Here is a 72089-nt window from a genome sequence, read left to right as displayed (position 1 = left end):
GCTCGGTAATATTAGTATGAAATAAATCTCTGATTCTAATTACATGTTGTGTGTGATTAGCCTGTAAAATGGAGCTGTGATTTGATGTACGTATGATTAACCTCTGAAATGAAGCTATGATTCTATTCACCCGTTCTGTACAATTAGTTTGTGAAATGGAGCTGTGATTCTGTTCGTCTGTTCTGTATGATTGATGAGCCTGTGAAATGGAGTTATGGTTGAATCCACTCGTTCTGCATATTAGCCTGTGAAATGGAGCTGTGATTGTATTTACTCGTTTGTATGATTAGTCTGTGAAATGGTGCTGTGATTTTATTTATTTGCTCTGTATGATTAGTCTGTGAAATAAATCTGGATTCGAATTACATGTTCTGCATGATTAGCCTGTAAATTCGAGCTGTGATTCTATTCACTCGTTTTGCATAATTGGCCTTCAAATGGAGCTGTGATTCTCTTCGCTCGTTCTGTGTAATTGGTGAGTCTGGGAAATACAGCTATATTTGCATTCACTCGTTGCGAAGTGGAGCTTTGATCCTATTCAATTGTTGTGTATAATTAGCCTGTGAAAGGAGCTGTGATTCTATTCATTTAGTCTGTATGATTAACTTGTGAAATAAATATAATTACATGTTCTGTATGATTAGGCTGTGAAGTGGAGTTATGATTCTGTTCACTCGTTCTAATAATAACCTGTGAAATGGAGCTGTGATTCTATTGACTTGTTTTGTATGATTAGGCTTAGAAATTGAGCTTTCGTTTTCCTCAATCGTCGTGTATTATCAGTTTGTGAAATAAATATGTGACTCTAATTACATGTTCTGTATTATTATCCTGTAAAATGAGACTGTGATTATATTGATTCGTTTTGTATTATAGATGAGTCCATGAAATGGAATTGTTCTATAAAAATGGATCTGTGATTCTATTTACTTGTCCTGTATGATTAACCCATGGTTCTCTTCCTCTTTCTGGATACTAACTTGTGAAATGGACTTGCGATTTCTATTCACTCGTTCCGTATGATTAGTCTGTGAAATGTAGGTATAATAATAATCACTCATTCTGAATGATTAGGCTGTGAAATGGATCTACAATTCTTTTCACTCCCTCTCTATGATTAGACTGTGAAATGGAGCTGTGATTCTATGCAATTTTTCTGTATAATTAGTGTGCAAGATGGAGCTGCAATTATATTCACGCGTTCTGTATGATTAGCTTGTGAAATGGAGCTGTGATTCTATTTACGGGTTCTGTATGATTAGCCTGTGAACTAGTTCTGTTTATATTCAGTCGTTCTGTAAACCTGTGAAATGGAGTTAAGTGTGCCTTTTATATCAATACGGCTAAAAGAAGCACTCTATATTCAATTTTTCATAATAGGTATTCGGTCATTATTGGCGGCCACTTGCTGGAAAGTGTGATGCTTCCATGCACCACGGTCTTCAGATAACTTCTTTGTCTTGACGTTCGTAGGAATTTTTTGTTCTCATACCGTCAATCAATTCTATCCTTTTTTGCCCCTTCCGTTTTATCCTGTCACTATGCCTTCTACTACGTCCCTCTATCTTATCCTTCCTCTTATTTCACCTTCGCTTTTTTTCTATTACTAATAATACTATCCAGGTGTCGAAACCAATTATCACTTCTACTTTCTCCACTCCTACTTTTATATTTGACACCGGCCATTTTGTTTCATACATTATTGGGGTTGTCTTTCTAATATATATTTTCATAATATATTCTTCACATACTGCTTCGAAAATTTTATTAATTTTCATTTCAGATTCCGCAACAAGCGCCATATCATCTACAAACCGTATATACCTTACCAGAGTTACACAATGCCTGGCAACTCTGGATTGTAGATAGAAGTCTTCTTCAGATCGAGTGCTTAAAAATATGTAATTGTGTAATTTCTGTGGTGTTGGCTGTAATATCTTCATACTGGAACAGTGGCGTAAGTAACAGTGAACATATTCAACAAATAACTATTAATATATATGAAGAATATTTACTTTTATATTAAAATATTTGAGTGTGACTGAATGTAAACAACTAAGCAAGGCCGTGTAAGCGTTGCCAACCCACTCTATTCTTATAAGCACTTTCGATATATCGAAGAACTGGAATCGAAATGAGTTGTGGTGAGTGTCAGAAACCTGTCCCACGGCAGGAAGCTTTAAGCAAGGTACAGTGCGGAGCTTGTTTAAATTATTGGCATGCTAAATGTGTTCGATTAAAAGAATCTGATGTTGACTATTTAAAAAATGAAAAACAATTGTGGTTTTGTAATGTATGCCAAAAGTCAAGACGTTCCAGTATGCATGGTGATACGGAATCAGCAGAGTATCCAACTCTCGCGGAAATATACGTGTTATTACAAAGTTTAAAGAAAGAAATAGGTGATTTGAAAAAGAGTAATACTGAAAGAGAACAGGAACTAGGTAAATCGTTAGACCTCGCGCATGAAAAACTTGACGAAACTATGAACATAATTAAAAATCAATCCGAAACCATAGGTGAATGTATGAAAACAATAGAACAGTTAAAGGAAGAAAATATTTCACTAAAAAAACAACTAAAGGATGCTCAGCTAGAAAGGGATGAAATTGAACAGTACGGAAGAAGAAATACTATCGAAATATATGGTATTCCGGAAAAACAGAATGAAGATACATACGAAATTGTAAAAAATGTAGGTAGGGTGTTAGATATTGATATTACACGGGAATCTATTGATGTTTGTCACAGACTAAAGAAACCTCCGCATCAAACAGATAGTGGCATTATTGTCAAATTTGTAAGAAGAGAAGATAAAGATAAATTTTTAGCTAGAAGGAAAGTAAAAAGAAATCTAAGTATAAATCAACTGGGCTATATGAATGAAGGTATTGTCTATATCAACCAGAGTTTAACTGCGTACCGGAGAAAAATCTTTGGAAACGCGAGAAAATTGAAACGCGAGAAAAGTTATGCTTTCTTATGGGTAGATAATGTCGGACGAATATTTTTGAGAAAAAGTCAAGGTGATTCTGTGATACAGTTAAAAACATTAGAAGATGTAATCGCATTGTCGTAAAATATTTGTGTGAAGTACATAGAAACTGATAGTTAGTCCTGACAGAAGTATCTTAAATATTTACTATCAAAATGTTAGAGGATTAAGGACAAAAACAAACGATCTATATATAAATACTGCACAATGTGATTATGATATAATTATATTAACAGAAACTTGGCTTAAACCTGATATTGTCGACTCAGAAATGTTTGATTATAATTATAAAGTGTATAGGAAGGATAGACTATATAAAAAAGGTGGTGGAGTACTCATAGCAATTAAAAACAAGTTTGCAGCCACTAATATTGAGATACGTAATGAGCTTGAGAATTTGTGTGTTAAGGTAGTTGCATATTGTAAAACATTTTATTTTGTAACTGTATACTTCCCCCCTGTTTCATGTTTAAATCATTATCTAAATTTCTTTCAAATATTTGAAGAAAATGACTTGTTTCAGGAAAAAAACGTGTTAGTGGCTGGAGACTTTAATCTACCACTAGTTACAGGTACAGACTATAATTTCTTGAACGGTGGTGAATGCTATCGCTCATTAGCTAATTTTTTGAGCCTACAAAATCTTCATTCTTTAAATAATATAAAAAACTATTTTTGTAGAACTTTAGACTTAGTGTTTAGTAATATTTCGAATGGTATTGTTGTACAAAGAAGTGAATTGCCGATTATAAATGAAGATAACCATCATCCTGCACTAGAAATCACTATTCCGTTTAAAGGGCAAAATTATCCACTAAAAAATGAAACAAAAATTGTATTCAACTTCCAGAAAGCTAATTTTTTAAAACTATATCAATTAATTCGAGAAGTTGACTGGTCGGTTTTAAAACAATTTAGTAATGTTGATGATGCAACTAACGCATTTTATGATATAATAAATAAGATAATCATTGATACAGTACCTAAAACGCGAAAATGTAGTATGAGAAAATATCCGTGCTGGTTTACAAAAGATATAATAAACAAGTTAAAATTAAAAGAACATTATAGGAAGCACATGAAAGACTCAGAATATAATAAACATATGTATAAGGAGATAAGAAAGGATACAAAGAAAATTATTCGTAAGGCGTATGAACATTATATTAGGGAAAGCGAAATTGAGGTTAAAAAGGATGTGAAATCTTTCTGGTCATATATAAAATGTAAACAGAAGAATAATAATAGTGAAAGCGGTAGTATGACATTAAACGGTAATACATTGAACACAAACAAACTAATTGCTGATGGTTTTGCAAATTATTTTAAATCAATATATGATAAAAATATATCATCATACAACCCTCCTGAGGAAGAACATATGGAGGTAAGCAACTGTTTGGAAATTGATAGAGTGTCGAATGAAGAGTATAGGAAAGCTATTACGAAGTTAAAACCTAAAAAAACATGTGGACCAGATGGTATTCCTCCATATGTGATAAAAGCATGCTCGGAAATACTACTAGAACCACTGTCTATACTTTTCAATTTAATACTTAAAACCCAAACGTTTCCTGAAATCTGGAAAATTACTAAAGTATCACCAATCTTTAAAAATGGGGATAAGAGTAAAATAGAAAATTATAGACCGATAGCCATAATTTGTGCACCAGTAAAAGTTTTCGAACAAATATTATATGATCGTGTTTTTAACCATGTAAAGAACTATATTTATGAAAACCAGCATGGATTTTACCCTGGACGATCGACAGTAACAAATTTGCTTAATTTCACTCAATTCGTTCATGAAGCTATTCATGATCGCAAACGAGTAGACACAATATATATTGATTTTGCAAAGGCATTTGACACAATTAATCATTACATACTACTTAGAAAACTCTCAAGGTTTGGATTCTCATCAAATTTACTAAAATTGTTTAAATGTTACCTGTATAAGAGAAAACAGTATGTATACTTCAATCACATAAGATCATTCAGTTATAATATTAATTCCGGTGTCCCGCAGGGCTCAAACTTAGGACCCTTATTGTTTCTTCTTTTTATAAATGACCTCCCAAAATACGTTAAATATTCCAAATGTTTATTATATGCTGACGATTTAAAATTATACAAAGATATACAAGAAAATCAGGATGTATTAAAACTGAATGAGGATCTAAATAACATATATCAGTGGAGTATAGAAAATAAATTATATTTTAATACTACCAAGTGTAAATTCATGATATTTTCAAAGCAAAGAAGGTTAACTAAAATTAATCCCTATAAGATAGATAACAAAGTATTAGAACGTGTATATACATATAAAGATTTGGGTATTACTTTCAGTTATGATATGTCTTAATAAACATACATTGTTGCTAACACATAACGCTTTTAAGCAATTAGGATTTATAATAAGAAACACGAAAATGTTTACAAACATTGATGTTATAGGAACTATTTTTAAAAGTATTGTAAGATCAAAGATGGAGTACGCCTTGGTGATCTGGACTACGAAATACGTAACTCAAAACAATCAATTAGAAGCAATTCAGAAAAGGTTTTTAAGGTATCTATACTACAAGAAAACTGGACAATCTGCAATTACTAATAAAATTTCGTATTCCAGACTACTAGGTGAATTTAATTACTCAACTTTTTCGGATAGATGTGTTATACTACAAGAAATGTGTTTATTTAAAATAGTAAATGGTAAATTCGATAATAGTGAGTTTTTGCAGTATATCAAATTCAATATAAAATCAAGAACTTTAAGAACGAGGAAATTATTATGGTATGCAACTGCGAAAACAAATACATACAACAACTCACCTTTAATAAGATTATGTTCATTATATAATAATATAGCTAAGAGTGTCGATGACATTGACAAGTTTGAAAGAAAAAATATTTAAAAAATTATTGAACAGATATTTGTGTAAAATTAAGTTAAATGGAAAACGTAATTAATATCGGATATTACTATATTAACTACGATAATGACATTTGATTATTTTCTTTTTCCATGTTATTGTAATGTACAATATCAATGGTGAGCACATGGATGTGTGCATGTGAAATGTGCGAGATATGTATATGTGTTCGTCCATATATATTTGCATGTATAAATATTGGTGTATGTATATGTTTATATATGTATATGTAAGTGTATATATGTATTATGTACGTATGCCTATTTCTAGAATGAGAGCATGAGTTCGTGCTTCATAAAATGTATGCATTGATCTGTGGAATGTCCGTATACTAAGCTATATACTGTATTTGCTTATTGCTAGCTTAATATTCTTAATATTTTCATTTTTAATATTTTCATTTATAAATTTCTGTTTTACTTATTATTATTATTATATTATAATGTAATCAATTGTGTACACCTCCTATAATTGGAGAGATCTCTCTGTTGGAGGAAATAAATAAATAAATAAATACCTAAACATTCTACCATCTACGAAAAAAAAAAAAACTTGATAATGTAGGTTCATCTGTTTTATAAGACTTCATACCTGTAGACCGTAACATGGTTTGAAAATCTAAAAATTTCAATTGTTATTGACATGACCCGTCTTTCACAATAAAAAGTTAAGAAAAACATTAAAAATTCTCTTAATACAATGTGGTAGTGACCTTGGTAATAAATAAGAGATGGTGTAATCAAACATTTAACATTCAACGTACATACATAAGCACAAAAAAAAAAAATAATAATAATAATATACAGTATAATAATAATAAGAAAAAAAAATGCAATTTGTATATCGCCAGTCATCTTGGAAACCATAGATATGTATTACCAGCGGAAGTTTCAAGATTAATCACTTGCTTCGGTGCGGTGACAAGTAGTACCATCTGTCGGCGAGGATTCTCTTTTAAATGTCTTTTGTTTCTTTTTCTTCCATTTCATAGTAACCTTAGGATAAGATATATATATTATAAATTCAGTGAATAAAGAAAACTATATTCCGGAAGTTATTCTTACTGTACATCTTGTTTGACATAATTACAATTTTTAATTTGTTACTTGGAGCAATTAAAAAAGGTTCTTATTTGATATACTTTTTAAAAAAAAAGTTACAAAAAATACTTTTATCCATCTGTTCTTCCTTCATCTGGTCTTTTAAGGAACATGTCAGTATATCCAAGATGTTCTATTCAACAGGAGTACAAGTAAGAGCGGAACCGGAGTAAACATACACACCTTGGAATGATGTTCATGGAGAGATAAGAGATAGTTTTAATAATAACAATAAACAATTAATCTTTGATTCCAAGAGTGGTTGATAGAATTGATTGTGCATTTTGTGCTGATTCTTGTTGAAGGCTTAAATTTATTTGAAAAAAGAAAAGAAAGAAAATTGAAGTTTTAGTCTTCCAAACTATGTATGCGTAGGTGTCAACTTTTAAATTTCGTAGTGGGTGCTCAGGCTAGGGGTGTTCGATAAGGCTGAGGACCTATCGAACTTCGGGAGTTAAAATTTATCGAGTTGTCATCGGTTACTCGAAACCGTTCGAGTATTTGAAATTATCGAAGTTTCGGGTATTATCGAAATTTCGAGTATTATCGAAGTTTCGTGTATTATCGAAGTTTCGAGTATTTTCGAAGTGTCGGGTATTATAGAAATTTCGAGTATTATCGAAGTTTCGAGTATTATCGAAAGTTCGAGTATTATCGAAGTTTCGGGTATTATCGACATTTCAAGTATTATCGAAGTTTCGGATTTTATCGACATTTCGAGTGTTATCGAAGTTTCGGGTATTATCAAAAGTAGTGATGGATAGTTCGGTTCCTTCACCTCTCCAATGATTCATTCTTGCAGCCAAACTAGTCAAACAACTTTTTTCATCTGATAAGATATTGCAAAGTTGTATATTATTTTTCTGCCTGTCCCGTTATTGGCGCAATCGGCAAAATGACTATTAGTAGTCTAATGGTGCCTTGGATTCCAATTCCATTCCGGTGATGTATGTTTTCTTCTTTCTCTTTCTGACAGACTGATTAAACCTTGTACAGATCTGTGGGAAAAAACTTTTCCTTCACTTCATTGCTAAGGAGAGAAGTTTTAAAATGAATACCCAGCATATATGTAATACATATTATATACAACTATGATAACCTCGAATACATTGTTTCTTCCGAACACTTCGATAATCCCAAACTTTCCAAAATATTCAAGCGACTCGACAAATGCGATCATATTGATATATTTCTGTATTTGCTGGTTTCAAACAATTCGAGACTCTCGAACAGTTTGAGTGTCTCGAATTTATCTAATGTTTTTTACATTTCAAGTGTCTCGAACATTTCGGGAGTCTCGAACATTTCGGGAGTCTTGAACATTTTGAGAGTCTCAAACATTTCGTGAGTCTCGAAAGTTCGATAATTCGATAAAATTAAAATTTTTTATCGATGAAATGGTTTTGAAATTTTATCGAGTTGTTATCGATTACTCGATTATCAGAACAGCCCTAGCTCAGGCTTCGACACTAATATCCTATATTCTTTTTGTTTTTAGTAGATCCAACAGATCAATGGTTCCCAAATTCTTCCTGAGAGGCAAGAAAGATTATCAAGACCTGTTGAAATAAAATGAAACGTGAAATTATTTTAAATTGTGCAATATACAGGTGGGTCAAAATAAATGTTATAAGACAATATCTCGCGAACTATACATCAAATAAGAAAAATGTTAAGAGTCAATGTACAACACAGAGGGGTCTAAGAAATGAGTCGAACACTAGGTTCCCCCGCCCCCTATTTTGGGGGGAGGGGTGTGTACGTGAAATTTTCAAATGGGAACATAGTTCGAGTAATACCTCGTTCGAAAGAGCTTGAAAAATTTGACAATTTTTGTAGGAAAATTTTTGATATGGAGCACCGTATTCAAGATGGCCCCCAAAAATGGTCCTGTATCAGATAAAATTTCCAGTACTTATAAATCAGAAACGGCTGAGTAGAAAACGGTGAAACAAAAAAAGAAAGAAAGAAAGGAAAAGAAAAGAAAAAGGAAAAAGCCATAGGCAATGTGGAATGGTATTGTTGCAGTGTCCCCAGGGCTCCTATCATGGGGGATCGGAACCAACTTGAAAATTTCAAATGGAAATATAGGTTGAGAGATACCTTGTTTGATACATCGTGGAAAGCCAAACAGCTTAGTATTTCCTGTTTCAAAATGGCCGCCAAAAATGATTCCACATTCAGATACAAAGCGCAGTGTTCAAATTGAGTGTTACACGCCGATATCCTGCGAACTAGGCCTATGCATCAAATAAGAAAAATGTTAAGAGTCACTGACAATACAGACGGCCTAATATATGGGTTAAACCGAGGTTCTCCCGCCCATCATTTTGGAGGGAGGGGTGTACGTGGAATTTTTAAATGGCAACATAGGGCGAGTGATATCTTCTTTGATAGATCGTGAAATATAAAACAGCTCAGTACAAAATTAGGATCTCGTGTTTGACTCAAATTTAGGCCTATCTGTATTGTACATTGACTCTTAACATATTTCTTATTTGATGCATAGTTCGCTGGATATTGGCTTGTAACACTTAGTTTGAACACTGTGCTTGTATCCGAATGGGGAACCATTTTCAGCGGCCATTTTGAAACAGGCTTCCCGAAATCAAAACAAATTTTGTACTTAAGCTGTTTGGTTTTCCACAATCTATTAAACAAGGTATCACTCAACCTACATTCCTATTTGAAATTTTCAAGTTTGTCCCAGGGACACATGATTGGGGTCCTGGGGACACCGCGACAACATCATTTCACGTTGCCTATGGCGTTTTCCTTTTGCACTTTTTGTTTAATCTTTTTCTAAACAGCCGTTTCTGCTTTATAAATACTGGAAATTTTATCTGATACAGGACCATTTTTGGGGGCCATCCTGAAAACGGTGCCCCATATCAAAGATTGTTTCCTACAAAAATTGTTCAATTTTTCAAACTCTTTCGAACGAGGTGTCACTCGACATATGTTCCCATTTGAAAATTTCACGTACACACCCTTCCCCCAAAATGGGGGCGGGGAGAACCTCGTGTTTGACTCATTTCTAGGCCCTTCTGTATTGTACATTGGCTCTTAACATTTTTCTTATTTGATGTATAGTTTGCGAGATATTGGCTTGTAACACTTATTTTGACTCACCATGTATATACAGGGTGTTTCAAAACAACACCGACAACGTTTGGGACGCGATTCCTGACACCAAGATAAGTCAAAAAGTATAGACCAACCTGGGTGCACAAATGCTTTCTTTCGGAATTATAGACTGCCGAAAACATGAAAAAATGAAATTTAAAGTTCCATAGTTTCAATACTATGGGACCTACCATAGTCGGGTCAAAACTTTACGTAGTAACTAATATGTGCTCCATCCAAAAATATATGTTTCAAAATTCTGCACTACTCACGCAACAATTCTTATATAGAGGCAGTTTCGCTACGGGCATATAATTTGAAATATTCACCAACTAGCTCTATAAAAATTATTGCATAAATACCGCAGGATTTTGAAACATCGATATTTGGATAGGGGACATACTAGTTCCTAAGTGAAGTCTTAACTCGACTACGGTAGGTCCCATAGTATTGGAGTTATGGACCTTTAAAGTTCATCTCTTTACGTTTTTGGCAGCCTATAAGTCCAAAAGGAAGCATTTGTGCACCTAGGCTGATTTATACTTTTCGTTTTATCTTGGTATCAGGAATCACCTCCCAAACATTGTCGGTGTTGTTTTGAAACACTATATATACACCGAGCGAGTCAAAAGTCCCTTGCCATATGCCAACTCGGTAACTATTGAAGATATGAAAAAATGATAAGAGAGCATTTTGATTGCCAAGTGTGGGTTGTCAATCTAAAATGGTGAAATTTTCGTAATCGGACCAACCGTTTAAGCTCGATACTGGTATAGCACCCAATAAAAAGAAAAATGCAACACCGGTGTAAAGTTCATTGTGCCCTGTCAGTGGAGGACAAGATGGAATGAAATAATCTGAAGCGTGAAATACCCTGGGCCAAAGAGAATAGAAAGGGGAGCAAATTAAAGAACAAAGGAGTAGACCTATTTGCAGGGCCCACGACAGTAGCGTCAGCACCACAAGGGGGGTAGGAGAGAGGAGGTATACGAGGAAGACAAACAAATGAAAATAAGCCGTGTCGTTTTCTGACAAGTTTACTATACATGTTAGTGAAAAGAAATGTACATAACCTCACTCACGCACGGCACTTGCTTCCAGACGCAACAGTCCCGGGTACGACGCCAATAGGTGCTCAAATTGGTATCCCTCCTTTTGGTGGCACAAACGATTACGGCGTCGCACACTACCATGCACATGCTGGAGTGTTTGGGGTTTTATTGTTTAACACACGTTCCGATTATTCTCCTGCAGCTGTTCCACGGTTCTGAGTCTATTCCGATACATAACGGACTTTAGGTACCCGCACAAGTAAAAGTCTAATGGCATAAGGTCAGGTGATCTGGGTGGCCATTCCACGGGACCCCTTCTACCAATCCATTGGCCAGGAAGTCTCGTTGAGCCATTGTCACACTATGCGGCCGTAATGTGGCGGTGCTCCATCGTGCTGGAAATAAAATACACGCAGTGCTACCAAAGGCACGTCATTCAGATACGGCTGTAATGTGGTGTGCAGATGATGTAGATACTGATCTGATGTTAATCTATCGGGCAAAAACACTGACCCTAATATGAAGTTGCCGTATATTCCACACCATATATTCACTTGCGGATCGGCTTGATTGTGCGCTTCAACAAATATGTGGGGTTCTCGCGAGACCAATACACAGCGTTGTCTGTTGATTGTGCCATTGAGGTGGAAAGTAGGCTAATCACTGAATAGAATGTCAGCCTCTAGCACAGAATGTTGGGTTCGTGTTCGGTTAAACCACTCACAGAACTCTGTTCGTCTGTCTGTGTCATCCCCATGTAACGCTTGTACCAAATGTATCTTGTAAGGATGATACCTTTCACGTGATAAAATTCTGGAGACCGACTTCTGAGATATAGACACCTCTTATGCAATCTTCCGTGTTGGTCTTTCAGAACTGGCTGCCACCTTTGCAAGCACATCAATAGTTATATCGCAGGATGTTGCAGTTCATGGTCGACCACTACGGGGCCTGTCCGCCACGCTACCTGTGGCTTTAAAGCGTGCCATGAGTATCGAAATAAGTTGGTGGTGGGACAGTAATACCTGATTTGGATGACGCCTGTGATACTCTGCTGTTGCTTTCCGTTGACTCATTCAAGTTGCATGAAGGAGCACCATTTCAGCTTTTTCTTGCATTGAATACATTTCACGTCCTCAAAACACACGTGTCACAGGTGAAATCGATAACACAGAACTACTCTCAATTCATCCAGAGTAGTCGCGTTAGACATCCCACGAACAAATAGTCGCGTGACACAAGTAGCTCCGATTGCTATGTAGTAATTCTACCACTGCACTCTGGTGATAACGATCAAATTCACTCAGACAAATCTGTGTACTTACAGGTTGCGACCTTGCAAACTTTGTTCAAATGTATCACAGACCACCAGTTAATTGGATTTGCTGACTCGTTGTTTCTTCTTGAGTAAACAAAACCGATATACTACTCTCACTCTGACATAGCTTACTTCGTAGAGTCAATATCATCAACGCACAAACCAATGGCTAGACCAATGGGTAATCACAATTTACCATTCCCTTAGCCCATTCCTCCCACACATACCTTAATCAATAAATCAAGAGTAGGACCCAGCCATAGAAACAATCGACTTCAGTTGGGATATTGGCTTCCGCACGCTTACTTCTCACAGTAAAACTGTCAGCAAACGTCATGATTTATTTTCATTTGTTTGTCTTACTCGTATACCTCCTTTCTCCTTTCCCCTTGTGATGCTGACGCCACTGTCGTGGGCCCTGCAAATAGGTCTGCTTCCTTGTTTTTTAATTTGCTCCTCTTTCTATTTTCCTTGGTCCAGGATATTCCACGCTCCAGATTATTTCATTCCATTTCGTCCTCCACTGACAGGGCAACGTTGCATTTTTATTGATTAATGGATGCTATATCAGTGTCGAGCTTAAATGGTTGGTCCGATTACGAAATTTCCACCATTTTAGATTGACAACCCACACTTGGCAATCAAAATGCTCTCTTATCATTTTTTTCATATCTTCAATAGTTAACGAGTTGGCCTATGGCAAGGGACCGCTCGGTATATATATATATATATATATATATATATATATATATATATATATATATATATATATATATATATATATATATATATATATATATATATATGCACAACATACTAATCGTCATATTCAAAAAAAATTCTTAAACATTAAGATTTTGTTTGTGTCTTTCAAACGTGTTGGCTACATTGGTCAAAATAAGGAAAATCAGGGCATACATTTTGGACAGAAATTTACAAAAGGAAACGAAAAAAGCATTTTGAGAATTGAGATAAGACGAATTCTTTCAGAATTGAGATGAGACAAAAAAAAAAAAAAAAAAAAGCCAGATGAAACAAGAAAATCTTATTTTTTGTTTTGTTGTCAACACTACCCACGAAAAATAGATTTGGAACTACCTCGTCTCAAAAATCCGTTGTGAAAGTGATGTATCGTCTCGAGAATGTTTGTTTCTGTTAGAAGAACTATGTTTCGCCTCAGATTTTCATCACGAAAAGTTTCACTCGTCTTATCTTGTGCGCAACCCTACCTTAATCCCTTTATTGAAAACAGCAATATTAAAAATATATCTCTTCCTGTTATATATTCGATTTTTGGAGAGCAGAATCGATAGAGCAACCAAAATTTATTTTTCCTCATAGAGAATCTGAATTGGAAAAGTAAATTCCATCTTCTTCCTCACCCAATTGTTCAAACCGGATCTGAAGAGTTGCGTTGAATTTGTTTTTAACGTCCCGTTCAACAGCGAGGCTATATGAGATGTGGATCTACTGATTAACAGGGAAATCGAACCACATGAACTTCTTCCGGGTATCGAACTCTGGTCTCCCACGCCAAAAGGCACGTGCGCTAACCGCTTAACCACAAAGGAGCTCCGTGAACTAAAGAACCTTACTTTTTGAGTAGAATATTACAGCTCTATGGTTTGGGAGCTTAGCGTTGTTTTCATAATGTGAGGCGAGAACCACTTTATTTTTTTATGGGATTAGTAGGAGTATATTGAAAGCAGCCTATTATTTATATCTATGGAGATCGTAGTATTAATCATGAAGAAAAAGAAAGACAATAATGGGGACCAGCTTTTTCAGTTTTTCATTAACCGTACATGCGCACTGTCGATTTATTAGCATCATGGAAAACATGAAGAGTACATCATACCAGGAGTTCCATCTTAATAGGATGCTTGGTAAGCGTACCATCATTTTTTGCTTTACAAAAATATTTTGTTTTTCAAAAACTACGCATAAGAATTTAAATTATATTCATCCACATCATTTTGTTCAGCGTTCAGCTCAATTAGATCTATCCATTGATTTATGTTTCATCTCTGGACATTTTGCCGGTTAAACGCTAATAATATTGCTGAAAAATTATTACAGTATTATGTTATTTGTTGTATCTGTCACGATTGTATAAAAAGAAAACCTTGTGATCCATAAAGCTCGAATACTGTTTAAGTTATTTTTCATGCTTTTAACTTTACAGTATTGTATATATATAAACTGTGACCTGTAATAAGATCTAGAGATTTAAGAGGCCTCATCACTGCGAAATTAAAGTACCGCTAATTTTACAGTAATTATGTGATATCTTCAAATAGATAAAAAAAAAAAAAAAATCGAAAAGTGGAACAAGACCTCCCTAGACAATATTATTCTGCGTGAGATACCGTTATCATGACTCATTTATCTGCTTTCGATTTCCAGCCATTTAGGAAATCGGCATTTATTTTCGCGTTTCTAAATAACATCAAACGGAAAGCTACTAGGTGACTCATGAGAACGGTACCTCATGCAAAAACAGTTTTTTTAAACTAAGGACAACAAATTTTCCAAGGACACAATCACTTACAGAATATGTGTTTCAGGTGTACGTGGTGAACAGGTGCGCACCCAGGCATTTTTTTTTGGGGGGGGGGATTCCAATACTGCAACCCACTACGTCTATGTAGCACTGAAAAGGTATTATTCTGCACCAAAAAGACAATACGTAATTGTAAAATACTTGTGTCTATATTTTCAGAAAAAAAATGATAAAACTAGATTGCTTTTATAAGAAAAAGAGTATAGATGAAGTGAAGATCAAATTTTCATGCTACATCGATAAATTTCCTGTTAAACAAGCATATATATATATATATATATATATATATATATATATATATATATATATATATATATATATATTAGGGCGGAGCGAAAAATCACTTTTTTATATATCGAAGACGCAATAGTGCGGAAAAGTTGTCAAATGATATTGGTAAAATACTGTAAAAATTTCGTCTCTGATGTGAGATCAAATATCTTCCGGTGGCGAATCGCCAAAAAAGATTTTGTGTCTTTATAGGGTATGCAAACCCGCCGTACACTCCACTCTTTTGTGTTTTTACGGTAAATGAACAAAAGTATTACCTATATTTCTTAACTTAAGCAGTCTATAAAATTGAAGAAATAATTTCTAGATGATTTAGGCAGATTTGAAACCATAAAATAGCCCATTTTAACAAAACAAAGTATTGCATATCATATGCTGTATTTGTGGTTTCTTATAAGGTTCTAGCATTAAATTAATATGCCGATAAATGTGTTCATTGTTCATTATAATTTTTCCTTCAACACTCTTTTTCCTTTTAAAAAATTTCGTGCTGTTTTATAGAATTTAACTTCCTCCCCTGAATTTGAATTCAATTTGAACTAGTCCAATTGATAATAGCAATATTAAAAAGAAACAACGTTAGTATTCGATAACTTTGTTCGAGTGTGGAAGACGATCTTTTCAAGGTAATTTTACGGTGTTAACACTGCGTTTCAGTGTTTACTTCGTTATGCGTAGTTGGTACGTGTATAAACAGTTTGTTTTGGTACTGTCAACTAAACTTTATGTAATGTGTGTGAGATCTGTATTTTATATCAATATTGAAACTCTAACCATGTCGAAGATAAGAACAAGATTAAGAACGACTCACCCCGTGCTTGGACATTCAGCTGAACTTTCAGGTGTGTAGTTGCCTATAAAATTAGATGTAATGAAGCATTATTTTCAATTGGTAGAGCTGGAAAAGTGTGAGAAAGGGTGTGATCGATCTCTAAAGAAGTTGGCGAGAGACGTTGCTCAATGTGTAAAATCTGTTTAGGGCAAAGCTTCCATCCCTACTTTGTCGTTAGAACGTGTAGTTCATTTCTACTTGCTTTGCATGGAAAGTGTATAAGAAGTTTGTTAAATCTGAGAAGAAAACGAAAGCTTCTGCTAGTTTCCAGAAAAACTGGATATATTTAAACAAGATTACACGAAGTCTTTTGATATATGTTCCTGAACTTTCCGTGTGCTCATGTGAATTAAGAAAGAGTGAACATTTCTACAAGATCAGAGAACAACACGAGTAGTCAGAATAGAGGGAGTTGACAACGAGGAGACTTTAAAACTAATCATACTCACTAAAAGTAAATCACGAGAGACCACCTGGCAACAGTCTTCTTACACATCACAAACGAGTACTTCTAATGAACTCCAGATATAATCTTCTGATGGCGATGAGTCAGGTGTTGATGATTACTTTGCAAAACAACAGAATATTAGAGAGGAAAGAAGCAAGCAGCAACGACATGTCCTTAGACTTCTCGGTATGCTGGCAGACCATTTCGAACATCTGATCGTGCAACTACTTTGATAGCAACAGCCACATTGCAATCTTTTGAAATAATTGATCCACAAAATGCTGGCTAGATGACAGACAGACTGTTCAAAAGTCCGGCGGGAAAGGGAAAATATAGGACAAAAGGAAGTGCTAATGGCCAAAGGAAAGGATCTTAGAGGCTTGTACTTTGATGGTCTTAAAAATCAAACTCTATGCAGGAAAGAGACTGGAGGTCGCTGATTTTCAGTAAAGAGGTACGCTACTTGTAAAGGTGGAGCTAAACACGTGTGGTTAATGAGAACTTCTTCAAGGTACATACCACAAAAGAAGTGGCAATTGGTTCGTGAAGTTCGTAATCCAAAATAACTGCTATTTCGCACACCCGGAGAATATATTGCCTTCTATGGTTGACGATGAAAGATTTCACTTTTAATACTTAACCATATTGTATTTTACTATAATATTGTGCAAGGTATATGAACAGATAGATAATATCGAACTGAAGAAAATGACATGCTTTAGGTGAATTATTCTGCGTGGCTTTCGGAAAATTCACGAAACACTCTTTTGCCGTTAAAAAGCGACTTGTTCGTTGCCAATTTGATGTAGTAATGGTTGTTACTCTGCTTGAAGAGATTTTTATTTATTTATTTATTTCCTGTATATGAAAAATATATATACTGTTAACTAGCATATTATATTTATTGTTTCTCCTAACACTGACAGACATAGTCCTAAATAGGGATAGTTTTCTCAAAAAATTTCGAAAATGTTTCACTTGTAAATTTGGATATAAACATGTAGAACAGCATATTTTAAAAATCATTATTGAAAATGATTTCGTTGAATGAAAGGATTTGTATGTTGTTTTTTTCATAATCTGCAGCGTCATTTGGTTCAATTCACATACTTTCTGTTATTCTTAGAGAGTAACATGTTTTGGAAATGTTTCACTCATATACATAGATACAGGCGCGGATCCAAGGGGGGCTACAGGAGCTATAACCCCGCCTTGACGCTCAGGTATACACTGGATAAAATGGGTTTCAATCCTGCTTTACACTGGATAAAGCGGCAAACTATGGTTTAGCCCCTCCCTTGATCATATCCTGGATCCGTCACACGTCGACGACTTTCTTTCGTTTAAGTCCATTTTTCTATTTTGTAATTCAAGCAGCTGCCCTATGGTCACTTGATATTGAGTCAATACTTGTACTGCTATACAATTATTCAAAAAATATATCCAAACTTATTTTCGCTCATTCGTATAATTATTTCAAGAATCAATGTGTAAATAAATTGTCCAAAGAAAAAAAATCCAATAATTATTGTGTTCAAGAATTCGAAGGACATATTATACACATTCACATATTATACAATACTTGGGGTAATTCAAATTTTAGTAACACTACTAACCACAGAAATATCGAAATTAAAATCGATACAGCGAAAATCAAACCTCAGCCATACGCACCAGCTGTTTACATCTGGTTACCATGTAAGTTATACGTCACTCATAACGAATTTGCCTCGAATGATGGATTTAAGGATGGACATGAGACAGCAGTTCAGCGTGTCTTGTCTCGAAAATGTATTGTTAAAGTCATATCTCGTCTCATCTGTTTCTATTATACACATTCACATATTATACAATACTTGGGGTAATTCAAATTTTAGTAACACTACTAACCACAGAAATATCGAAATTAAAATCGATACAGCGAAAATCAAACCTCAGCCATACGCACCAGCTGTTTACATCTGGTTACCATGTAAGTTATACGTCACTCATAACGAATTTGCCTCGAATGATGGATTTAAGGATGGACATGAGACAGCAGTTCAGCGTGTCTTGTCTCGAAAATGTATTGTTAAAGTCATATCTCGTCTCATCTGTTTCTATTAGAAGAGCTGTGTCTAGTCTTGAATTTTGTTATGAGAATTCTGTTTTGTCTTGTCTTGTGAAATAAGTAATTCCTAGATGGATTGTTTATTTCCATTTCAGGAGCTACTCTATGTCAAATTCATTTTTTTTTAACAATAATTTCTAAAGCTCAAAATTCGATCTCTTATTGTCTACATGCATAATACAGAATTGAGCACGTGCGAGCAGCATCCCAAAATATTTACTACTCTTCCTGCGAAAGTCCTGTGAAGTTATTTTTTCCCCTTAGAAAATCAATAGAAATCTCAAGATACCAAATAATAAACACACAATTCGTGTGACAAGTCTTTAAAAAGACTTCCAGAAGTTTTCCTTCCTTACGAAATTGGAAAGCCAAGAGAGACCACGTGCCGAAGTTTTTTTCAGGAACTCTGTAGAAAATACGGGAACTAAGAGCTCAAGGGATTCCAGAAAATTCTCCACACACACACACTGTCTCTCTCGGTGTTTCTCACTCTAGCCATCGATCCGTATCCCAAGTTAAGTGGCTTCTCCTCGCTCACAGTTCTACCCTATATTCAACAGCCATTTCAGCAAATAAGGACGCGCGACAACTTTTATACGGAAGTCTCTTTTTTTTTTTCTCGTCTAAGTGATGTCGAGAGTGGCATATTGCATCTACGGAGGCTTTGTCTTCCTTCTTTGCAAATGCATTCCTATTTTTCCCTTTCTTTCTTTTCCGTGTCCATGCTTTTGGATGATTATATTCAAACTTTGTTTCATAAATGGTACATAGACAATCGCATTAAACTTCCGGCTTCTATTTCTTAAATTAAATCATGCCATGCTGCTGCTATTAGTGAATAATTTACTTATGAAATACAAAGAAAATTTAATAAACATTTTTTTGGAAAACTTTTTTGGAAAAAAAAAAACAATCTCAAGAGTTCGACATTCTAAGCCTATATACAAATAGACCTACTAATAACAATAACATAAGGGCACGGAAATAATCTGATCTTCTAATAACTATGAAATGGATTTTCAGGTGCTATAAATATTTTCTTTAACATTATGTAGGCCCACTAAAAGCGGCTCCACATTTTTTTTTTTCAAATTTCTGAAGTTCCGGTACGCTAAATTGTTCATTACATATTTGTGTCAAGTGTCATTGATTAAAACCTTATATTAAAGTCTAGGTAACATGAAGACAGGCTGACATATTTCAAAAGAGAGAAGATAGCACAAACCGATATGTTCTTTATTATCTATTTGGAGACGCTCTCGAACTGAGGCGAATTTTCCCATACTTTCGAATCCATTATTTTTTAAAATACAAATTTGAAGTTGGTGTAACAGTTTCTATTCTAGTCTGTCAGTAAAATATATTTGTTTTCAATATGGCGTATTTCTTAAAGTTTCTGCCAAGAGCTTTGCTTTTTCATTTTTTTCTTTCTTTTAAAGGAGTTCACAAGAAACTCAACTTAGCATAAATATACGCCACTTCACTTTGCAAGAAACTATTCTTGAATAAATTCTGAAAAATACTCACTGATTAATAATCGTATTTATCTAGTTTATTTACAACTGACCTGATATTATCAAAATTATATGCATGTGCATAGCAGAAAAATAAATTTTCCAGTAAGTAGTGACAATCTACGTTGGTTACAACTAAAGGTTGAGCTTTTTGCTTTTGAAGAGATCGATTCTAATTTGAGATTTTACAAACATTGTTGCTATTTGACACCAATATGTACAGTCCGCAGCAAAAAACCTGTAACATGAGCATGTAAGTTTATTGTAAAACTACGCCTAACCGCGCAAGGAATTAACGTCTAAGTGGCACGCATCACGCAGGAGAAACCTCGACGTCCTACCCTGCACACTTATTTTGGAGCAAAAGACTGTCGTTTCACAATAAACTTACATGCTCATGTTACAATTTTTTGCTGCGGACTGTACATGTTATGGTACAATAAGGATCTAACAGTTTCACAACCCTGTACAGTCCGCAGCAAGAAACCTGCAACATGGGCATTTAAGTTTATTGTGAAACTACGCCTAACAGCGCAAGGAATTAACATGACGTCTAAGTGGCACGAATCACGCAGGAGAAACCTCGGCGTCCTACCCTGCACACTTATTTTGGAGCAAAAGACTTCGTCGTTTTACAATAAACTTACATGCTCATGTTACAGTTTTTCTTTTTTTTTTTTTTTTTTTTTTTTGCTGCGGACTGTACACGTTATGGTATGGTAAGATTGAATGTAGGAAAATTATTTCCTCAGTTTTAAGCACTTCAAAGACACTTCCTGCTTTTAGTCTCCCAATACCAGGTCAAGTGCGTTTGTGATGGATAACACTGCACCCGTTGGTACTCTCGAGATTCTCGTGTTTCCTCATACATTCTCATATATAACCATTCTTTTTATAATCAACCACTTTCATCGATCACCCGTCTACTTTAGCCTAATATGCAGGCCGAAAACCAGAAACCAGAATTTAATTTCATTTCATTTAACACGAAAGGTACTAACATGAGACGTCTTCTTCTTGTTCACCTCAACTATAGATTGGTGGGGAACATGGAAATTTTAAAACTTCTCTATTGCTTGGGAGAGCTGTCTTATACTTTGAAAAGGCCTCTTCTTCGTAACTGCATCTAGATATTCTATCCTTTCTCTTCCTCTTCCTGGTTTTCCTTCTGCCAGCACAGTGATCCAATCGGAGTGCCGAATAAGATGGCCAAGCATGCTGTTCCTTCCTTTTCCTATTATCTTCATGATCTGTCGTCCTTCATTAGCTTCCCTTAGTACGTCTTCATTCCTTTTCCTTTCGGTCCACGATATGCGCAGCATTCTGTGCCAACACCACATTTCAAATGCTTCCAGCTTCGATATTTCAGCTTTTCTCAATGTCCACGTCTCTGATCCGTCAAGCGCTATGCTCCATACCAGAGTCGTTTTCGAACGTCCAAGGACACATTTCTTGATGGTAGCAGTCCTCTTTTCCTATTGAATGCTTCTTTACTCTGCGCTATTCTGGAACTTACATCTTTTTCACTTCTTCCGTCCGAGGATATTAGAGTTCCTAAATAGGGAAACGTCTTAACGTCTTCGATTTTCTCTCCATCTAGCCATACGTTTGCCCCTTCCTGTCCTGCTCTTGTGTACTTTATCACTTTCGTTTTTTTCTTATTTATCTTCATTTTGCATGTTTTTCCAGTTGGTTGTTCAAGTTTGAAAGTATTTCCTGCATGTTCTCACCGTTCTCCGCTATCAATGCTATGCAGTGTCGCCAACAACCTCTGAAGAAAATAGGCTAAATGGCCTTCAGAAATAAGCATTTTTACGCGAAAAATGGCTAGATTTTGAACTGCTAACCTATAACCCACACTGTAGATTTTCGACCCCTTTATTGTTTATAGGATTATAAGTCACTCATAGTAAAATTTGAAATGTCGAATTTTATTCGCTGAAGACTGACAAGCAGCATCCATGATTTTAAATCACAATAAAATCCATCAATAACTCATCTGATTTGTGAAAGTCAACAGCCATTGAATTGAAATAAGTCATCATCGATGGCGTTGCAGCTAGCCGAGGCGCTGGAACTGGATGCACCATCTTTGGATTGTGGATTGGTTATGTTTGTGTAGACAACCATTGTCCCAATTTTCAGCAGTACTTCTTTCGGCAAGTCATAGTTCTTACAAACACTTCTTATTAAATATTTCTTCGTACACTAACATTAATCATCATGATTGCATTGAGAGTTTTCAAGCGAATTAGATATTCTATTTGTTTCCTTTAATAAACAAAAACAATCTCTGTGGCTAGAAGAACCCAACAGTACTATATTTGTATTAGAAAACTTAATTCTTGCAATGAAATGCGAAAATTAAAATAATTAAAAAGTAGCAAACGGGGCTGTTACAGGAGAGAGATTAAAATTCTTTCAGAGTCGATAATTATTGATAAGTATTTGTAAATCTGTGAGTGGGTAGAGAGAAGAAGAATGAAAAACAAGCGTGTGTTGCTTAATGACAAATAGTCTGATTTTTAAAAAATACGCTTTATTTTGAAAGAAAAAGTACTTTTAGAATTAATTTAACGCCTAATTAAAAGCCAATAATGGCCAAAGAGTTCCATAAAATAAGCTATATTTAAGGCTATAAGCATTTCGTAGATTTGTATGGTTAAATGCCTCTGCAAATAGGCTAGATTTAGCCAAAAATAGGCTAATTTGGCATCACTAATGTTATCAGCAAATCTTATTGTGTTGAAAACCTGACCATTTACTTTTACGCCTTTCTTGTTTTTATCCAAGAATTCTTTCATAGCCTCTTCTATATAGACGTTGAACAGGAGAGGTGAAAGTCTACAATTGCCTTATTCCTGTACTTATTCTTGCTTCCTTCTGATCTTCCTTCTGATGGGAACTGCTGTCTGGTTCCTATAAAGTTGGTATATTATTCTTCTGTCTCTGTAATCTACCCTCAGCTTCTTCAACGCTCTGAACATGATATTCCAATCTACGTTGTGAAAAGCTTTCTCTATATCTATAAATGCTATCACAATTGGTTTGTTTATTCTGATGTGCTGTTCCATGGTCAACCGTAGACTCAGTATTGTTTCACTTGTTCCTGAATCCAAACTGATCCTCCGATAACCGTTCTTCGATCTTCCCCTCTATTCGTTGTGCGATAATTTTGCACAGTATTTTTGATGCATGGGAAATCAAACTTAACGTTCTGTGTTCTTCGCATTTCCGTGCGCCTTTCCTCTTCGGGATATGTACCAATATGCTTTTCTCGAAGTCTCTTGGTATTTTTCCGAGATGTACATTTCATTAATAAGATTAAATATTTTCTTCTTTGTTGCTATTCCGAGATTCTTAATCACTTCCGTTGGTATTTGATCTATTCTTGGGGCTTTACCATGTTGCATTTTCTCCAAAGCATTGTCAAATTTGCACTGTAAAATTGATGGTCCTAATTCATTTCCATCGACGTCTTGTTCCTTCTCTATCTCTTCTTCGTTCACTCTGTCTCCTTTGTAGAGTTCTTCAATGTATTCCTTCCATCTTCTTGTTATGTTCTCCTTTTCTTACCAACAACTGACCTTCGCCTTATCTCCATTCGCATTCAACTCACAGTATGAGGGCCAATTGAACACAGACCTCCACAAAAGAACGACAGAACTTTCTTGGTTACTTTTATATTTCCTCGCGTGCTAATGAGGTCAAAAGTACAAGCAGATCAATATCTTCCGTAATAATTGATACTTTATGTGGCTGTTTGAGAGAGAACTCTATTGCTGTACGCAAATCTGGGTATGTCCATCTCCAGACTGCTGATTGAGAAAAAGGAATCTGAAGAAGAAAAGTTTAGGGATTTTTAAAAAAAAAATATCCTCCGTAACTTCCCTCATATGTGTAGTAGACTGGTAAGTGTCTGTAACCGTAATCCTTTTTATTCGAATGAACTAAAAGTAACATCAATAGTGCAAATACAATGTGAGATATAGCTATTAAAGTAAGAACCTGTTATTAACTTTAAAACCATTTTTGGCGGCCATTTTCCAATATGGTGGCCAAACCCGTTACTGGATATTTCAGGACTTTTAGTATATTGTTATACACACCTTCCGAAAGGTATGTGCAAAATTTCATCTTGTTATGATTTTTTTCTGGGTTATGTATAAGAAAACTTAGGTTCAGAACGGAAAATTTGGTGATTTTTAAAAAGAAACCCCTCCGTTACTTCCCGCGTGTCGAGTAAACTGGTAAGTGTAATACGTGGCCTGTAAGCGTAGCTCTTTGTTATTCGAATGAAGTGAAAATAATATCAATAATGCAAATATTACGTGAGTTATAGCTATTAAAGTGAGAACCTGTTATTACCATTAAAAACCATTATTTGGCGGTCATTTTCCAATTTGGCGGCCAAACCCTTTATCAGATACTTCAGAACTTTTAGTATGTGATTATATACACATTCTCTAAGGTATGTCTAAAATTTCAGTTTGTTATGATTTTTTTCTAAGTCAATGTATAAGAAAACTTATCGGAAGAAGGGAAATTTTGTGGATTTTGAAAAAGAAATCCCTTCCCCGAATATATAGTAAAATGGTAAGTGTGATGTATTTTCTGTAAGCGTAGTCGTTTGTTATTCGAATGAAGTAAAAATAACATCAATATTGCAAATACAACGTGATATAGCTATTAAATTGAGAACCAGTTATTAGCTTTTTTTTTTTTTTTAAAAAAAACACGGTTTGGCGACTATTTTCCAATATGGCGGCCAAACCCGTCACCAGATATTTCCGGACTTTTAGTGTGTTGTTATATACACCTTCCCAAAGGTATGTACAAAATTTCAGCTTGTTATGTTTTTTTCCGGTTTAATGTATATATTGACTGGACTAATTGCATACATTCGGAAAACTGAGTATGGGTGTACGACAGAAAAGAAAGTACCCCAAAATAAATGAACATGTACAATAAATAACTCTTCTCAAATTTTCATTTCGTTTAATCCTGATCACTTAGTTTTATTTCATGCTAAAACGTTTCTACTTCCTTTTGGTGACTTGCATTAAATTAATATCCTGGATTCAATCCTCAAGAAAAATCCTCAACTCAAATATTTCCTTTTGTCTAAACAGTAGACGGAACAGAAAGAAGTAAAACAGGGATTTCTGTTTCGCCTAAATCTTGATAAAATGGAAATTTTGATAAATATGGCTGCGTGAATGGTAGGCCAAACAGGAATAGGCAAAAAAGGAAGGAATCTATGTTAGAGATGAACTACTGAAAAAGTGAATAAAATCTTGATGTGAAATAATTTGATATTATACCGAATTAAGTTTATTTTATGTTCGTTTCAGTTACAATGTCAAACGGCTTTCTTGCAACTGAGTCAATCAATTTTTTATTTGCTCGCAGGTATTTTTTTAAAAAAATCACATTCACCTTTAGCAAAGTGGATGTGAATAACACTGCTGGTAAAGAACTGTATTCTTGTCATTTTTCTGAGAAGAACAAGAAGAATAACATCTAAAATTTATGTTGAAACTTGAAGAAATAGTTATTCTTCTTACAGCCTCTGTTAGAATTTACAAACAGATTATTACGAATGCAGGACAAAATTCAAGAGGACAAACCCCAAGGAAATATCAGACAAAACGTACTAAATTCAAGCGACAGAATCATAGGCGCAGATTAATAAAATAATGATTTTTATCTTCAACTGTTATGCATCTAAAATGTTATCTGAAATTCTTCACTTTACGGAAATAACATTTTTTTTAAATGCTGAAAACCCAATAAAAGACGTAAGCCTGTTATAGTAAGTATGTATTTCACATTTTGATCTTTCCTTAAAAAAAAATCTCGATCAGTATTTCAGAATTAAAATAAATATTTATACATTACTCAATATAAAAGATTGCAATATGCTATTACACAAGAACGACTTTTTAAAAATCAAATAGCATCACAGTTACTTTTCATAATTAAAATAAATGGTCTTACTGTAATATGCTAAACGTATTTCAAATGTATTAAAGGTATAATAAATAGGAATATCCAGAACTTTTCAAATCGATATGTGTGAAAGTAATTAAAGCTAATCTGCCCTTTTATTATAACATTTTTACATTTTATTGAGTTTTCAGCATTTTAAAAGAAAGAAAATTATTTCAGTATACAGATAACATTTTAGAATATATGACAATTGAAGGGAAAAAAATAATCATATACGGTGTGCAGTGGTAGTACATCCAATACATACTCCTGTGATTTTGTCCTCGTCAGAATTTCCCTTGCATTTTGACCCCTTGGATTTAGTTCCCTCGCTCGTTACTACAACCTTTTTATACATGAGTTCCGATCTGCATACAGACACGCTAGGAGTCGAGCCTTTCGGTGCTGCATTTCTCTAAAAACATCTTCCTCGCATACTTCCCTGTCTCCAAAGATTAGACAGAACGGGAATTCCCGTTATGCCTAAAGATAAGATCATTTAAAATATTTTCTACAAAGTCCTGGATTGCTTTAGGCAGAACGAGAATGAATCTTTTAAATCTTGCACCCCCTTGTTGGGGGGTATAAGGAATTTATTTCCGAAGGGGTGTCCGAAAATGTTAGTGGGTTGCTTGCGGGGTGTTAGGGGTGTAGATAAATCACTGGTTATATATATATATCTTGATAGTCAAATGTTTAGCAGTTGTTTTTGAGTTACGGTACATAGTAAATACTTTTATTATTCTTTATGTAGAATGATAAGGTACAAAAATCTTCCTTGATGCAATGCAGAAAATGGAAAAAAGCTGGAAAGAAAACAGAACACATGAAAGTAAGAGAGAGAGAGAGAGGGGGGGAGAGGTGGGGGTTAATCCATGAAACATCATCTGTGCTGACCGACAGAACAGGTCTAATTGATGCCAAACACAGGAAGTGGCCCTTCTTTGTTCTCGCGAAGACAAAAGAAACTCTCTTGAACTGCACGCAACGAGCATTCGATTGGGAACAAAACGGTAGTTTACATTACAACACAACAAAGCATCTCTTGGCTTGCGCTACTCCAGTTTTGATCAATATTATTAAGTCTTACATCTTCAAAATGGCATATATATATCACATAATCTTTTTCTTCTTTACTTTGTGTTGTATACTCTACGCACAATAGAAAGAAATGGTAAATATTTTTATACATTCAAACTATGCTATACACAGATATATACAAGGAATATGTCCATCCATCCATATGTCCATCCATCCATCCATCCATCCATCTATATAGTGTTGTCAATGGCTCGCGGGGCTCGGCGCACGGCCCAATCATCACCGAGCCGAACCGGGAACTGAGCCAAGCCAACAGCTCACACAATCGAGCCTTCGGCTTAGTTGGACCGAACCAAGTCGGGCCGATGACCCACCCCAACCAAGTCAGCTCAAGCCAATGGCTCTCTTGAACTGAGCCGATGGCTCAACCCCAACTGAGCTGGCTCGAGCCAATGGCTCATTCCAATCGAGCCGGCTCGAGCTGTTGGCTCAGTTGAACCATGCAGGAGCTCAAACTGAGCCGGTTGTTCAGAGCTCGAGCCGAGCCGATTGACATCTGTACATCTCTTAACACATCTCTACACCTGTTAAGGGAACAGAAACGTTAAGGAACAATGGATTCAGTGTTTCAAGAATAACTTTCATCTACACCATTGAAACTTATTCAAATTAGAAGTAATAGAAATGTACTACTGATCACCATAAAGCAAAACTGGTCATAGAGACAACGAAGCTTTGCATACAGGGTGGACCAAAAGTAGGTATACGTCCCTGCATTGATCAAGTATAACATTCTAGTTTCGAGTTTATTTGCTTCGGCTGTTCCGAGCTTAAAACACATTAAGAACTAATGATAAAGAAACCAAGTCTACCTGATGGATAACAGTAAGAAACGATATAAAATTCAATTAGATGATCAGTGTGGTACTGTATACCTACTTTTGGACCACCCTGTATATAAAACTAGGATACATGTTCATTTATTTTATAATGACGAGTTCATATTCTGCTTTTCATCTTCCTTATTTAACAGGCTCATGAGGAACTATTTTTCGCGTTAATTTTGAGCTTCGTAACTCCTTAGAATATACCATCTGTGATTATACCCCAATTTATCAAACTGGCGGTATAAAATAACAACTTGAGGTAGCTGCTATGTTCCAAAATATATTTCAAACTGCTCAGCCATATTCCTGTCACTGTCATTCGATCCCACAACTCCATTTTATATATATATATATATATATATATATATATATATATATATATATATATATATAAGATGGAAACTTTTCAATTTATTTTTGTAAAAATCATCTGAAAGTTTAGCTTAAGCTAGTCTTCCCTCTTGAGGACAAATTAGACTCTCTTTGATACATACAGTCAAAACATATAGACCTTAAATCGGGTTGGTAGGTTTCTCATAATCTGTGAGAAATTTCCGATCATTGTTAGTTTTTCAAAAATCGCCTGAAAGTTCGCTTTAAATTCTGAAAGCTAATTGCTGTATATTAGATAATTCTGCTTTACGGGAAACATTATTAGTTTTGTACATGTCTAAAGCTCACATGAATATTTTGAAAATCAAATCAAATAAAATCAGCTATGTATTGATTTAAAAAAATTGAATCGACGCTGTCTGTCTTATCAATCGGCTGAACTGTTTAAAACTAATTTTGAACGTAAATAGCACCTACTGAACGTAGTTCGATGTCCATTATAGGTCGATTTTTTCCCCTATTATTATGTCAGTTTGTCGGGGTGCACAGTAATTCAGTGGTTACCCGGTGGAAATAGTCGAGTAGTCTCAGGCGTTGGGCTTCGGATCATGAGGTGCAAACCATAGAGGATTGGAATTCCTCTAAAAGGGCATGGTCGAAATTTTAACTGTCCTGGATATGTTTGTGTTCGTGTTCCTGTCTACTTTGGTAAGGGTTAAAACCGTGTACGAGGAAACTCAGGAATGATTGGTCGATCTTTAAAAATATATAGAAAAAGTGGTGGAGATCTTACTCTGGTGTGTGGTGTATCTGGTTCGATTCCCGCCCAAGTACGTTTGTAGTAGACAATATCGTGTTCGATGAGTTTTCTCCAAGTACTTCCGTTCAGAGGCGGACGTAGAAAGTAACAGCTGTGGGGCCAACCAGAACTCAGACTATGATCGGTATATTATGAGTTTACTATAAACTTTCAAACATATCTAAATAATAGGTTCAATTATTTTTGTCACTCAGAAAAAAAAAACTGGGGTCTAGGCCCCCTGGCCCCGTGCTAGATCCTCTTCTGCTCCCGTTTCCTCCCATATTCTCATTCCACCAATTATTTTATCATCATTCACTTGGCTCAATCATCTGTCTCCCTTAGCCTAACAGGCATAATTGTGGGACGTTAAAATTAAAGATTTCATTTTATTTCACTTTATGTTAGTTTGATTAAAGTGTTGCGTATCCTGAAGGGGGCAGAAGCGATTCAAAATTTGTACCAAAAATGAAATATCTTAGGAGCCCCTCAACTTAGGGAGAATGAAGGTCGGTATATAAATCCCTTATTAAAAATAAGTGTCATGTGACCCAGCGTTAAAAAAAATCCCTTCTAAGGGACAGAGGGAAATTTGTATAATATATTCGAAGTTGTGTATATCTCATGTTGACGTGAAAGCGAATGAATTGTTTGAAATGAAGTTTTGAACATAGCAGTCCTCAAATCGTCTTTTTTTTTTTTTTTTTTTTTTTTTAATATCTTGTCATTATTTTTAGAAATGTGTGTCCTAAGATTATCTCATAAGTCTCTCATATTAGTGACATGAAAATTAATATAAAAACTTCTTATTAAAAATAATATGACATGTGTTCAAGCGTTTTTGAACATTCCACTTCTAAAGCGGGAAGGAACAATTTCCATAATATTCAAATTCCTCATTTTGTAATCATAAAATGACAAAATTATCGAAATGATTTAAAATAAATTTTTGAAAGTGCCGCGGTAGCTTAGTGGTAAAGCGTTCACCCTTAGTGCATGGGGTCCTTGTTTCGATCTCAGCTCGAGCCAAGTGAGCTTTTTGGTGGACAAGCATCGTGTCCGTGAGTTTTCATGGATTTTTTCCATTTCCTCCCACTTCCTTCATTACACCATTTCATTCATTTCTCATCGTCACTGACTCCTTTAGCCTAACCGGCATAATGTGGGACATCCGATTTAAAGATTTAATATTTCAATTTTTGAAAATAGCGCTAGGATGAATTTGGGTTTTATCATTATGCTTTAATTGAAATGCTATCCTAAGGGCAAAAAGGGGCTTTAAATTTTTAACAAAGAATAAGATTGCACCACTTGAAATGAAAATTTGATCATACTAAGTAACTCAGTAAAGCTGGACTTTCTGATCATTTTATTTCGATTTAAGTATGCATTCTAAGGGACGGGAAGGGGATATTAGTCAAATATTTCACATGAATCTGTTGTTCCCGTGCGAAGACCGGGTATTTCAGCTAGTAGTTGACAAAACGTTTTAACTTATTCGCTTGCAACTATATATGGATTCAGTGGAGAGACCAATATGTGTATGGAACAGCAGCACCTTGTCGGAAGAAGCGCGTTAAGTTCTCAACCTTGTTGTTGATATATGTTAATGTTCCCTTCATCAAGAACGAGAGACAAGAAGAGAAGTGGTCGCCCTGAGGCTAAATGGAGTGGTCCACCTTTTCCTCCTCCCATGCGCGTCCACTTCCAAAACACCTTTCGGTTCGGTGAGTTGAATTGAAAGGTTGAAGAGATCGACAAAATGTAGGTCAACCCAAAACTTTTCTTTGTTTCTGCTGTTGACTTGAACTGTGTACTAGCTACACGTGGTCGCAACGTTGTTTAAATGTAACTTTTTCTTTTTTCTTTCTTTTTTTTTTTAAATGAAAGAAGGAAAGAAAGAAAAGGCTGAAGACAAAAGTTTTGAAGGTTGAGAGGAGGAATTACAGTATTTGATGATGAAAATACGTGACAAGTCAGCTGTAGGATAGAAGCAGTCTCTTTAACATGAAAGAACTAATTAGAGAAATGGATATGACTTGAAGTTAAAATATAACCTAATGGTTCAGGAAATGTCTTACAGAACAGTGTTCACTAACATTCAGGATGTGAGCTGAAGAATTATTTCATATATATATATATATATATATATATATATATATATATATATATATATATATATATATATATATATATATGAGATGTTTTTTTTTCTTTCGTGCTGTACTTCATTAAAGCCTTTAAAACTTTACGTATACTCACACGCCGTAGCCTGAATAATAAGGCAGAGCGTGAGATTTTTTTTTTTTTGGAAAGGGACAGAGTTTTATTGAAGATCTCGTAAAGGACTTGGATGCAACCTGCGCAAATTTAGCATCCTCCCCCAAAATTTACTATCCTCCCCATAATTTACAATATCCCCCAAAATTTATAATTCTGTCCTCCCAAATTCATGTTTTTTCTCTCCAGATTCACCATGATACAATTAGGTTATATCATTTTGAATGAAAAATTATGCCTCCCCCCCAAAGATTCTAGTGGCCGCAATCTTCGCCCTAAAACCCGGCTGTTGACACCGAGGGGGCTAACTCCAGTTTACCTTGCATCAAATACATAAATACTATTATAAAATACATCATTCCTTAATAAGCTATGTAGTTTTAGGGAGATGAAAGTTGCCGCAGTGGGAAATCAGTCTCTCTGTTCATCTCCTGACTATCGGCATGCATACTCATTTATGCAGCTTTGAATGTTCTATGAAATGTGTAGTAAAAAGAAGAAAAAGATTATTGTTCTTCTACTTGAAATAGTAAGAATTCTATAATGAAAATTGAGGTACAGTGGTTCAGTAGTCTGAGTGTGGTCTACTTGAGCTGTCTGAGGCGTTAGGTTGACAGTCGTGAGGCGAAATTTATTGAGGGTTGGAATCCTTCTGAAGAGAATGAGCGTTTTTCAGTATATTCATTATTTCAGTGTTCGTCTCTCTATGGAATTTGGTAGTCATGAAAAGTGTAAAAAAGAGAGAACAAGAATTTTTTTTTCTTTTTAAAACGAAGTGGTAGAAAGCTGTCTTCTGGTGCGAGGGAATCCTGGTTCGATCTCAGGCTACACGAGTTTGTGTCGGCATGATGGCCAACATCGTGCTCCAGGTTTTCTCGAAGTTCTGTCGCCTCACCGTAAGCTCACATAACCTGAGAACAAAACGAGGACCCCTGTTAGACCAGAGGTGAGCTCTAGGGATGCGCACGAGGCGAGTCGAGACAGGATTTTCCTGACAAAATTCGAGTTGAGACACTGCTCTTCCAATAGTGGAATATACATTTTTAGAGTCGAGACATCATTTTTACATCACATTTTCGAGACGAGACAGCCACAAATCTTGTGTCGTGCGCATCCCTAGTGAGCTCTTTACCACTGAACTACCGTGGACCCCTTCATAGGTAAGAAGAAATGAGGAGTTGAGGAGTAACAGTTTGAGTTTATGAGGAGTAACTACACAAGAGATGCTATTACCTTATTCAGTAAAAAGCTTATAGAAAAGGTTAGTAAACATGTGTATTTATACGGGAAAGCTTTCTGACAGAGTGAAGTGAGGTAGAAAATGGTAGATAAGGTTGAGTTGGATTTGAATAATGGAAGAACATTGTCGACTCGCATAAAAAAGTTTGAATGCGAAAAACTAAGTACAAGAAAACCAACAGGGTCTCGTATTTCTTTACCTCATTGGGCTAGCCCGCTTGCTATGTTCAATAGTGCCCGCATTTGACCTCGCTCTAGCTCAGACTCACACTCTGGCTCACTATTCACTTATAGCGCTCATACTCGGGCTTAAGCTAGAGGATAGAACAAAACTGCGCTTCTCGAGTACAGACTCATGTTGTTAGTGCTTCTGGAAGTATGAATACGACCACCGACTAATTTTCCGACCCTCCCGATTTCGAGTTTTACATCAAACACTACTTCTCTTCACCCATCTGTTCACTGCCATCAATTTGTACGCCATACACGATGGACCGTATGGTTGCGGATCAGGCCCGTAGCCAGCCCGAAAATGTAGGGGGGGGGGGCGGTGGAAGTTAGGGGGGCTATCCAAAAATATTAATTCATCCCATATTGTAGTTCATTTGCAAGCCTACCGTGAAAATTTTAGAGGGGGCCAGTAAAATTTAGGGGGGCCGGCCACCTAGACCCCCTGGATACAGGCCTGTTGCGGATTACCTTGTTGCTTAACAATAGGGAGATACTGGTACATTCCAAGTAGCTATCATCAAATGTATTGCAGAAAATAATGGAGTTCTTTCTTGGCTCGTTCCGCAAGTCTCTACGTCAGGATCAGTTGGCACTTTGCGGAACCAGCTCCTGAAGACAACTCCTCTACCATTCCAGCCTGGTAGGCTGACCCGGGATTTCGATCTGAGAGAGAGAGAGAGAGAAAGAGAGAGAGAAAAGACTTTTTCCCCATCACATTATAATGACCACCAGTAAAAACATTTAATCAATTCGCAGCATTAGTGACTCTACTCCATACACGCAGATAGAAACTAAGTCTACCGCTGCGTCCCAGAATTCTACTGACAGCAAAATAAACTAGATTTACATCTACGACTATCTTTCTTCGCAAGCGTGTGATGTCACATAATTAATCTGAGATGCCATTAGACTCCTACTTGTACTAGAATGAAAGGATTTGTGAAATTCAAATGCAACAGCCCTAATGACTATGATTAGATCATTAAATTCAGCGATTTGAATAAGGTGAAATACGCTACGCAAGTAGGAAGAAACTGCTTCTGAAGGCTGTGATCAGACATTTACCAGTGGACACTGAAACTCAAGGTATACTTAAGACACTGCGTCTCAAGAAGTTTCCGTAGTGCGGCAGTTTAGCTAGGATATTTCAACATATTGTGCACTTTTTGATAAAAGCACCAAATTTGGCACAAAGGTAGAGAGATATAACATGAACAAATTTGGATGTGGAGCCATCGGCCAACTGACCCCTGGCAGCCGTGGTGGCCATTTTTCAATATGGCCGCCATTGGACACCCGAAAGACAACAGAAGTTAGATAAAGTTTGTTGCTGAAGGTTTTAATAGATGCTTTGCAGAAAAGTATGCCAGATAATTTGTAAGTTATATATATTTAGTCCATAATTTTACATTTCAGAGCATTCCCCGTCGCAAGCACACAGTGATGTGCATTCCAGACTGACCTTCTTGCACTTGCACTTTTTCATGCAGTCTGCATTTGCAAGAGACGAGCTCCCAGCAGATCTTGGATGCTTCGGGTTGTGTTGTCCATAGAGGTTCATACACGCCGCTGATCTTGATCCAACCCCAGTTAGTTGGTGATGGCAGTGTTGGTGCAGGAACCATGGTCTGACCCCAGACATGTCCGCACTGATATACTGCTCTTCGCACCTGATGCTCTAGGGCTGCTATTGTCGGTGGGATCAGCTGGACATTGTTTTTCTTTGCAAACAGTTTGCGACGTGCCTTGTCAATGTCTGTTTCTGTGCTTGTTCTGTAATAAAGCAGTATGATGAACCTTTCTATTATATGCATGGCGTCTTCATTAATACGGGGAGAAGAGTGCAGTGCAGTGGAGAGAAGAGTGAGCGTCTGCGTGAGCTCAGGTAGCACTGTCCACACTGCCCATGCTGTCCTCTTTCCACGTCCGGCGAAGCAGGAGACCGTGTCACAGCCCGTCAAAGCATGAAATATCGGTAGTGCCTGAGCTTTTTCAGGACCCAGAGCCCGAGCAATTTCATGTGCTGCCAAACAGCGGAAAGTCTTCCCCGAGCCGAAGTATACCCACACTTCAGTATCCTCATTCAAGGTGTGCGCCAGAGCCACCGCCAGGACAACAATATCAGTGTCTACTGTGCAGACGAGGATCTTCTTGTGACTATTGTGAGCAGCGTGGGCGGCATGCAACATAATACGGGTATCGGGCTCCTCGTGGTAGCAAGATGCCAGGGCTGAAGTATCCAAAAACGCCGACTCTCTCAAGACATCATCTCCTTTAGTGATGAGCAACTCCTTATCTTCAAGCTGGAATGAGTCGTAGAGGATGTCAGAGAAGAAGATGAACAGATCTGCCTTGTTTTCGTCGACTCTCAGGAAGCTGACCAAGTTCCCGGGTATAGTTGAATTACCCACCACTCGTTTTCTCACTCATTTTCCCCGCTTGGCTCTTGCTGCACCTTGCAACGAGTTTTTTATGTAGCGGTCCCACACCAGGTCCAGTCGAGTGACTTGATGAAATTTTGAGAGTATGTGAGGCACAAAAACTTGCTGGGCATATTCTTTGAAGGATTTTGCCGTAGCAGGCTTCAGCAACTGGATGATGACTGCTCCATTTAGGACAATGCAGCTTGTTGGAGGAACTTCAGACCTAGGCTGACTGAAGTCTTCTAGACAAATAAAAGATCACTCTTTACACCAAACCAGATGCCACCGCCGTCCGATAGTGCAGGAGGGAAAGCTTGGTTTTCATGTTTGAAGAATTCGTCTAGATTCCCATCCCGGTTCTGACATCCTATATAGAGACGAGAGAAGAGGTTCACGTCGTTTCTGAGGGATTTCATTTGCTGCTTGTCCTTTGCTTGAGTTTTGTTGTAGGCTGACCAAATATTTTGATATTGTTTCTTTTGATAGGATCATGTATAGGTTTTATTCTCTCCACCAGGCGTTCTCTGACAAATTTGTCAAACTGCACCTGTCCCACTTTATACGCACGACGGAGGTCGTCTACAGCTCGGCATGGCGCGATCTCCTTGGTGTCAAGTACCAACAGATCTTGACTATCCTCTTCAAATGGATTCCCAAAGTTATCCATCAATTTGATCATTGACTGTACATCTTTTTGGAAAGCAGTTTGCACACTCGCTGTCTCGTCATGATGCTTTGTGTCTTTTGATCGTTCTTGGTTAGAGTCCTGGAACTCTTCGATGAGCCTGGCAACCTCTGGTCCTGCCACCATCCACCGTCGCATTGCGCTGGGATTGTCATTCAGACCTGCTGCAGAACGGCCTAGTCGTTTTGTGGACTGTGAAATTCCCTGCGAAGAATTCATCGGCGATTTCAGGGTGTTTAGTCGGCAGTTCCACCATGTCTCGCAGATGCACAGGAATCCAGCGCGCGTAGTTGATGTGATCCAAGGCATGGAACCACACTGCCAGTTCTTTGAGGGCATCGACGTACATAGCAAACGATTCTTGGCGCAGAGAGCGCACGTACACTAAGATCGTTAGTTCCTATTCCAGTACAGTTGCCCAGTAGTGGAACTGGTGGGAAGTCTCCGCCTTTTGCTGGCACCACTCTGCGAACTCAAGCTGCTTGGTGCTGGCGTCACGCAACTGGTCAATATAGTGGTTGTATGCGTTCTGGTGCAGGGTGAAGAGGGCTGCTGCTGTTACTTGATGCGCTCTCCTGGTTCGAGTGACATGTGATGCCCGCAGGAAGGAATCCGCAGTCCCGGCACTGGTGATCTCTGCCTCAACCGGTGCTTGCACCCATTCGCTCCCTCGCAACAACTCACCAATGGTTTTCAGGGCTCCCATCTCGATATCAAGACCTCCGAAGAGGATGACGAACTTCTCTTCACCGTACACATGTAGCCACTTCCATTGGATTTGCTTTGCCAGTGCAAAAAGCGGTTGGTCGAACGTGAGCACTGGAATCTGGCCAGGGTTAAGATGTTCCACTGCGTTCCTGATGACATCCATGGAGTGCTTGATCATAGCGACGGTATGGGCACTCTCCAGGGAGAATAGGAGTAGTGAAGTGGGGCAAATAGCCCGACTTGTGTTACTGGACTGTAAACTTGCGCGGTATGCAGCCCATGAAGTGTTTTCTAATTGAAAACTTTCTTTTACGGCTAATTGGGTGTTTTGTAGTCAAAGACACTCTGTTTCAATATGTTGCTTTAGGTCGCTGTTGCCTCTCAGGGATGTCACGTTGGTAACCGGTACCTGCGAGTTCTTGATGCTGCTGATGACAGATGGAACGTCTGTGTAGTATTGTGGCAAACGGTCAACTGGTTTGAGGCCTATTTCGTTCGACCCTCCAAGGTTACTGATGTTGCGGTCAACACCGGCTCCATGGAAGGCAGGATGTTGCACCAGCGAAATAGCAGTCCCATGGAATGACTGTTTTGAGGTCGAAGAACTTGGATTATGGTCAATGTTGTCTACTGCGGCTGGTGAGGACTTTGCCTTTTATCTTGGGAGGGCAGACTACTTGCTTCCCTGCTACTTGCAGGCCCTGTTCCCCAACTGTGCGCAGAGGGACAGGACTCAGTCGTAGGAAATAGAAATTCCCATGTGTGACAACTTGTCGACTAGCTCCCTTTTACGAGTGTGTGCATGTAGCATGAGTCCGATATAAATGGAAAGTGGCGTCTCCTGCGTGGTGGCGTGCCGGACTGGTTGAGACGTACTGCCTATGTCGACTCTTCGGTGCTTCATACAATTGAATTTGAGGAGTTGGCTGATAGTGCCGCTAGTGTAGTGCTTTCTCTAAGGCCTTTGATACTTTATGCTTCCAAGATCATAGTGACTGGGGCAAGCAACACGTATGGCATGGAATCCTGTTTACATTCTGGAGGAAATTCGCTAAACACATTGTCATCTCCGAAGATGTGGCGTCGCACAATTTGGGCAGCGCGCGCCAGATGGACAGCATCAGTATCTGTATCCAGTTCACAAGCCTTTGTCTGGGCATCGCCGAGGTCTTCATTAAATGCAAGCAGGACATCGCGACCCTGATGCTGTACACACATGTTAGGAAAGTAAGCAAGCAGTCTCTGTTTAAGACAGGTCGTGTGCACTCTGCCTTCATACTTGATTCCTAACATTTGTTCCATTCGCGGAACATATAACTGGGCCAGGTCTGCAAGTTTGAAAACCGGAGCCGTCTCGCCTTCCGCTAAAACCTCTTCAATTAACACGACCAGTTGTGCAAAGGCAAGCCCTTCTATCGCTTGTTCGTCATTTGAACTTTTACGAGACATTTCTTTAATCTTTCGAACGCGGTTTTACAAATTCACGAAACAATTGCGGTGGTACTTCGCACCCTGTGCAATCATGTCTCCAGCGTTAAGTTTCATCTCTAGATTTATATCGCCCAAAATTATTGCACACGACCTGACACGCGAGTCCAGTTGGAATGTCGCAGCTTCATGAAGAGGGCCATAGACCAGCAGTTTCTCAGCAAAAGAAACATTTCACTTCTCGTTGTTTAGTCTCAGTACTTGATTGTCGTGACAGACTACATTTTCGCTTGTCGTCAGCAGCTTTCTGTACTTCGTCATCTTCGCCTATTTTCAGCTGCCTCTTTTCTGCTCTCTCTAACTTGGTTTTGTTATACCTCAGCATGCAGGTTTTATGGTATCGTGCATTGTCATGCTGCTTCAACGCTACTTCCTTCATCTAGTCGGCTAAAAAGAAATGATTTCGGGAGAAGCTCAAGGTCATTGAACCTTTTCAGATATCCTGCGAATATCCTGTAGCTGCTCCCCTTGTCTTTACGTGTATTCCTGGATGGACATGTTAGCGACTCTTGCGTCACTTCTTGACATACAGGTATGAAGCATAATGACCAGTCTGTCTCTGTTCTTGCTGTTCTGCCGGAGGTAGACTGTACTGTTTCTGCTTCTTCACCACGAGGCTTCACTAATTGAAGACATTCGACATTGTTCTGGAAACAGAAGGAAGAATGAATAAATATGTAAATTAGTATTAAAAAGCAGCATCTTTCGAAATTTCAAAGCTAGCTAAATTAGTGATTGCCCTAAAGAGTCCGGCATTTAGCTGGATATTTCAACATATTATGCACTTTCTGATAAAAGCACCAACATTTACACTCCAGTAATATCGTATCTCAAGTGACACTCCGGGAAAGTTTTTTTTTAATAATTTTTTCTAAAATTCTGGTTGTATCTCTAGTTATGCAATGGGAATGAAAGGGTTAAGTATTACTGTTGTAGATGTTGCACCTATATATCTTACAAGACGGCATGTTTTTATTAAAAACATTCAATAAACATTCACTAAAACATTCAGCAACAAACTTTATCTAATTTCTGTTGTCTTTCGGGTGTCCAATGGCGGCCATTTTGGAAAATGGCTACCACGGCCGCCAAGGGTCAGTTGGCCGATGGCGCCACATCCAAATTTGTTCATGTTATATCTCTCTACCTCTGTGCCAAATTTGGTGCTTTTATCAAAAAGTGCACAATGGGTTAGCTAATCCGCAGTACTACCGGTCATTTCTGTCAAGTAGATGACTCGCAAGGCAGCCGAACCAGGCTAGAAGAGAACAACTTTTCGCTTGTTTGTACTTACTTACTTTGACGACACATCGGAAGCTGTTGACATCTTCAAAGAAGACTCACTGTTGCATTTCAAGGTGAAGTTCGATCCCTTTCAGGCCTTAGTATTAATGGTATAAATACGAGCATCTCGGATACTCTCAAGCAATATGTCACGGAAAACTCCGCTGTATAAAGTGCCAAAAATCTCACAGAAGATATAAATGCCTAACGAAAAAGCGTGATATTCTGCGTACTATGTGAATTGCAACTCTCTATACTGTTAACGATGTTGCAGGCTTCGCATCCACCGAAAGATTCTGGCCACAAAAAGCCTTCACTCAGGCTAAACTTCTTCAAATGCAACAGGTCATCAACAATCTAATTAGATTATACACCCACAAAGTTTCTGTCTGAGATGTTTTACTACACTAATTACAATAATAACTATAAAAATCCTTACTTTTCTCCACAAACCCTCCTTCAGACCCTCCTTCTTATGAATATTTAAAAATATACAAATTAAAAAAAATAAAAGTAAATTTGAAAAAAAATGTGCTATTCCTTATCCAATTTTTTTCTCCACAAGAAACTTATGCATCTCCTCCTTTACCCCCAATTCTCCACGCATCTCAACTCACACACATTCACTTTAATATAAACACTAATATCCCTTCTACACTGTTTGACTTCATTTATTACATGCTATAAAGCGCTCACTTTTTCCCTGACCAAATAACTCACCAGCTACAGGTCATTCCTTGGCCTTGACAAAATAAATTAATATTTTGCGTTCGTTCGTTGCCTACTCGTTTGTTTAGTGCCATGAAGACGATCAAGTGCACCACCATTTGTCCACATTCTCTTCCATATCAAAGATTGCGACAGTAGCATTTTGCGGTCTACATCTTATATGCTGACAGTTCGTATGTTACATTGCTTCATATAAGAAGCATGGGCTCGCCTCAGAGTCCGAAACTCAAAACTAAAATGTGTCAATTAGCAGATCAGATCAGACCTAGTTCAATTGAACCTGTGGGCTTGTATGGCATGGCTATTGAGTGTGTATTATGGTGTGTTGGTATGGAAGTTCCCCTTGATGCAATTTATTTACGTTCTTCTAGCCCTATGTCCTTGAACAGTCATTATGCTTGAAAGTTTTGGACACCAGTGTACATCTCCAGAAAATAATGTTAAGCAGGATCTTAAGAAGTGGGTAAAAATAATACATAACAGCTTGGAACCAGGAACGGTGGCAAGGTCCTATAATCGATCTTTCTTGTAGGCGAAATAATGTGATGGAGAACGGCAAATACTGTGAGGTTGACCTTGCATGGTGGTCCTGCCCTTTACAACCTCGGTGTTGTATATAAGGCCAAAAACAGAAAATGATTTAAAAAAAAACAGTTGGACTTGACACAGGATAGAATTAAGAGGTAACTTTGTTTCTGTGGAAATTAATATTTGAGTTCCGTAAGGTATAAAGTTAGAATCATAAGTCTGATGAAAGAAAGGGATTAGGATTTAGGATTTTAGATTTCTGGGCTTTCAGCATCTAAAGCCATTTAGCCCGTCACGTATGAGGGATGACGAGCACACTATCCGGAGAAAGGGAAGGAAGAAAGGATTGGTGAAGGAAGGAAACGGCCTGGGACTTATAAGTTAGGTACCACTCCGGCATTTGCCTGGTGTGAATGAGGAAAACCTCATTCAAGGTGGCTGGCCTGGAAAAGCGTTTACACTTTTTCGACCGAATGCCCCCACCGGGAATCGAACCCGGGGCCATGAAAAAGAAGGGTATTTAGAAAAATGGATCAGTTATTACAAGCATGAGAACTAATAGTTTTCCGCAATAAACAAACGATGTTGATATTACGTAATTAGCAAAGGAAGTATACATGCATATGTTGTAGTATGTCAACACTGAATAGGCCTAATGCATTCAATTACTTGGAGCAAAATTTGAAAAGTCCCGACTATTATCCAGTCGTAACTAGTTCTAAGCTGCATCATCGGAATGTGCTGAAAGACATATTTTAAAAGCAAGGTCTGCATAGCATACATGTAAAGCAAAATATGAAACACTTTCAAGGTCGAAATTGAGTTTCTATGGTGTTAATTTTCAAATAAACATGACCTATTATTTTTCACGGTTTTCAGCGTATAACAACGAGAAATGCTTATGGTAAGTATTTAATCAGTGGCATTTCGACACACACTTTACAGGAAGAGGATGTAAAGAAATTTATTTGTATCACTCGACGAGGTTCTGATTCGCATAGCGAGAAAACATAATTTATACAACTAAACTTTTACAATACCGACTATGGAAATATTAAAGTTCTTTCCTTCACACTTACAGCAACTGGATGTGCGGAGTTTCCTTGGAAACTGAACATTTCATAGTTTTAATATTAACAACTATTTACATATACACTGGAGTCCCACCAATCCGAACTAATTGGGACCGAACCCAGTTTGGATTACGTGATTGTTCGGATTAGCCGGAATAACAGTAAAACCGCGGTTTGAAGCGGGTGAACGAGTCTATTGTGTTGTAATACATAGCATGTAGTATTTCAAAAAACGTTTTCTGACTACAATATATGTACTGTACTGGAAAAATATTTAAAATGTTGGAAAAACTTCCTTTATTTTTTCACGTACAATACAGTAGTTAAAAATCTTTCCGTTAGGGGTATTATTATCTTTGTGTATTTAAAACTGTATTTAACGAAAGTTATATATATATATATATATATATATATATATATATATATATATATATATATATATATCAGTTGTCACTGTATCCCACTCCACCAAGAGAGGATATTTTCCCCTTTTACTATAAATGTGCCCGGATTGGAAAATATGACAAGGAAGAATAAAATTGAACATATGGCAACCCCAATGGCAAATCTGCTAGGAGTATACGAAGCAAAGAATTGTTGGTTGAAAAGAAACGAATTTGTTTGGTTTAGTCTTTTTTCTTCTGCAGGTGTACCTAATAAAGAAATATAAGACACAAAAATCACTAAAACCAAACTATATTCGCACTTCTCCCTCACAGTGGCGTAACCAGCTATGAGATCGGGGAGGCCAGGTTAGTTTCGGATGGGGCCTGGGCCCCCTCCGAAACTAACCTGGCCTATCTTATAAAGCAGCGCTGTAGAAAATTTTTTGTAAAATTTCCAAACAATCATTTTTGCTTGTAATTTGTCCAGTATCTTTAAAAATATTCAAACTAAACACATACACGCACTGTGCGTGAAGAGTGCTCTTAATCTGTAGTAAGTATTGAGACATGATATGTCACATGCGAAATATCGTCTTAATAATTCTGAATTTCAATTTTTAAGGTCTTTTAGCATGTTAATAATAGGGATAGCTAATTTTTTTTGTAATGAGGAGATTTCAAACTTTCAATTTTGTCCATATTAGATTGTGCAGCACGTTGTTTGCAGTAGAGATGCAAAAAAGCCGGCTTTTTTGAATCGATGGTTTCTTGCACATAAAAAGCCGGCTTTTTTGGAAAAAAAACGAGAATTTTAGAAATTTTGGCTTTTTTCATTTTCATGATTTTTCTGTTTAAATAGCTTTCTTATAGTATACTCTAAAGTTAAATAAGATTCCATGATATAAATGCATATTTCGCTCTGGAATTCACTATCATAATGGATGGAGCACATGGTTTATGAATTAAAGTAAACATAAAGTACGTAGTATTTTAGGGCAATTTTAGAAGCTATTTAACTTTATTTTTACTTCTGAATTATCGATATTTTTTTCTTCTCTAGATTATTTTTTTTAGTCATCCGTGTTTCACTTCTTAGAGCTTAGTACTCTAGCTTCTAGCACATAACTAAACTTATGTTTTTCAATATATCCATCAGAGCGTACGTTTTTCAATATATCTGTCAGAGCGTACTTCCACATTTCCGTTATACTGTAGCTGTGCAATGATTTAACAATAATCTTCCGGACACAAGCTTGAATATCATTTGATAGAAATAATCAGTATCGGATTTAGAAAAATATTTGGGAGGGTTTTTTTTTAAAATAATGTTTGGTTTTTCTAAAAATTTCTAACTTTTATTTAAGAGGACCTTAAGTTTATGAGTACAGGCAGGGACGTACGCAGGGGGTGGGTCCTGGGGATCTGTACCCCCTCCCTCGAAATTTCGACTTTTGTGTAAATTTAGACTAATTTTAGGGGCAACTTTAGGAATTTTAATATAAAATACCCTCATATTGAGCTTTGACCCCCCCGAAATAAATTCCTGCGTACACTACTGAGTACAGGCATAACAAATAAATTGTTTCGTTTGTATATTCAGCTATAATCTTCCAGATACAACCTTGAAGACCATTTTATACTGATAATCAGTGGCGGATTTAGAAAAGTATTTTGGGACGGGCTTTCTTATTAATGCTTAGTTTTTCTAAAAATTCCTATTTTTTTATTTGAGGAGAGCTTGAAGTTTATGAGTAAAGGCAAAACTAATATTTAGTTTGTTTTAGAAATTCCGTAATTTCGGGGTAGAAGCTTCAATCCGAAAGACACCCCCACCCTAACCCTCTTCGCAAATCCATCACTGCTGGTAATTAGTAATAACAAAGATTTAAAAACGATTAGAAAGTAAGTCGACCAGGACTCACAATACACGCACTATCTCTACATTCACAGATGGAACTAAGAAAAACTTTTGTCAAAATGGTCGAATGCGGGGATGAATCCTGTACTTCACGATAGAAGCGCGAAAGGTAACCAGTCACTCATGTTTACTGTGCAGTTGTGCTTAACTTAAATGTATTCTCTCTTTTTTTTCTCTCTCTATGGCCACAAAAGCTCTCCATTGACTTCTGTCCTTATCCAATTCAATCCAGTTTCTACTCTGTATTCCTATTTCTGTTAGATCCATCTTAATATTGTCCTCCCATCTGGGCCTAGGTTTTCCGAATGGACGTTTTCCGATTGGATTTCCAGTTAAAACTTTGAAAGCGTTCCTACTTTCTTCCATTCTGGCTACATGACCTGCCCACCTGAGCCTCCTAGACTTGATGACCCTAACGATGTTTGGTAAACCGTATAAATTATGTATTTCCTCCTTATGAAGTTTCCGCCATTCCCCATTCCCGTTCCTCCTGGGTCCAAATATTCGTCTCAGACTTTTATTCTCAAATAATTTCAGTCTTCGTTCTTCCCTCAGCGTAAGCGGCCATGTTTCACAACCATAAAGCATAACAGACATGGTTATCATTTTATATATTTTAAGCTTTAAATTCCTTGATAGAATTCGCGACGACAAAATATTTTGAACTGAATAATAACAGGAATTTCCTGATTTCAGTCGACATTTAATTTCTTTGTGAGCATGATTTTGGTCTGGTAATACTGATCCAAGGTATCTGAAAGTATGCACTGTGTCGAAAGTATTAATTGATATTTTAACGCATTCATAATTTGCCGTATTACGATCCTTCTGAACTTCCTTGTAGTTAGATTTCTCTGTATTTACTCATGCCCCTAAAGCGTTTAATAAGGCCTCTGCATTTCTTTCGATTGTTCTCCTATCAGATTTACATCATCGGCATACACCATAACCTGGTGAATACCATTCAGCTCTAGGCCCTGGTTCCTATCTTTGATTTTTCTTATAGCGTACTCCGGAACAAAACTGAATAATAACTGCGATAAAGCATATCCTTGTTTCAGGCCAATCTCGACGTGGAAGTTCGCATTTTTCTACTCGGACTTTAGTCTGGAATTCAATTAAACACTAGCTTTTCGGTATTCCAATTTCTGTAAGAATGTTGTACTAAGTTTCCCTCCTAACCGAGTTGTAAGCCTTTCTAAAATCAATAAACAGTTGATGTACTGGGTAATATATTCCCATTTCTTTTCGAGTGTTTGTCGAATGGTAAATATCTGGTCGATTTCGACTAAATCCACACTGATAATCTCCAATAATTTCATCTGCGTATTGGATCAACCTTATTAATAGAATGTTAAGAGAAATACCTTGAAAATTATTACAATCAATTTTGTCGTCTTTCTTGTGAATTTGAACATATTTCAAAGTTTTCTTGTAAAAAGGAAAAAAAAAGTTTCGTAGCAATATGTTGAATTTTCTTGTTAAAAATTTAGAAACCTTCAGGACTGGGTAAACCGTGATGGCGGTTATATATTCTACAGCCTAGGAAACCATACGCTCAGATGAACCGTCTATTACGTATATGATCCATGAACAGAAAATTCGATATTTTCCCGATCCTGAACAAGCTTAAGAAACAGTCAGTGCATTACAGAATTTGGAGCTTTACGGATTTAGCAGATCCGAGCACCTGATAGGTGGTAATAGATTATTACGTATGTGATTAGTCAGTGAAAAATTTGTTCGAAATATTCATACAATGTACATGAAAGTTAAAACTTTACTTAAAAATTTCAAGAATGTATAGAACCACCCGAAACGAAGCTCTTGATGTGCAGATTTCTCACATGTTTTACTTTATTTTGCTTCAAAAAGAGGGTGTGTGATATTTTGAAGTAAAAATACTACATACAATTTTGCTAGTTATTTGTGTATCATTGTTTTAAGTACTTATTGTATGTAAGAGGTAAAATAATATTACATATATTGGTTAATCCTTTGGAATTCATAATGTAAATATGTTAAGAATTAAAAAAAATCTTTTTGAAATTCATGGTTTATTTTCGAGGTTTCATATTATTATCTGCATCAACCACTAATTAAATGAGCTTTTTTCTTTTGTGCAGAGAAGCGAAACAAAGTCTGCTTTATCAGTTTAAAGTAAAATCTTCAAAAAAGCCCAAAATTTCCCAAGCAAAAAAGCGAAGCAGAAAAAACCGAGTTTTTTTTTAAAAAAAGCAGTTCTTTTTCGAGCCCTTGCATCTCTAGTTTGCAGACTACTGTACTAGGTAGTTTTGGCCCCTCCCGAAATAAAACCCTGGTTGCGCCACTGCCCCTTCACATGCGGTTTGGATCCTACTTTAAATTAGGGTACGTCTTGTAATATAGTTTGACGCTGGAAAGGAAAGTTCAAATCATCAATCAATGAAAATCAATCAATCATTGAAACTCTGGAAATCTAATTAGCCGTAAACTTATTGCGCCGTAAAGGTGAGTGAACTTTATGCAGAAGTGTGCTACATTCTATAGTTTTATTTCAATATAGTTGCAAGAACTGCGGAGGCTCGACAAAAAGTTTATGTTGTTTGTGGGAAAGATACTTGTCAAAACAACAATAATAAATGCTTCAGTCGATTTCTTTTTGGAATATCCGAGATTCGCAGTGGGCAACCAATCAAAGCAAAAGTAGAGAATATTCTGGCAGAACTCGAGCAAGGCCAGTAAGTAAGCTGTCTCAACACCGCTAATACCCAAAAAATGGATAGCCTACGACCAGGGCCGGATCCTGGGGGTGGTGGTGCAAAGGTGCACGTGCATCCCACTTCGTTGTAAGTATACACTATATAAAATGAGAAGCTAGCAGTGAAAAATAGCAATCCTTTCCGAAAATTTCTGCTATTATGTTCCCGTTTGGGGCTTAAAAGAAAGCAGTGCTTTGCAAAAGGAATAGTTTAAGTTGATTTTCTGAAGGTTGAAGGAAAGGGATTCACCAAGCAAAACAATATAACATTAGTCAAGTAGGGAAGAAAACAGGAGGAGAGAACATTGTTTTTTCCTGCATAACACTTGCGACCCTCTTTAAAATATTTTCCTCCGTTTTATGCATCAGTGGGTTAGGGGTAAAGATTATTGTCACATGTCACTTTGAAGAGTTTCAGTGTGATTGGTTATTTTGGTAGTTATTAGTGCACCCCCCTCAGACAATCCTGGATCCGGCCCTGCCTACGATAAGAATGTGTGAAAATGGTCATGGTTGAAGTGAGGAAAATATTCACAATTATTGGTACAGCCCACACCAATACCCAGGAGCTATGTTGTGTGTTTTGTGGGATTGGAAGAACATCGTGCACCGTGAAATGTTGCTACAGGGCAGACGGATAGATTTCGAATCTATGCTATCGACAATTAACGTGAGTTCACCTTGCAATTGAAAAGAAGTTATCGGAACTGTGCAACAGAAAGAATGTCGCTTACCACTTTGACAATACCAGGCTGTATTCATCTTTAGCAACTCTTCAGAAATTGCGAGAACTTGTCTGGAAGGTTTTAATGCTTCTACCATGTAGCGCGGACTCGGTACCGTCAGACAATAATTTATTCTTTCTCTGAGAGACTCTCTGAATGATGTTAACTGTCAAACGAACAATAGGGGCCTATGAGTCCCCTTTATGTGATATTTCTTATTTTTTAGAAATTAAATGTTTTACTTTAGTTCCAAGATTATGTGACATCTTACATTATGTGTTTAGTCACTATACAAAGCCACTATGTCTTTAGTCACTATACAAAGCCATACATCTCTTGTGTGAGTAAATATTCTTATAAATTAGCAGGCGGATGGAGCTAAGTATGTTATTCACCTTTTTTATGATAGTGATTTTTCTACCTCATGTAAGGGTAATATGAATGCTATTTTCCAAGAAAATGACAAAAGTAATTGTTCTATAGACAGCAAAGATTCCATAGGTTCGGATGCTGCAGTACACTCTGACCCTGAATAATAATAATTAAAACTTGTGCTTCAAACATGACATTGTGTGATTACACACTGCAATAAGCATAGGAAGGTCCATAAACTGAGAGAGTTGAATTTTGATGGAAATTAGTGATAAGATTCAATTCGAGCTGCTAAGTAACGTAGTAATAGTCACTCGATGCGCAAATGTTTCATTGAGCTGCTACACCGACGCCATCTTGAAATCCATTAGGCAATGTCCAAGACTACCCTTTTAGCACAAAAAAGGGAGAAGCTTTTGGTAGATATGACTTCACTATTGTAAACCGAGATAAAGCGTCTATATGTGGGAATACTTCCAGTGCATGACCGCCATCTTAAAAGGCACCATATTGAATCGCGGTCAAATATAATAAATGGCAAGGGGATCATGTGGGGTATTAAATAGCACTGGAATTTACTCTTGAATCCATTTCTGTAACCAAAGTTTACATATCTATTTTCACTTCAGAGTTGAGAGCTTTCTCACCCACAGAAACATATAAAAACTGTGCAAGTTAAATTTGTGTTATGAAATGCGGTCGTGCGAGCAGTTGCAGAGTTTTAACTAATGCAGTAATACTCACTTGATGTGCAATAGCCACTATATCAATCAAATCTGGAGCCTAGTGAGAGAAACCCTTAAATAAATTGAAATTCCTGTAATAAAAAATGGAATATCAGCACTGTAACAAATTATATCTATTTCGAAGCGCGCTATATTTATACATATCAGTGTGTCTGTTGCGATTATACATAGAATTCTGTAACACTGCTCTGCATGAAAAATGATGTTTTCGAATGAATGGGTGTTCCTAAACGAATTTTTTGCACTGAGTTCAACGGTACAATCCGTTCAGTCCTAGCACGTCAGGTTTCTGAGTAATTGAAAGTTTTGTGTTTAATAAAAGCCCCGTTTGTATGCTATAGAACGTCAAGGAATGTTTCCGATCATCTTTATTTCTAGTGATAAGTCTAAAGTGAAATTGTGAATACCGCAGAGTATCTGGTCTGGCAACACTATTTACGCTGCTCTTTACTTCTCAGGTAGTCTGCTAACACGGATTGGAGTGAACTGGACGGTGTCGTAAAATGTGGATTTGTGTATAAAGAAAATAATGTTTCACGTGGCTGCAGAAACGACCCGAACACTTTCTGTTATATAAGTGGAAAGTACATATTGTGTAAACAAAGATTAACCATAACACCATTTGTGAAAGAATCCTAGTTTGCTATTTCGGACTTGTACTTGGTGACGAAAATAAACCATGAGCACCCCAGACGGTATGTAAGGCGTGCGTGGAAGGATTGCGGTTGCGGATGAACGGACAAAGAGAGAAATTTTATTTTGGTATGGAGGGAACAATTAAACCACACGGATGATTGTTAGTTTTGTCAGGTGAAAGTGCAAGGCTTCAGTGCCAAGAACAAACGTGATATAGTGTATCCTCATTTGAGATCTGCAATGCAACCAATCAAACATGACGAAACTTTGCCTGTACCGTCTCGTCCATCAAGCATACATCGCCGCGAAAGGAAATGTTAAGTGATACAACAGACAACAGTGGGTCAGATACAGACGACTACGTACCCAGTACAAGTGACAATAAACCACACTTATTTAGTCAGACACCACTGGTATGTGATCTTGCGTTACTAAAGGAGCGTGCCGAACTGTTAGGGTCCATACTGAAAGCCAGACATTTATTGTTACCTGGAACAAAACTCTCACATTACAGATCCCGGGAACAAGAAATAGTGTCTTTATTTTCAGAAGAAAGGTCTATGATCTACTGTAATGATATACCACAACTTATTAAGTGGCTTGGTGTACAGTATGAAGCTTCAGACTGGAGACTTTTCATAGATTTGTCTCTAACCAGTCTGAAAGGTGTTTTACTCCACAATGGGAATGTCCTTGGTTCTGTACCAGTTGCTTATTCTACTACTGTGAAAGAATCATATGAAAGTTTGCAATTTTTGTTGCAGTGCGTAAAGTACTACGAGCGTGAGTGGGTTTTATGTGGTGACCTCAATCTTATCAACCTTTTACTTGTACTACAGCTGGGTAACACAAAAATGCCTTGCCTCTTGTGTGAATGGGACAGTCGCGACAGAAAAAGTCACTGGCAAAGGCGGGAGTGGCCAACCAGAGGGCCGTTCACACCCGGAACCAAGAAGTTCAACATGCGCCGCTTGTAGAACCTACAAAAGTTCTTCTCCCTCCCCTTCATATAAAGTTGGGTATCATGCACCAGTTCGTACGTGCTCTGGATAAGAACGGTACGTGTTTTAAGCACTATGTTCTCCCAGAATAACCCTGGATAAACTGAAAGCAGGTGTTTCTACTGGACCCTAGATCAAGAAACTAATGTGTGACCCCAATTTTGACCTTACAATGAACCAAACAGAAAAGCAAGCCTCACACAGCTACAAGGATGTTATAAAAACTTCCTAGGAAATATAAGAAGTCCAGATTACAAGCGTATTGTGAATGCCATGTTGAAGAATTTCAGGAAACTAGGATGTAACATGAGTGTAAAGTTACACTTTCTATTTTCTCATCTGGACTATTTCCAACACAATCTTGGCTTTTACAGCGAAGAACATGGTGAAGGTTTTCACCAAGATTTAAAGGACATGGAACGAAGGTACCATGGTGGGTGGACTACGAACATGATGGCAGACTTCTGTTGGTCCCTAAAAAGGAAAAAAAAAAATACAGCTGATGATACATACGTACGGACGAAGTGCAAAGCGAAGGAAATTTATTCCTGATTAATAGGAGTATCATTGTCAGTGGTTGTAAGCAATTTTGGTAATTACATACCTGTCTTAAAGGAGCAGTTCGAGTTGAAAACAAGTTTGGTGCAATAGAAAGAGTAACAAAAAATAAGGGACCCGTATTTTTTATATCTTGATAGGCCTCTCGTTCAGCTTCTACAGGCATTCGTTTTTGATGAATCGTAAATGATGACGTCACTGGTGGGATACGCGAGGTGGATGACTCAATGTGAGTCAGCAACCACTCCCTTGTACGCAGCTGATAAACTTTTAATAGTGCATTGGATTTAATAGATTGTGTTTTGGATTTGTTAGCAGTCTTGCTCTGTGTTGAATTCTTGAGGGACGTTTTTGTTAGTGTTTTTTCTTACAGCATTAGTATAAAAAAGAGTAGAGAGAGAAAGCAGTAATTACGTTTGTTGTGCGAAACAGTGTTTCCTCCAGACGTGTTTTTAGGGTGGCACTGTCTCCCGGAGCTCTGAGAGATTCCCCCTAAGGAGACCAAAATAGTATGTCTATAATATAATAAATATAATAGTACTGTGTAAAAATAATGTGCCTCTCCGAATACTAAGTGCCCTTCCCCTCTGGATTTTTTTTCTGAAAGAAACACTAGTGTGAAGTAGAAAACACGTGTTAGTACAGCGCGTGCTGTGTCTATGAAGTGAAGTAGAAATGCCTAACACCTGCTGTGTTTTCGGTTGTAATTCTTGTGCAATTAAAGCTGAGGACATAAAGTATCTTTCCTTACGTTTCTAAGTCGTGAGAAATCACCAGATCGATATAAATTATGGCTCAAGAAAATCAATGGGAAAAAATGTACCAAATAAAATCACTCGTGTTCCAAGCATCTTGAAGAGCCTGCCTTCGAGAAGTCAAGTTTACTGAAAGAAAAATTAATGCCAGTGGCGGATCTAGGCTGGGGCCGGGGGCCTAGGCCCCCCAGTTCTTGAGTGACAAAATTGATTTAAGCTATTATTTAGATATTTTTGAAAGTTTTTAGTAAAAATGATATACATATCATAGTCTGGGTTCTGACTCCCCCTCCCTGAGTTTTTACCGTCTAGATCCACTTCTGGCTAATGCCAGGATAATTATTTACACGTAAACTGAGAAAGAATGCTGTTCCAAGTATATTATTGAAAGGTTTAAAATCCGAGCCATTGAACAAGCACCGATCTATGTCCAGTTACCAACGTACAAATATCGTACAAGACGTAATTGACGGTTGTAGTCAAGAGAGGCATTAGAGGGTAATAGAGACGATGTCACTCATGATTCTGAAGATACTGTTTTAGAAATAAGCTATACAATGTGAATTAGGGAGTGAAATATACCGGCTTGTAGAAGGAATCAGTGAAGATGACTGTTCCTCAAGACATTGATTCATCGTTTAATTTCTCTGTATCATTTGACAATGATGATGAAACGGGTGATGAGAGTTGTTCCGCGGACAGCTATGCGAATAAAAGAAATTTAACCGGTGAAGTGTTTTTCGTATTCTGGCAAACTTTACAGATGTTATTTCATTTTTGCCTCATATGTTGCGCTCCTGTACATACCTTGAAGCACAAAATTATAGGGTCAGCGTTAAAAATTGCAACAAAACGTGAAAATGAACATACTTATGTTTGGGAATCAGAAGAATGGTTAAAGAAAAGGTACTTAGGTGTTGCAGAAGTCTCGTCCGCCATCTATTTACATATTGGTTTCGATTTTTTTTTAAACGCTGAACTCATGCTTTATAGGATACGTTTTATAATATTATAAAAACTTTGTACAGCCCACCATCAGATATCATTTTCTACATGCAGATTATATTTGTAAATCTTTGCAATCAGTTCTGGAAAAGAAAACTGCACTTAGAACATGCCACCGCACCTCTCACAAACAAAATGCTTGGCACTGTGTAGTATGTAAGCCTGCTCTCGCTCCTTGACCACCTATGACGTCATCACAAAATCTTTCTTCCTCTGTTACTCGCTAACGACTGAACGTATCGCGATCAAACAAACACCATTCCTTTTAGAATTTTCAACTCTACAAATGGAAATAAATTGTAAAAGATGCATTTCTAAGTCGAACTGCTCCTTTAAAAATGAAAATGGTCTTTTCATATAGTTTACAAATATAAATATATTGTGTGAATGCAACATATTGATTTTCGTGTTTTGCGAACAAACTAAACGTGATAGAAGAAAACCGATTACATATTTGGAATCAGCGTCTCCAAATTAGAGGGAAACAACATTCAAAATCAAAACATCAAATATTTTTTTTCAGATTGCAGAGCGGTGAGGTGCAACGGCATAACAATATGTGTGTTTTACCTTTCAAATGATTTCGGGAGTTTGAATGGAAACCCTTCTTAATCAGGACACGCACGATATGTGTGTTTATATATTAATATTTCTTTTTCTTTAGATATATAGAAGGGGGTCGTTAAATCAAGGTAATCAGCCTTGAATATACTACTGATTCAATACAATCTATTCTAAAACTTGTTATAGTTACCACATCAGCACATAGAAGCAATTATGGTCATAATTCGATATATATTCGCATTTAAACTACAAAAATGATTACAGGGGTCCATGAGGCTTCCAAAGTGGAAATTAGGATGTAGCAGTTAAAGTTTGAGGGTTAACTTAGTTTCCAAAGATGACTGTGAAAAAAAAGTTCTATAGCGACTTGATAGTGGAGTTGCAGGAAATATATTGTTTAATTCGCATAGAAGTATCATGATGTGAGGTGTCTTGTTTTTCACTAATCAGCATCAAATACGAGGTTTGGAATCATGTAAGGTTTAGAAAAAAAAATCTTGGCTTCTCTGAGTCCAGACCCAATTTTGATGTAGAACAACTCGCCCACCAAAGGTCTGCACAACAAAATATTTCATACCGAGCTTACATTGTACTAGACTAATAAAGATTTACCATCATACCTAAGTTTGATCAAGATTGAATTAGTTTAATCTATCGGGTTTTAGTGAGATTTCTTGTTTTCACTAAGTTCAAACCGAAAGTTGATGTTCAATAACTTGGGAACCAATGAAATGCACATCAAGCTTCTCGAGATATATCACCATGACAAGTTTGGTCAAGAATGAATAAGTCAGTAACAACAAGCTATGCATAATATACTTCCATAAAAGTAGAGACCCAACTTTAATGAACTGTAACTCGAGAACGAAAGGTCTGAACACCGAAACATTCCATGCACTAATCTGTTTAAGTTTCACTATTATGTCTAAATTGGTCAAGATTGATGTGTTCCATTCTCGCGTACGATATACGATTATAGTATTTTTTAGATGTTTTTTTAGAAGAATTAAATGAAAAACAATAAATGATTTCTTTAATTCTTCTTCCTCTTGTTCATCTCAACCATAGTTTGGTGGACAACAAGGAAATTAAATATTTTCTCTCCCTTGGGAGAGATGTTTTATACTTTGATAAGGTCTTTTCTTCGTAACTGCATCTAGATATTCTATCCTTGATCTTCCTTTTTCTGGTTTTCCTTCTGCCTTTCCCTCTATCAGCACAGTGATCCAATCGGTATGTCGAATAAGATGGCCGAGCATGCTGTTTCTTCTTACTTCATGTTCTGTCATCCTTCATTAGTTTCCTTTTAGTACGTCTTCATTCCTTTTCCTTTCAGTGCATGATATGCCCAGACTTCTGCGCCAACACCACATTTCAAATGTTTCCAGCTTTTCTCAATGTCCACGTCTCTGATCCGTAAAGCGGCACGCTCCATACCAGGATCTTAATAAACCGTTTACGAACGTCCAATGACACATTTCTTGATGTTAGCAACCCTCCTTTCCTATTGAATGTTTGTTTAACCTCCGCTATTCTGGAACTTACGTCTTTTTAGTACGTCTTCATTCCTTTTCCTTTCAGTGCATGATATGCCCAGACTTCTGCGCCAACACCACATTTCAAATGTTTCCAGCTTTTCTCAATGTCCACGTCTCTGATCCGTAAAGCGGCACGCTCCATACCAGGATCTTAATAAACCGTTTACGAACGTCCAACGACACATTTCTTGATGTTAGCAACCCTCCTTTCCTATTGAATGTTTGTTTAACCTTCGCTATTCTGGAACTTACGTCTTTTTCACTTCTTCCGTCCGATTTCTTTACTTAAAAAATAAAATAAAGAACGATGATTGATTTTCTGTAGAAAAATCATGTGAAGGAATAAATTGTTAAACTAAAGATAAGAATTAGAATGTGTTTCCCAAACTTTTTACTTTCTATAATCCTATAATCTCCTAAAACATCCTCTGCTTTTGTGCTCCATTTTCAGTTGGGGTGTTTCAATAGGATAGAAACCAAAGTAATTCCTCTGATATTATTTAAACGCTATAGATACGTCTTATATAGCATCGGTGGGAATATTAAACCTTAACTATCACTCTATTGTAATAGCGAGCAAACTATTAGGGATGGGAGTATTGTTCCCCATAAACAATTATAGAAACTATATCTATATACATCTATGCTATACATCTAACTAACATCAATTTGAAAATAGCACGCAAGACTCTTTGATATGCCCAATATCCATTCCCCACTCTACGTTTATTTACTGAGAATAAAAACATAGAAGGTTTTACGTTGCGCGGCTTAAAATAAAATGTAAAATAATACATACATTGTGCATACATATACTACAGTACTTTTGTCAGTTCTTATAAAATAAAAAGAATATCAAAAGAACCAAAGAGTACCAAAGATGAATATCGATTACAAATACGGTAATGCATTCCATTAACGATGTCTTCGCCTTGTATTGCCATGAAACCTTTGATTTACTACATTAAAAACGTACTGTAGAACATCGTATATACAGTATTGTTTACAGTACTACATTTAACTATATAAGGTACTAATAGATATTTTCCATTATCACAATACAACTATCCTTTACGCTACGTACTTTGTAAGACTGCTGTGTGGTCTCACTAATACCTTATTATAGCTACAACGTTTTAAATGTACTCAATTCCATTCATAAAGGGCAATTACGTTTATCTCTTACATCATGCTATTCACCTGATGTAAGTGCTTTGGCAACAAAGGCTTTTATTTGCTGCCATATGGGGTATTAATATATTATCACAGATATAACGTTACTTAATCCGCGATAAATACGTTATATAATTTAGGTTGTTATGATAATTACCATTATATCACTTATCTGCTTTATTTACCTCAGTAATATCGTGGTTATTGAATACCTGAGTACCATATCCACAAAACCTGACGTGGGAAACAGAGGTTAAAGTTATCTTACGAGAACACATAGATGACACAGATGTTATCCTTAGCTATCTCGTTTATTATAAGATTTTTATTTACACAGATGTGGGTTTGACTCTTACAAAGCTATTCTAAACCCGATAAACTTAACGGAATCAATCATTGAGTCACCCACTTGAAAATGTGTTGTTTGCATTGTCTCAATGTTATTCAATTCTGACATCTATTGAAATTATTCGACAATAATGCAGTTATTAGATAAACTCTATTAGTACATTGCGAGTAGATCGACAGTAAATAGCATTACATGATAAAATTTGTTCTGAATATTCTCTTAACATCTATCGCTTTGTCATTTGTCTTAATCCTAGTATATCTTAACTTAAGGTTCCGAGGACAAGGAAGATCGCATTTGCCTGACCATACTCATGTGTCAAATTAAGAAAAACCATAAAATATACAACTTACATGTTCTGGATTCCCAATACAGTAGTCCGCCAAGTATTGTCCAAAACGAGACAAAGTTAACGAGACGAGACTTCTCGCGATATCGGATACGAGCCAAGACCGACCGAGACTCGATCCTCACTACGACCGAGAGAAGACAAGATACCCTGGTCTAAAAACCAAGAGTTTTTATATTCGCCTCATCTGTTATTTTCACTCTCAAGTCCTTCCGGATCAGTCTATTCTAGACTATGAAATAATAGTTTCTATGACGTATGCGTGACTTTCACACTTTCACTGAAGAAAATTGTTTTTGCTTATATAAGTGTTTTCATTTCCTGGTGTCCTTCGTACATGTTTTTAGAAATACCATTTATATCTTATTTACACATTTTTGGTATCTCTACGGCGACACTGTTTTAATGATGAAATGTCTGATCTCTTAAATTAAAAAATTCGATCAAAGTTGATATTTTCGTGATAATATAATTATGTGGGATGTTTGTAAGTAGAACTTAAAAGAAAGAACTTTATTCTCAACATTTTTTTTTCTTAAAGAGGATCAGAGTCTCCTAGTCGGCTTGCGACACTCTTACTTGGGGATGTGTGATCAGCACATCGGCGTTATCGCCTCCCTTCTCTAGGTCAGAATTACCTCTTTCTTGGAATTAGCTTTCCAATTTCCTCAGGACGCTTGGCAGACGTCGCAACACAAACACCATCGAACGGTCACCTAGCTTTACTAGGACAAGACATGGTACTCCTAGACATAACTGATCTCACAAAAAGTAATATTCTTGCGTGGATCGAGAGTTGATATTTTGTAAGTACAACACTACCTTTAAGTAACTATTTTATTATTTTATATTCTGACTACATAAACTAATATTAGAACGAAACAAAAAAAAAAAAAAACTTATTATTATTATTATTTTTTTTTAGTTTCAGAATACGCAATATAATATCAATACTTAAATGCTAGGGAAAACAGAGATAAAAATAGTCTAATTCTGTGGTTGGTCTTTATAGCATAGAATCTGAAACTGAGTATTGAGACAACCTGTTTAGTCGCTTGTCCTACTACGAGATACTATGAATAAAAACGAAGGCGCAAAACTAAGATATGTACGAATGTAACATGAAATTTGTCAATATATATGCGTACATATTGTAATGTCTTTTGCTAGAGCCAATAACAGCTTGGAATTTATCCCTTCATCAAATTTATTGATAAATATTGCAAAACTTCTTTGTAAACACAAAGATAATAAATTGGACTCTTTCCTTATCACAAGTAAAGGGTAAGGAAGGAAATGCTTTTGCACGGAAACCCCTTAGCTCATGGCAGCATCTAGGGCGTCTGTAGCGACTCTAGGATACAGTATTATTGGTGACTTCCTTAAAGAAACTTCCTTAAAGGAAGTTCCTTTGCACATGGAAGCATCCAGAGATTTAGATTGTAGTTAGGAATCCTTTTAGCTCATAGCAGCCTCCAGGGATTTAGGCTAGGTAATACTCCTTCGCCCAGTGCAACCTGAGAAGCAGGTGTAGATTATGCGATCAGTGGTTATCTTCAGAATTCAGACTTGTTATCACCGATTTGGTTGATTGAATTATCCGGCTAGTGTGCCGCTGCCTTCCATTTGTTTGTGTTGACCTTGGCGTTTTTGCAAACGTTCTTTAATGTGCTGGAGTCACTACTGTCGCACCCTCCTTTGTGTAGTCGCACCTTCCTTTGTGATATAGCTGGGTTGGGGAGCCGGTTCTCGGAGATCCGGTTTTCAGAACCGGATCTGAAACCCGGTTCCAGAACCGAATCTTAGGAACTGGTTCCAGACCTAGATTCGAAAACCCGGTTCCAGAACCGGATCTTAGGAAGCGGTTCCAGACCGGAATCCGAAAATCCGGTTCCAGAACCGGATCCTAGGAACCGGTTCCAGATCAGCATCTGAAAACCCGGTTCTAGAACCGGTTCCAGACCTGGATCCGAAAGCCCTCAAAGACCCGTAAAGGAAGCACAAAGTTCACTTTCAGAACACTGCAAAGAGGAAAATGCGCTTCTGCCCTTCCCGCCCAAACCCGCTTGTGCCCCCAGAAAAAAAATTGGCCTACCAGTGGGTGTTTAGCCAAATGAGTTTGCCAGTTTCCCTGTTTAGCCAATGAGTTTGCCAGTTACCTAATTTGTTTAGCCAAATGAGACAAGCGGCCGCCGCCTGGGCACACTGACACACTGTTCATCTAGCACACTGTTCTCAGCCTGCCAGCAGCTCAGGTTTAGCGTAGGGATTGCCACAAAGTTCCAGTACCAGCGGAACAGGTTCTGGATCTCCAGTTTTCAGAACCGGTTCCGGAACCGGTTCCAGACCTGGGCCAGAAAACCCAGTTCCAGAACCGGATCTTGGGAATCGGTTCGAGACCTGGATCCGAAGAACCGGTTCTAGACCTGGATCCGAGAAAACAGTTCCGGAACCGGATCTTCTGGAACCGGATCCGTTCAGACCCGAAAAGCGGTTCCACCAGGAACCGCTTCTAGCCATCCCTATGTGGCGAATCAAATTTTGAATTTATTCACCAAAATATATTTTCGTTTTTTTTGTAGTTTATTTCGTTTTTGTTATATGTTGTTATTTATTGGATTGCTATATGTTATTAGTTTAAATATTTTGCAATGTCATTAAGTAGTGCATATTTGAGCGTATGAATATGGAGGCAGTTAGTTATCCTTGTAAATTTTAATATTTATAGAAATAATATACACGTTTCCATGGATACCGCTATGTAAACCCCAAACTCCGATATATAGTAAAGCAAAAGTAAAGTTAGTTGGGTTCGAGAGTTTGTAGAAAATGAAAATTGTATAAATGTCGATCCAATATAATTTAGTCAGCAGCAGATTACGTAATTTTTCAAGTTTTAAGCTGCCTTCGAATCAAGAATTAATTAAAGGATTAAACAAAGTGAGTTTAGGTTAAACTGGATTGTATTTAAATGTAAATTTGTCTGAAAATAGTAAATTGTACACAAATATATTGGCTGCGGACTGATCAAAGGAAATTTGGATCTTGGTGTAGTAGCTGTGAATAAGGTAAATTATATTTAGCTATATAATTAGCTCTTTCAAGTGATATTTAATTCGTCTTCAGTGGGATATATTTTACAAGTGACATAGCCTTCAAAATGATCAGTACTTAAGAAACTTCAGCTCGCCTTCCTCGAAAGGGGATGGCTGAAACCTAGATTCACTGCACAAATGTCTTAGCTACAACAAAATTTTAAAAGTTCAGAAATGTTGACTAGCGTATAAAAAAATTAATTTACGTAAATACACAAGTCTTGGCTATTGTAGAATATGATGTATAATAAAAATCATTTTCTGAGTTGAAATATAGTAAATCTGAACCTGCTCTATACTAAATCTATTCTAATTCTTCATTAATTAAGTGGTAAATGGATTGCATATTTGATCTCAAATTACTTTGATCGCATTTTTAGTGCGATTGTTCATGTTTGTTCAATGTAGTACAGAAAAATGTAGAAATTCCGATCACAGGTTAGATTAAATTATTTTCCAGGTCTTGTGCTAGTAGTATTTCTTCAGTAAATGCATGTACAAGAATCTGAAGATGTGTGTAGTATTTCTTTACCAATGCATGTACAAGTACCTGTACTAATAATGAAGTGTAGAAAATACCTACTAAAATATAGGTAATACAATTAGTAACACAATCGTATAATGTTGTATGAATTGATAGAATACTAACAGCATGAATTTTTATTCTCTTATTTGGAAATTGAGATATGTAAATTTGTGTGGTGGATACATGCATGTTGATTGTTTAATATTATTAACCAAAACTAAATATATTAAACATCCTATTATGTTGATGGGGCCGCGGTGGCTCAGTGGTAGAGCGTTCACCTCTGGTGCTTGGGGTCCCGCGTTCGATCCCAGCCCCTGCCAAGTGAACTTTGTGGTGGACAAACACCGTGTGCGTGGGTTTTCTCGGGGTTCTCCCGTTTCCTCCCACTTTCTTCATTCCACCATTTCATTCATCACTCATCATCACCGTCTCCTTTAGCCTAACCGGCATAACCGTGGGACGTAAAACTCAAAGATTTCATTTCATTTCCTATTATGTTGATTAAAAAGGGACATCTATCAGCAGATGTAGAACTATTTTATGAAACATAATCACTGTTTTTGCTAACATGCAAATTATAAAATAAAAGTTGAAAAGCAAATTCTTTAAGTGTTGAAATTAATTCTGTAGCTTGTATATAAGAAATAGTTAGTATTTAATGGCCATAAAATTCATCAGTAGGGATTTGGAAGAATCTGGTATTATTTTGATTTTATTACAGTGTCAGATTGCGTAAATACTAATAAAGCTAAATACAAGGAATTTTATTTTCCAACATATCTTCGAAGTAGTAAGGTAGTAGCAGATTTTACCGCTACAAAACGAAGTGGCGACCTAGAATAAGCTAATTTCAATACACATCACATTTATTTATTTACTTTACTGTTTAATATTATCCCTTAATAACTACAAAGAGTGGCTTTCCCAGTTTTCAGGATTTTATTTGTCCTTGTCTGATGAGGCATGTGGTGATTAATATTACGATAATAAATTGATAAGAAAGTGTGAAATTAAAAGGCTAAGACAATAATAGATAAACATTGTGTAGTGTGTCAGGTTCAGTCTTATCTCTTTTTCGTAGGGTAGGTTGAGCTATTTTTGTGATATAGTTGCTTAATAAGCAAATATTATCTGAAGAAAACTACTGACGTTACATTTTTGATTATTATTATTTCGGTTGTGAGATGGTGCGTACTCGCAAAGGAAATAAAACCAATATGATCGTTAAATGCTGTGTACAAAAGAAAGACGATTCTGTACTAATCTGCGATAAATGTTCAGCGGGATTTCATGTTAGTTGTTCCACAATGACTGTGGAAGATTATGAACCATATCGATTAGGTGATGCTACATGGCTGTGTAAACAGTGTAAAAATCAAAGCACTATCAGCGATAACGAGAAAAATGGTACAGATTCAGTTGATGTTTCTGGAAGTGGACTAGAATCTCCTACTGAATCCGAGTTTAGTACTGTTAGTGGTAATTCCGTAGTAGATAATATAAGCACTTTGCCACAGAATGGAAATGGGGGGAAAGGAAAGGACATTGTAAATTTAGATCAAGGTTTGGAACAGATGAAAGAATGGTTTATATCTATGGGGTTGTTTGAAATGTTAAATAAAAATTCTGAACAGTTGAGAGAATTGAAGGATACATCTGTACAAAAGTTTACAAAGTTAGAGGAAAGCAATGCACAGATTGTCCAGGCACAAGCTAAAGTACAAACAGAAATTTCCAATGTTCATACTGAAATTTTTAAGCTACGTTCTGAAGCTGGAAATAATAGTAAACAGATAAATGAAATGAAAACAGATTTATCTAAAATACGTACTGAGGTTGGTGAAGTACAAGTAGAGGTTGTTCGGGTGCGATCAGATTTAGTAGGTCAGGTTACTGAACTAAAAAAAGAGGTATCAGAACAAGTTAGTAATTTGAATACTCAAATATCAAGCGTTTGTGCTGAAATAATTTCTTTGCATGAAGAGTTAAATACTGTGAAATCTGATGTAGATAGATCTGGAAATAAGGTGAAAGAAATCGTTTCAGATTTGGACAAGATGAAAATTACTGTAGAATCATTTAATGAAGTTAGTAATAATGTAAAGCTGATAGATCAGAACTGGAAAAAAGCTACAGAACGAGTACAAACCATTTTAGATAAGCACAATACAAGATTGGATGATCATGAAAGGCGAATTGGTTCAGAAGTGTCACAATTCAACAGTTTAGAAAATAGGCTTTCTAAATTGGAGGATAAGGTTAGCATGTCGAAGGAAGGGGTTGCTTCTGAAAGAAATGATTCAAATAGACACGGGATTTACACTAATACTCATGTTAGGCGCAACAGAAATTCTAGAGAAACGCGAAATCAAGACTTGTTTGTTTCGGAAGGTCCTAGTAGTGGTTCTGAAGGAGACGATGAAGACTTTAGATTTATTCCCATGTGCGCTAGAACTAACAAAGTAACGCCATCTATGCATACTAAAGTTCTTAACAACATAGACATTCAAAATGGTCAACCTTCTGATTTTGTTGATGTTTTGCCGGATTTGATGTTTAGTAGTAATGAGAGGTATCCGAATGAAGGTTTGAACTCTCCAATGAGAGATTATACTAATTTTAATGTTCCAACTAATAATTATCTACCAAATATCAGGTTGCCTAATAGTCATAGAACTAATGTAGACAATGAATCTCAAGGTAAAGCTTGTGTTAGGTTATCGAGTGATTTCCGAGAACTACCTAAGTTTTCAGGTAACATAGAAAAGGAATCTGCAAGAAATTACTTACGAAAACTGACTCAATGCTTAGATTATTTTAAATTGGACGACAGTATGAAGTTATACGCTATTTCAAATACCTTAGAAGGACAAGCCCAGTCATGGTTTAAATCAATCGAGTCCAGATTAAGGTCATATCCAGATTTTATTTACTACTTCACTCAACAGTTCTTTTCTCCACAAATGGAACGATTAATGTTAAAACAGCTACAGTCTATGAAATATGATCCATCTAAATACAAATCTTTGACAGAATATACGTGGTATTTACTGGAACGATATTTCGATATAGTTAGTAAGCCATCTGAAATTGATGCCATTAATTTGGTACTTGATGCTCTCCCATACGAAGAATCCAGATTACTGAAACTAACAAAACCTAAATCCATTAATGAACTTACATACACTCTTATGGAGTGGCAGTCTCCTGATAAATCAAATACTGTATTGATAGACGGTGGACATACAGGGTTTGTATGATAAGTAATGAGACCAGGTCTGGAAACATTGTTTTATTGATCTGATCTGTACAGGGACTTAAAAGCTTTCGAAGTACTCTCCTCTTGCGTCGATGCACTTCTGCAATCGATGTTTCCACGCTGCAAACGCCCCCTGGAAGTCAGCAGCCGGCATGTCCTTTAGAAATGTGGTCACGGCTGCTTGGATGGCTGTGACGTCTGCAAAACGGGTTCCTTTCAAGCGTGGCTTCAGCTTCGGGAAGAGGAAGAAGTCGGCCGGGCTCACATCTGGGCTGTAGGGTGGTTGTGGAAGGACTTCCACCCCAATCCGGGTCAAAAAGGAGGTCACTAAGAAGGCGGTGTGGGCAGGGGCATTGTCGTGATGCAACTTCCACCGGCTAGCGATCGCCGGTCTTTTCCGCTTGACGCTCCTGTGCAGTCTCTCAAGGACTTGTTTGTAGAAGGCGGCGTTGACGGCTTGTCCTTGGGGTACAAACTCCTTGTGGACCACCCCCACATTGTCAAAAAAAACAATCAACATTGTTTTCACCTTTGACTTCGACATTCTGGCCTTCTTGGGGCGCGGGGACGCAGGAGTGTGCCACTCCGCGCTTTGACGTTTCGTTTCAGGGTCGTACTGGAACACCCACGACTCGTCACCTGTTATGACGTCATCTTCAAAGTTAGGGTCACTGTTCATGAGGTTCAACAGTTCCTGACAACAATCAACACGTCGTTGCTTTTGTTCGTCAGTCAACACTCGCGGCACCAGTTTCGCACAGATTTTTCTCATTCCCAATTGTTCCGTCACAATCTTGTGCACTGTTGTGTGGTTCATATCGAGTTCATCAGCAATCAATCTCAACGATAATCGACGGTCTGAGTTCAGGAGATCCCTCACTTTTGCCACAGTTTCGTCCGTAGTCACTGTTGTCGGGCGTCCAGCCCTCTCCAGATCCTCAACGCTTTCCCGGCCGTTCCGGAACGCACTGTGCCAACGAAACACCTGGGCTTTGGATAGGGCTTCCTCTTTGTAGGCCTCCGTGATGAGAGAAAGCGTCTGAGTAGCCGTTTTCCCCAGGCGAACGCAAAATTTGATCGCATAACGCTGTTCGATGGAACCCTCCATGTTTGTTGATTTTCCGCCGTGACAAGAATGTTCACAAGGGCTTTGTCCAAGGCTTGTCCGCGCTCCACTAAGGCTCGGAGCCAACTGACGCGCGGTGCGTTGCTTTGCTCGGACCCCCCCCTACATCCTCCATCACCGACAAACCCGCTCCAGCGACACGCGCGCCGCGGCGCGGCGAGTCTCATTACTTATCATACAGACCTTGTAGAAAAAAAGCAAATATTCATAGAGTAAAAGCAGCACCTAAGAAATTTAATAAGGTTAAAACTCTTGAAATGTCGTGTCAGACAGAGGAAAACTATGTAGAAAATTCAAGTAACATCCAAGTACCGAAATAACAACATCCCACGTGACAATAATAGAAATAATCACAATAGGTTTTCTAACAGAAGAACCTCTAGATTTGAAAATAATGGAACTAGTTTGAGTAGTCAGAATATTAATAATTATGGAAGGTACAGAGAAAATAGAAATGGTAAAAGTGATAATAGAGTTGGGAATAATTACATAGGAAATTTTAGGAATTGGAGAAATGTTCCTCATAATCAAAATATACCATACTATGCCTTTCCTCCTGTGCCATTAATGCCCAGTAATGTTAGAGATTTTCAAGGTTCATATTACCCACCTCGATTTTACCAGAATTCGAACCAAAACAGGCAAAGCTCAATGTCAGGAAATCCCTCTAGAGAAACGGAAGAAATTAATACCTCAAATACAAATCAGGGAAATGTCTCTGGCAGCCGTTAGGTTGTGATGGGGGTATCGACTGCCTAGAGAAATCATCCCCATCAAATAAAATTACTGATAGGAAACATGTTAAAGAAATTATCGAGGAAGAAGAAACACTTATTAAAGAAAGAATAGATGTTACCGTTGAGAATAAAACAAATTTTGAATCAAAGGAATCTCCATTGAAATTATCGATTTGTTTTGTTATTAATGAAGAAGAAAGGGAAAGGGATGAAATTGTGACATATCCTTCTCCGACTCTCGATTGTCATATTGCCGATATTAAGTTAAAGGCCATCTTGGATTCTGGTAGCGATTTAAATTTATTAAATTATAAAGTTTGGGAACGGATTAATGCAAAATTTCCGACTGCTAAATTGAAGCCAATGACTTCATTAGTTCTGAAGGGATTTGCTGGAAATGAAAGTTTTACTGTGAAGGGATTCCAAATAATAAACATTAAGATTCAAGGTAGTATATTTGAAATACCTGTGTATGTTTTAAAGAATTTAAAACCAGATTTTATATTGGGTTATCCGTTTTTCATCAGACACAAAGTAACACTTAATTGTAAGGACAAAACTTTAAAAATTATGGATAATTTTGAAAAGGAAGTGACAATAAATTTAGAAAATGAACAGACTGTATATATAGACTCTGTTTCATCTGAATCCCAAAATGCAGAAAGAAATAGAACCTCGAGTATTAGTGAAGAGGAAATCAAAACCGCCGTAAATGAAAGGGAAGATTTGTCATCATCTGTTAAAGATAAGTTAGTGGAATTACTTCTCAGATATAGACATTTATTTTCAAATGATCCAAGATTGATAAAAGTCGAACCATATAAAATAAAACTCACTGATGATGAGCCAGTAGTAGGGAAAATTTATCCCATACCAGAAGCCTTACGTGAAGCTTTTGAACATGAATTAGAAAACTGGTTGAGATTATGGGTGGCTGTTGAGAAGAGTAGTCCCTATTTAAACCCAATTCACTGCGTGAAGAAAGCTAATGGGGCTGTGAGGCCAGTTTTGGACCTCAGATTACTAAATCTGAAGGTCGTAAGTAATAAAATTCAAGTTGAACCTGTAGCAGATTTATTAGTAAGACTAGCAGGTGCAAACATATATTCAAGTATCGATATTACACAAGGTATTATGGAATTCCCCTCCATCCAGACTCATATGAGTGTACGAGTTTCTTATATTCAAACAGACAATACTGTCTCTGTCGACTTCCGATGGGCTTACGCTCAGCTACAAGTGTTTACCAAGAGGTGATGAATAAATTCTTTGGAACACGGTTGAAATCATTCGTGATAAATTTCCTAGATGACCAATTGATTTTCAGCACTTCTATAGACGACCATCTTAGACACTTAGAAACAGTCTTTCAGATATTTGACTCTGCTAATTTTGCATTAAATTTAAAAAAAATGTAGTTTCATGCGAAAGGAAATAAAATTCTTGGGACATGTAGTCAGTGGGAAAACGATCAAGGTAAACCCAAAAATGAACGAGCCCATTAGGTATTTTCCGCTTCCGAAGACAAAGAAGCAATTGCGCTCATTTTAGGGCTTATTTCATTTAGAAGGAAGCACATAAAGGATTTCGCTGAGCTTACTGCACCACTTTTCGACTTATTAAAGAAAGACAGAAAATTTGTTTTTACTCAAGAATTGTTAGATATTTTCGAAAATTTACGTATCATAGCCAGTAATCCTCCAGCATTAGCACAACCAGATTACAATCTACAGTTTCATTTGCATTCAGATGCCTGTGCCCAAAGTCTAGCGAGTTACTTAGCACAATTTCCAGATAATCAAGAAGAACCTGAGGTCATAGCTTATGCTAGCCGACGAATAAAAGCCCATGAATTTTCATTGAGCATATACCAATTGGAATTACTTTCAGTGTTATATGGCTGTGAACAATTTTCTAGTTTCATACTAGGTAGACCAGTAATAGTTCACACAGATAATATGGCAGTAACACATGCTTTTACTGTGAAAAATTTGGATGTAAGAACGACTAAAATTTTGCTTAAACTGCAGAAATTTGACCTTACCTTTTGCCATATTTCTACAAAGGAAAATAGAATAGCAGATATACTAAGTAGACATCCACCTGAACCTCCTTTGGAAACTGAGTATCATTTCATAAATTTTCTGACGAGTGAGGATTATCCATTGTTTGATTTCGAAGAATTAAAGGAGGAAAAACAAAAGGATGATTACTGTAAAAAGTTGATAAAGGTTCATCCTTCTAAAACATGCATTCATCAAAACGCTTTATACTTTAAGAATAAGATATCACAAAATTGGTTACTGGTAGTTCCAAAGACTATGGTTAAATCAATAATAGATAAAATTCACGGGAAAACACATTTTGGTATAAAGAAATGTATGGCTTTTATTCAGAAATTATTTAAGTGGAAAAACCAGAAGCAAGACGTTAGGAGGCATATAATGGACTGCGTAGAATGCGCTAAAATAAAATATTCAAACCAAGTAATTGCAAAAGATCCATGTCACATACAGGCAGATAGAGCTCACGAGAAATTATGTATTGATATAGTTGGGCGGTTACCTAAAAGTAGTGGTTATAATTATATATTATCAACTATAGACGTATATTCCCGATTCGTAACTTTCTTTCCTCTGGAAAAGGCAAATTCAAGAGAGATAATTTCCGTTTTAGAAAGTAAGTACTTTTATATGCTACCATATCCAACTTATTTAGTAAGTGATCGTGGAGCTCAGTTTTTATCCAAGAGATTGAAACATTTTTGCGACAAGAATATTAAACATATTGTAACATCACCATATTCTCCTTTTTCAAATGGTTTGATAGAAAGAGTCCACAGAAACTTAAACCAGCTAGTTAGATTAAAGTATCATGATGATCACACCAAGTGGAACCAAATGTTAAAGCTAATTCAAGATTCCCTGAACTACTCAGTATGTGAGTCTACTGGTAAATCACCTCTGGAATTATTTCTATCATATTCAGCTGACTTACATTTTCGCAGAATGTATCCTTGGCCTAAAACTCTAGAAGAGACAAATTTAGAAGATAGACAGTTTCAAGCGGAATTCAATATACCAAAGCAAAACTAGTCCGATAATGAGAATAAAGTCAGAAAAGGAATATCTATAAAGGAGAATGATCTAGTCTTGATTAAAACACATCATCAATCTTCTGCTATTAAACAAATGATTCACAAGTATTTCTTTTGCTATTGTGGTCCATTTCTTGTGTATAAGGTATTAAGAAATAGGGCTATTCTGAAAGACTTACAAGGAAATGACATAGGAAGTCAGAACTTTTCAAACTTAAAACTTTTTAACTGCTCAGAAGAAAAGAAACAAGAATTACTGAAAAATTTTAAGGAGTATTAATTAATGAAATCTAATAATCTCAAGAAAAGAAAGAAACGTGACGATATAAAATGTAAGTGGAATATACATATCAATTAGAGAAAAGATTAATAAATGTTAGTACGAAAAACTTAGTAAGGAAAATTAGTATAATTATCTGTTGATAATCTTTAAAGTTGTATTAAATTATCTTATAAAAAAAAATAAAATCATTTTTAGGTTCTCAGTTGGACAAATATGTAAAGCTGTTCACTGAACGTGTTCTATACTTAATATCTTTAAAAATAGAAAATTAATTTTAAAAATAAGTTTTTACACTTTGTTTCAAAACTTATTTCTAAATCCCAGCGCTGGAAACCTTGTGGCGAATCAAATTTTGAATTTATTCACCAAAATATATTTTCGTTATTTTTGTAGTTTATTTCGTTTTTGTTATATGTTGTTATTTATTGGATTGCTATATGTTATTAGTTTAAATATTTTGCAATGTCATTAAGTAGTGCATATTTGAGCGTATGAATATGGAGGCAGTTAGTTATCCTTGTAAATTTTAATATTTATAGAATAATATACACGTTTCCATGGATACCGCTATGTAAACCCCAAACTCCGATATATAGTAAAGCAAAAGTAAAGTTAGTTGGGTTCGAGAGTTAATTTAGTCAGCAGCAGATTACGTAATTTTTCAAGTTTTAAGCTGCCTTCGAATCAAGAATTAATTAAAGGATTAAACAAAGTGAGTTTAGGTTAAACTGGATTGTATTTAAATGTAAATTTGTCTGAAAATAGTAAATTGTACACAAATATATTGGCTGCGGACTGATCAAAGGAAATTTGGATCTTGGTGTAGTAGCTGTGAATAAGGTAAATTATATTTAGCTATATAATTAGCTCTTTCAAGTGATATTTAATTCGTCTTCAGTGGGATATATTTTACAAGTGACATAGCCTTCAAAATGATCAGTACTTAAGAAACTTCAGCTCGCCTTCCTCGAAAGGGGATGGCTGAAACCTAGATTCACTGCACAAATGTCTTAGCTACAACAAAATTTTAAAAGTTCAGAAATGTTGACTAGCGTATAAAAAAATTAATTTACGTAAATACACAAGTCTTGGCTATTGTAGAATATGATGTATAATAAAAATCATTTTCTGAGTTGAAATATAGTAAATCTGAACCTGCTCTATACTAAATCTATTCTAATTCTTCATTAATTAAGTGGTAAATGGATTGCATATTTGATCTCAAATTACTTTGATCGCATTTTTAGTGCGATTGTTCATGTTTGTTCAATGTAGTACAGAAAAATGTAGAAATTCCGATCACAGGTTAGATTAAATTATTTTCCAGGTCTTGTGCTAGTAGTATTTCTTCAGTAAATGCATGTACAAGAATCTGAAGATGTGTGTAGTATTTCTTTACCAATGCATGTACAAGTACCTGTACTAATAATGAAGTGTAGAAAATACCTTCTAAAATATAGGTAATACAATTAGTAACACAATCGTATAATGTTGTATGAATTGATAGAATACTAACAGCATGAATTTTTATTCTCTTATTTGGAAATTGAGATCTGTAAATTTGTGTGGTGGATACATGCATGTTGATTGTTTAATATTATTAACCAAAACTAAATATATTAAACATCCTATTATGTTGATGGGGCCGCGGTGGCTCAGTGGTAGAGCGTTCACCTCTGGTGCTTGGGGTCCCGCGTTCGATCCCAGCCCCTGCCAAGTGAACTTTGTGGTGGACAAACACCGTGTGCGTGGGTTTTCTCGGGGTTCTCCCGTTTCCTCCCACTTTCTTCATTCCACCATTTCATTCATCACTCATCATCACCGTCTCCTTTAGCCTAACCGGCATAACCGTGGGACGTAAAACTCAAAGATTTCATTTCATTTCCTATTATGTTGATTAAAAAGGGACATCTATCAGCAGATGTAGAACTATTTTATGAAACATAATCACTGTTTTTGCTAACATGCAAATTATAAAATAAAAGTTGAAAAGCAAATTCTTTGTGTTGAAATTAATTCTATAGCTTGTATATAAGAAATAGTATTTAATGGCCATAAAATTCATCAGTAGGGATTTGGAAGAATCTGGTATTATTTTGATTTTATTACAGTGTCAGATTGCGTAAATACTAATAAAGCTAAATACAAGGAATTTTATTTTCCAACATATCTTCGAAGTAGTAAGGTAGTAGCAGATTTTACCGCTACAAAACGAAGTGGCGACCTAGAATAAGCTAATTTCAATACACATCACATTTATTTATTTACTTTACTGTTTAATATTATCCCTTAATAACTACACCTATTGGATTCTTTACGTCCCTCGGTGGTCAACTGATACTCTGGTCCTCTTTTAGCCTTCTTTTACAGGTGGTTTCCGGGTGGCTCGTTCAGGGCCGGCTCGAGGGGGGGTCGAGCCGTGCCACCGCCCAGGGCGGCGAGTATAATGGGCGGCAAAATTTGAAAAACTACAGATTGATTATCAAACTACAGATGGTGATCAGAAAACTGGAAACACCTGAACGAGATTGCAACTTACTAGATTAATATGGTGTCGGGCCACCTTTCGCCTTCAGAACAACCTTGATGCGACGTGGGATGGAGGCATAGAGGTCGTGAATGGTAGCAAGTGGAATTTTACACCATTCCTCGTGCAGGGCATCGGCCAATTCTGTGAGAGAGGATGGAGGTGGAAATCGTCGGCGGAGTCGTGTTTCCAAGACGGACCAGAGATGTTCAATTATGTTGAGATCTGGGGATTGGGCGGGCTAGGGGAGGTGTTGAACTTCATCCCGATGTTCCTCAAACCACGCTGCAACAACACCAGCTGTGTGAATGGGTGCATTATCATCCTGGAAGATGGCGTCATAGTCCGGGAACAACATCCGGACCATAGGATGCAAGTGGTCTCCTAAAATTGCGACATAATCGTTGGCAGTGATTCGTCCGCTAAGAGTGACCACAGGACCCAATGAAATGAAATGAAACATGGCGGCCCACAGCATCACCGAGCCGCCGCCATGTTTCACAGTTGGGCGGAGACACTGCAGATCATAAGCTTCTTTGGGCGTTCTCCACACATAAACATGGCCCATGGTTGGGAATAGGGTGAAGGATGACTCATCCGACCATATCACACGT

The sequence above is a fragment of the Thermobia domestica genome, chromosome 3, assembly GCF_964235325.1.
Source record: "Thermobia domestica chromosome 3, izTheDome1.hap1.1, whole genome shotgun sequence".
Lineage (NCBI taxonomy): Eukaryota > Metazoa > Arthropoda > Insecta > Zygentoma > Lepismatidae > Thermobia > Thermobia domestica.
This window is presented reverse-complemented; position numbering follows the sequence as displayed.